Genomic DNA, 72089 nt, shown 5'->3' with positions numbered 1-72089 from the left:
GAGTTGGCTTTTGCGTCCATCTTACTTACGGCGGATGAGGGGATCTCGCTCATTTTCAGGAGCCACATCACCCTCTTCAAGAGTGTGAACTCATAGCACCAAACCTTGTACTTCCCGGAGAGTTGGCTCCGATCGATCTTTCGCAGGCCATCCATGAGCTGTTTCATGACAGACCTCCCCATGTGCTTGTCTGACATATCTGCGGTATACTGCCTTCCCAGGCTTCTGATGGGTCCACCCTTCCCAGCAGCCAGGATGTACATACTTCTGTCTGAAAGAGGCTGGTTACATTATCCATGTAGCTCCCCACTGGGGGTAACCTCTGACCAGATGGTAATTTGATTCCTCCAATCACTTGTCTTGCTCCAATGAGAAATATCTCAAAGGCTGCCACAAACAAGATTGGAGAGATGGCACACCCCATTGCAATTCCCACCTCCAACTGCTGCCACCCAGTGGTGAAGTCTTGGAGGGCAAAGCACATCTGCAGGTCACTGAAGTATAGCGCTACTAGGTTCTTGATGCAAGGAGGCATGTGGAAAAACTCCAAGGCGTAGTTGATCAGCTGATGTGGGACTGAACCACATCAAGATTGAGCCAAACTACATGCAAGTCGGCGTGCTTGGCCTTCTGGATCTGGTCCCAGATCATCATAGAGTGCTCTACGTACCCTGGAAAACCTGGAATCCCTGCTTTCTGGCAGCTGGTGTCAATATAGCCATTCTCTAACAGGTAGATGGTCATCCTCTTGGCCAGCACCTAATAGATTTTTGTCAGCAGGGCGATGTTTCTAAATTGGCCGATGTCCTTGGAGTTTGCTTCCTGTGAGGTGGAGACCGCTAAGGCCCTTTGCCACTCTGATGGAATGAGCTGCTTTTCCTAGACAGTTCTCATTAGATACCATAGCAGCTCCAGTACCTTGGGACAGTTCTTATATAGCTTGTAGGGGACTCCGTTGGGGCCCGGTGCTGATGAGGACCTTGCCTTCTTCACGGCTTGCCTGACTTAGCTAAGCTTGGGGGGCATGATGTTGAGCAGGCAGGGGCACGTACCCTGGTGTTCCTAGTGGGATGTTTTTTAACCGGTCACTGCACTGCCTTTTGACGTGCTGTTCCATTTGCTCCCTGGTGATTTCGAGCTTCCCGGACTTGTTTCCCTCCAGCAATTGCCTAGAGTGTCTGAAGGGGTCCTTGAAGAAGCTGGCTTGCTCTTTCTGCTTTCGCTTGCTCCGCTTGCGGATGCGTTCTGCTCTGCAGAGGCTGGCAAGCCTTTGGCTCACCTCCTTCCACAGGACTTTCAGACCTTCTTTCTCTGCATGGGGTGCCTTCCTTTAGCTTTTGCGAAGTTCTTGGCGTCTTTGCATAAGCTGGGTGATCTCTCTTTCCCTCCTCCCCCTTTCTCTTGGAGCAGTTTTCTGTTTGAAGATTGCTTCGCCAAACCTGTCTTTGCAGGCCTTGTATATTACGTCTCCAAACAAATTAAGCTTGGCTTCGGCGCCTCCACACAGCCTTTCCTCCAGAATCGTTGTCAGGTCTATATCCAAAGTGTGCCATACCTCTGCTTCGTCTGCCTTGGGCCATTTGAGCTTGTTCCTTCTTGCTGGTTTTTTGGTCTCTGCTTGCGGCTCTGTACCGTGTGGGGTGGTGGGAATTGGGTGTTGCTGCCCCTGCAGAGGCTCTGCCTCCTCCAAGAGGCTTCCTTCCTCTGTCCCTCCTCTGCCTTCAGCGACATTGGGTCGATTGACACTGTGGTTTTCTACCTGGCTTCTGGTCTCTCTTGTCTCACCCGCTGCTGCGGTGCAAGGTTGCTGTTGGCCTTTCTGATGACATTTTGCTTTCCCCTGGTGGATTTGCAGTCCCCTGTAGGTGGTCACCTTCTCCCACATACAGACTTTCGGACGATCCTCTGCTCATTGACTGGAGTTCTGATGTTCGCGTTATCCATTTCCATTGCCGTTGCCATTACTGTATGGTCTGTCCTGTTGGCCCCATCTTCGATCCCGCCTCTCAAAAGGCCCACAGGTTGTCTTTGTGTGTTTTCTGTAGTTCTAGTTGGTTGTCCCTCTTGCTAGGGACTAGTGGGTTAGGTTACTAGCCGCCCACTCCCAACGCGGTCTTTCCCTGCTGCCATCCAGTCTTTCCTGGCTGTCCTCCAGTCTTCCCTGGACTCCAACTGCCCTGTTCACAGTAGTCACTGGGGTTTCCAGAACTTCAGTCGCCATCAGAACCTATCTTCTAGGTAGGAAGGAAATCACTGCCACGCTGTTCCACAAATTCCAAGGCTTGTAAGAATAGATAATAGAATCTTGTGGTTCACTGTGTCAAATGCAGCTAACAGGTCTTTACCTTTGAAAACAATGGTGGCTGTAGTGATTGAGAGGAGAGAAGGAGGGGGGGTGGCTACTGTGTAGGACAACTTTCACACACACACACGCAACAGTTTACAGATTGAGACTCCTACTCACACAAGTGCACATGCACGCACGCACACACACACACACATGGACATGGACACACACACACACACACACACACACACACACACACACACGCGCTTGCCGAAAGAGAAGATAGTACATTCACATGGCGGAGGCTTCATAACAAGGTACTGTAGCATCCCCTTCTGCAGCAGTGTGTGCAGCCCAACTGGCCCCGCCCAGCCATCCATTGGCATGGCCCTTGCAACTTCTAACATCCGGGCGACATGGATGGCAGGGCCATGTGGCGGGAGCGCAAGATCCATTCATCCCAATCTTGCGGCCACACGATTCAGCACGGATGGCGAATAATTAATGAATGAATGGATCTCGTGCTCCCGCCAATGGCACAAATGAAACATCAGAGTTTAAGGCACAGGGCCTCATGTTTAACAGGTAGGAGCCACCTGTTGTAGACTCACAAGTGGGCGAGCAAACCACATAGCACTCTTAATGCCAACACTGCATCTATGCTACGCATCAGAATGAGTTAAGCCACTCTGAACTTGCCAACAAGGACCCTTTTGCACTTGTGAGTGACATGTGAGCGGGGAAATACCACATGTCCCGAAATGGGATAAAGGTAAGCTTGAAATGCTGTTCATGCACCAGCGCAAGCACATTACACATGCAACACTAAAGTTGCACTAGTTTAAACTTGTTATAAACATTATGCCGTTGGTGCACCAGTTTAAGCTCGCTGCGCACGCTATGTTGTGGACCAGCTGATACTCTCACCACTGTGTGTATATTTAAGCCTCTGCCTAAGCCATTGTGATTTCTGACACAATATCTGAGCAGCTTACCCAGACTGGTCACAGGGGCCTTGATAGTGAACCCAGTGCACTTTCCTTGTCAGTGGCAGAGTTGCAATAGCTTGTGCGTGGCAGGAATGGACGTGCTAGAGCAATGCACCTCACGAGATCAGACAGATGACACAGCAGCACACAGGTCACGGATGCTGAGCTTGAGCAAGTGACAGGGTGACATTGTGTCCTCTCGCCCTTATCCAGTGAGCTTGAACGGATAAAAAAGAAATCGCACTTATAAATAGTGCTGAGACAGGAAGAAAGGCGTTATTTCATGCGTGGGCTGGAGCAATAACACCATAAAATGCATAGTGGGTTTAAGCACTGACAGCATTGCAGCTTCAATTTTCTAACATCTCCCAGAATGCGGGTTATCACCGTGCTCACATGACACTCACATGTGCAGAAGGGTCCTCGTTGGCAGCTTTAGATGGGCAGAGCGGTTTCTTAAGGGCTTTGTCTCATGCAGGCTTAAATGCAGCTTAACTCCTCCATTTGCTGAAGCGCCCAACTGGACCCGCCCAGCCATCCATTGGCATGGCCCTTGCAACTTCTAACATCCGGGCAACATGGATGGAAGGGCCAGGTGGCGGGAGCGCAAGATCCATTCATCCGTATCTCGTTGCCAGCCGTGTTGAGTTGGGCGGCCCCGTCCATCCCTGTGCCTCCGTAGAGCGACATTTGGAGTGAGAGAGGATACTCCATATAGCAGTGCATAATTTTAAAACAAGACAATGATTAGCCTCGCTAGTCTGTCACTCATTCAAGGTACAGTATACAGTAATTGCGTAGCACAGTGAAAACTTCAAAAAATGATGATTAAGACCTTATAATGTTTCCTGCTTGAACATGTTGTGCAACAACAAAATTAAAGTTCCCTAGAGTGTGCAGACACAGAATATAAAAAAAAATCTATCCTGTTAATCCTTCATAAAATGAAATATCTGCCATCATGTGTTTTGTTTGTGACTGTTTATTTCTTTAATCAAAACCCTTAATTTTAAGAATAAATAAATTAAATGCAATAATGTTCTGCCCGCATCCCTTTTTTCTGACAGTTGCACATGGCTTGTATTTCTTTCTGGTGTGTTCATGATTAAAATTCCCAAGTTTTTTAGGAAACAAAGTTTATCATGTGAAGATTTTATATTAAAAAAATAAGACTATCGAATAGTTAGAAAATATTGGTAATACGAAAATATTATTACAATTATTTACACATCATAATACTGTTGGTATTGGTCTGTTTATTCAGGGATGGATGAAGCAAGCTTTTTTATAGGAGGGAGGTCTGTAGGGGGAGCACTGAGCTGTTAGTGTTATGGAACAGGAAGGACTACTCCTTAGCAGGACTTTGCTTCGGGTTCCAGGAAAGTTAGGACTGGCACTGCTCCCAGATTCACTGCAACAGACAAACATGAATTAGACACACATGCATTCTTTCTAACTCACCTGACTCTCATCTCTGCACAGAGCAGCACATGATCACACCACACCACCAGCAGCACGCTGGCACATCACACATTGCTTTCACTTCAACAGAAATAGCATTGCGGTTTTAGGCCTCAAATAGAGACTAAGAGTTTTAGCCAGCAGCTCACTCAGACTTATTTTGTGTCACTTTAACAGTGTAAATGTCTTTGTATTAGATGTTCACGCTAAAGCACAAATAAGATGAAGCTTATTGATTGATTGTATTGATATTAATTAAAACAAATTAAATAAGTAATACAATTCTCTCTCACTATATGATTCTTAAGTGCAGCTGTAAGACGATTTTAAAACATGTGAATGCCAAACGTGTAGACGAAGTGCTGCTACAGTCTATGAGTCCGGCAGTTTCAGCTTCTTTGATGTGGCAAAAACATTAATGGCATCACACTGTTGTTTGGTTTGAGACGTTTGTCCTCTAGTTTCCATCTCGCCCCAGAGTGTGTGTGTGTGTGTCAGTGTTAATGGAAACAGCACTGTGGTTTAAAATGCTATCTTTAAACAAACACGTTTATTTAAGAGATGAAGAGTTTCCGTTTACATTCAAATCAGGCCCCAGAATGAGAAAAAAATATCATGGTCTTTGACCCGAGCATGATTGTTTGTGCCAGTTTTATTATTTTGGTACCAGCTGATTCACCTTATGATAATCTTTGGATAGGCACCCTGGTCACTAGTTTGCTTTTCTGCTTTATGGTTGGTTACATCAATTCAGTCTCATCCTTGGACATAAGATCTGAACCTATCAGTTCCCGTTCTCCTGCCAAAGACCAGGAGCCACTCGATAGAAGTCCAACAGAAAGGCTTTAGTGTTCTTCTCAAAACCTTTTCTCTTACTCCCCCTCACCCCCACACTCACATCATGGCCCAGATATGTAAAAATAATCTATTTATTGCAACAAGAGAAACACAACCAGATTAAATGTTTAGATGACTGATATTCCACTCTTGAATCTCTTGGCCAACTTCACAGTCATCAAAGCTAAGGACAGCCAGAGGAGACAAAACTGATATTGATACTTGAACCTGATATCCCTTTTATAGCTCAATCTGTTGAAGTGTATTAATGATGTATCTTAAATATATCACATTGAACTCACTTAAAAAGTCTCTGTATAGTGAAATGTGTCTCTGAACTTCAGTTACACTTCAGTAATTGAACCTTTGAACTGAAATGTTAATCAGTGGATTTATAAAAGTCTAACATCTCTTACAGCCCTGATAATAAGAGCATCAAACCCTTCAACTCGCACTTTAAACCACACTGCTGTTTCCATTAACACTGACACACACCCTCTGGTGTGAGATGGAAACTAGACGACAAACTTGACAAACCAAACAGCAGTGTGAGGACATTAAGGTTTTTATCACATCGCAGGAGCTGAAACTGACGGACTCATAGACTGCATAGACACTTTGTTTACACACTTTATATAAATAATGTTAAATATGTTTTATACAGTTAATTATTAAATGATTGATATCTATCATAAGGGTGTAAGATTATAAACATGTGAGATTCATAAAGGTGTGAGATTATACTTAAACAGTAATAAAAAATCTTTGTAAAAAATCTCTGTTATGTCATTTAGAGTAGATAATTATTTCTGAACTGTGACACAAAATAATTCAGTGTGAGCTGCTGATTAAACACTCAGAAACTCGGAAACCACAATGTTATTTCTGTTCAACTGAAACAAATGATGTGAGAGAGCGCTTCTGCAGTCAGTAACACTTCTACACGTGTGTTAAGAGTGTTTTCACACTTGATGTGAACAGTTTAGTCCACTCTCATGACTGCTTCTATACTTGTGTGGGGGCGGGGCTTATAATGACAGGTTTGTTTTCATACAGAGGAAAAGTTCTGAATCATGGATTACTTATGCAATTCCACATGTCACTTATATGCATGCAACTTTGCTAAAGGTTTATTCTTTTATTAATTCCTATTAGTTCCTATAGTTCAACTCCTCCACAAAATGACCCCTGGACCACATTGTAATGTGGGGATGTTCAATTTCCATGAAACGAGTTGAACTGAAACATACTGTAGATATAAATGAGGCAGGGTAGGTAGATCCTTCCTGATTTTGATGGCAGAAGATTGCTAGCCTATCAGTAGGCATAGGCAGGTTTATAGAAGGCTGATTCGGCGATTGGATGCATCACTCTCAGGTGCCCCGCCCCTTTCTGGCCTTTTTCCGCTTGTTTTTTGGGTGGATTTTGTATGTCAATTGAAAAACCATATAGGATGTCAACTGGTTAATAGTTGCAATTTGTGTTTGCTCAGACTGCCTACTCAGCGTCCCATTGCTCCCATATGGTGCCAGATTTGTTGGTGTGGCAGGTAGCTGTATTATCCAGTATGCTGAAGTTGCCTTCAGGCCCTTGCTTCTACACAGTGTTTCATCACTGTTGATTCTGCTTTGGTGTGGAGTTGACTGCTTTTTCCAGCTGATTAGCGTCAACTCCTCACTTACTGTAGGCTAATGTAATGTGGCTAATTGCTGCAGTGCCTGTAATGTGTCGCAGGGTGCCTGCTGCAGTGCGTGTGTTTTAGCCTGAATATCAGTACCCAGAACTACACAGCTATTTTGTTCCTACATTAATTTTTGTTTATCAATTTACTGTTTCTTTCCTTTGTTATTTTTTTTCGTATTATGTACTTTTCTTTTAACATTACTTGTTTTCCCTTTGCTTTTCTTGTGTGGATAGTTCATTCTGGCCTTATAAGCCTCCATGTTGTATACTGAGTATATGATGGCTGTATTTATTAGCGTTACCATCTGATTGATTATTTTCTTTTGATGTGTGTATTTCAAATTGTATTTTCTTTTAGATTATTCATCTGCTTTTCTTTTTTTAATATTTGGAATCAGTAGTTTTTAGTTTATTTAATTACAGGTGCTGTTGGTCCAACACAACAAGCAGAGAGGCAGATGTTCCGCACTTGATGGTGCTGCCTTGTCACTGTGTGCAGTGTTGCACTGTTTGTTTAACAGTAATCTCACTGGGTATTGTGCGTGTGTGTGACTAGTGTATGATACCTGAAATATATGCTTCTTTAGGAGGTTGTGATCAGTTGGCTACAAACCTGTAAATAAATTTTTTGTGTGTGTATTTGGAGAACCAGCAGCAAGAAAGATTTATTTTAGTTGTTTAATTATTTTTAATTAAATAATTGTAATTGTATTGATAAAACATCATATATTTTGGTACCCACATCTCTTGCTCATTAATTAAGTAGAATCAAAACTGTGTTTTCTTGAGTAGCACCTGTGGGTGCATAGTATTTCCCTGGGTGCAAGTCCTAGGGTGGTGTAATCATCTTTTTCCTTCTGGCTCTCCCCTTTTTAGTTATGCTGTCATAGTTAGTCTTGCCGAAGTCGCTACTTGCACTCTGCACTAAATATACATTCACCTTATACATTGTTCGACTGTGACCATACCTAACGGCCATCTCTCCATTTCTTTTGCTCTCTCCTTTTCTGCTCTCTCCTCTCTCTCTCTCCATCTCTCCTTTTTCCTCTACCTATCTCTCTGTCGAGCTATACATGTCGCTCCTGAGCTGCCAGTGATCCAGACCCCCTCTGCCCGCTGGACCTCTCTAACTCATCCTGGAGTCCTGCTTCTGGTTGGAGATCTTATCACATGGATGCCCCCGTGTGGTCTGCCTGGAATGCGTGTGGTGACTGGGGTTGGTTCCACTTTTCCATGAAGGTGGTCCTGTCCTCGACTGATGCAGACAGCTGTTCTCTGAGGACCTGTGACTTCAGTCGCTCAATAGTTCAGGACTGGAATTTCTCACAGTCTACCTGAGCATCCAGGAACAAACTGGACTTTAATCTTACACATCTCTTCTTATATTGAACTTCCAGTCTCGCATATTATTATGCACATCAATCCCTGCTATCTGTTTTCACCCAGATGAGGATGGGTTCCCTGTTGAGTCTGGTTCCTCTCAAGGTTTCTTACTATTACCATCTCAGGGAGTTTTTCCTTGCCACTGTCGCCGTCATCCTCGGCTTGCTCATCAGGGACAATCATATAATTTTGATTTATACACATTCAGATTTCATACAAACTTAATTCTTTTTATTGTGTAAAGCTGCTTTGTGATGATGTAAATCGTTGAAAGCGCTATACAAATAAAATTAAATTGTATTGAATTAAACTGTTTCTGTTGCCCATCGCCCTGCATCTGGCATAATTGGCAAGATATCCGTTTCTTTCTAAACCCTCAGTGTTCGGCAACATAAAGATAGGTAATTAGTGAAAAACACGCTATGAAATCACACACTATGTTCATTCATGCTCACATTGTATCAAGCAATGAAAACAACTAAGAAGGTTGTTGAAACTTCTAAAATTGGATTTAGAACTGTCCGACACATTAGCAAAACCTAGAAGGAGAGGAAAAAGGCTTCTGTTTGCTAGTTGTTCCAGACTAATAGGCACATCAGGGTAAGAAGAGAGGTGGGTAAAGTGATACACCCATCATGCCTAACGCCTACTGTACAAAAATCTCAGGGACTGTAGGGGAATGATCTGGTGTTCAAATTGTAAAAGAATGGTTCAGGGAGCATTGTCACACCTAGATTAGCCACCACAGAGTCTAGACCTTAACCCCATTGAGAATGTTTGGTATATGCTGGAGAAACCTATACGCAGTGGTCTGAAACTCCCATCAATATTCCCCCTCAAATGTCAGAGTCTGCAGATAATGTTAATTGCTTTGATATACAGTACCAAGGACAGAGTTCAGCCTGGGCCACTTGACAAGATTTATTTTTTTAAATGTAAGAGATTTCAAAAGCAGTAATAAATCTTTTTATATATACCAAGTCAAGGGCGGTATTCTAGAATGTAGAAAATAAATCAGAACTACAGGGAGTGCAGAATTATTAGGCAAATGAGTATTTTGTCCACATCATCCTCTTTATGTATGTTGTCTTACTTCAAGCTGTATAGGCTCGAAAGCCTACTACCAATTAAGCATATGAGTACGATCCAAGATGGCGCCGAGTATGGCTGCCTCGTCGCGAGCTCCCTCAAGCAATAGTGGTTTTTGGTATCTAATTCTATTTTTATTTTATTTTATTACTAGTAACACGTTATGTCTTTTTGTTTACAACCGCCAAACATTACTGGATATAAGAGCAGGACTTTCTTACCGTTTTCCGGAGTTCAAGTTTTGGAACACAGATCCTCCATTCACAAATCCCCCATTCATCTCGTCCGAGACGCCTTTGTCCTGGATCCTGGTCCTGGAACCTGCAAACGCCGGCGTAGAGGTAGAAGATCCGGCGTTTTGGTTCAACTGAGACGGCGCAGTAACAGACGACCGCTCCCCACACTCAAAAAAATAACTTGTTGAATGAACGTAATTAAATTATGGAAAGAATTTCCACCTGATTTAATGGCTTTCTTTCAGCGTTAAGCAATTTTGTTGGCCCAACTTAATGTTCTTAGGTTCAGTCAAATAAATTTTATTAGGTTCATTTAACTTATTTACTACAGCTGCGTCCAACATAATTTAATACTGTTAACATAAATGAATAGCGTTGGTACAACACATTTCTCAGTTGTAAATTAAGTTGATCTAACTCAAGTAAATTTAAATTTCAAGCCCTGGTCAACAGAATTCTGTGAAGGAAGGAAGCATAAGACAAACGGGATAAAACGGAGATTTTTTGTTTTACACCAGCAGCAACTTACAAATGAAGTCTTAATTTAAAAAGATGTACAAAACATAAAACACCACAAATAAGTATTAATCATAGAAAAAAAAATTAACACCAACAGAAAGTTTTGTACTTTATAACTGTTCGTTATGACTTTTAAATATGACTGTTAGAGACGGTTGGTCACTGAGGTAACTCCTGAAGTCAGATGCAGACAGGACACTTTCACTCACAAACTCCTGTGAAAAAATACAGAAATAAATTCAATTAAAATTCATGATACTTAATTTATCAAATGAACAATATTTATACTTTCTTCCTCTCGCTTCACAACTCATGAGAACAGACCGAAACCAGAACCGAACCGCAGATTAAGCACGCGCATATAACCGTCGGCATTTTAAGTGTGATTAAAAATACAATGAATAGCTTAAACCAAAATAACGTGACTAAACATCGCTAAACAGAAGGTGACATTTATGTTCAGTATTTCGTTTCTATTTAGAAAGACGGGAATTAATTCCTGCTTACCTTTTCCACACGCCTGCCAAACGTTTGTCTTCTCAACACGCTGTGTTCTCTTCTCGCGATGTCTTCTCGCGATATTTCCGGTTTTGCTATTTCCGGTTTTCATAGTGACAAGATCTCTTTGGTTTATCTCAACATGATTAAATCTAATACATGTTAAGTTGTTGAATTTCATGTAAATACAACATAATTTATTCATGTTTATCTTGGAAACATGAAATTATTATGTACAAAACACATATTACATTTTAGTACATGTAACAGGTAGCCATGTTCATTTTTTTGAGTGCAGCTTATTACTAGCAAACGTACAGTCTCTGGAGAACAAGCTTTGTGAACTTCGGGCACGAATCTCCTTCCAGCGGGAGACGTGGGACTGCTGCGTGATCTGCCTTACAGAAACCTGGTTGTCGGACAAGATACCGGACTCCGCGATTCAGCTACCAGGATTCTCCGTGCACCGCGCAGACAGGTCGCGGGAGCTAACTGGAAAAAGGAAAGGCGGCGGCGTGTGCTTCATGATAAACAACTCCTGGTGTGATTATGCAAACATGCACCCGATAAAGTCTTTTTGCTCACCGGACCTGGAGTTTCTGATGCTTATGTGCCGTCCATTCTGGCTACCGAGGGAATTTTCAGCAGTCATTATTATGGCTGTTTATATTCCCCCACAAGCCGACACTGACCGAGCACACGGGGAACTGTACAGCGCGATCAGCAGTCAGGAAACCGCGCACCCAGAGGCAGTGTTTATTACGACTGGAGACTTTAACAAAGCCAACTCCATCAACACATTCAGTTCAACACACGAGGAGAGCGGCTGCTCGACCACTGTTACACTACCTTCCGGAATGCGTACAAAGCCCTCCCCCGCGCCCCTTTCGGCCAATCAGATCATCGCTCTATTCTGCTTCTGCCTGCCTATAGGCAGAAGCTGAAACAGGAAGCTCCAACCCTAAGGGCGGTGCACTGTTGGTCGGACCAATCAGATTCGATGTTACAGGACTGTTTTGATCACGTGGACTGGGAAATGTTTCGAATGGCTGCAGACAGCATTGATGAATACGCAGACTCAGTCTGTGGATTTATCAGGAAATGTGTAGATGACGTTGTTCCATCCAAAACAGTAAAAATTTATCCAAACCAGAAACCATGGATAAACAGTGATGTTCGCATGGCACTGGCAGCACGGAACTCTGCCTTTGCCTCTGCTAACACATTGGAATATAAACACGCCACCTATCAACTTCGGAAGACTATTAAGTCTGCGAAATGTGAGTACAGGGATAAAGTGGAACAACAATTTGATGATCCTAGAAGAATGTGGCAGGGACTGAATACAATTATGGACTTCAGAGAGAAAACCAGCACACCGCAGACCACGGCCTCTATGTGTGAGGATCTAAACGTATTTTACGCTAGATTCGACACAGGAAACAACACGAGACTGCCCAGCGAACGCATCATGGATGACGTAAGTGCGCACACGGTGTCTGAAGAGGATGTAAGGAAGTGCTTCAGACAGGTAAACGCACGCAAAGCCGCTGGTCCTGACGGAATCCCCGGCCGTGTCCTTAAATCATGCGCGGCTCAGCTGGCTGGAGTGTTCATGAACATCTTCAACCTCTCCCTCTCTCTGTCTGTAGTCCCAGCCTGCTTCAAGATGGCCACCATCGTCCCTGTACCCAAATCCTCCACCATCACATCCCTGAACGACTGGCGACCAGTAGCCCTGACCCCCATCGTGAGCAAATGCTTCGAAAGGCTGGTCAGGAACTTCATCTGCTCTGCGCTGCCGGACTCACTGGACCCTCTACAATTTGCATACCGCCACAACAGGTCCACTGATGACGCCATAGCCCTGACTCTACATACTGCCCTCACCCACCTGGAGAAAAAAGATACGTATGTGAGAATGCTGCTAGTAGATTATAGCTCTGCATTCAACACCATCGTTCCCTCAAAGCTGGACAGGAAACTACAAGATCTAGGATTGAGCAGCTCTCTCTGCAGCTGGGTTCTCAACTTCCTGTCCGACAGACGCCAGATGGTCAGACTGGGCAGTATCACCTCATCCCCCGTCACAATGAACACGGGTGCTCCACAAGGGTGTGTACTGAGTCCTCTACTGTACTCACTCTACACATACGACTGCACGGCCACTAGCAGCTCCAACATCGTTGTGAAGTTTGCGGCAACACAACAGTGGTGGGTCTTATCACCAACGGTGATGAGACGGCATACAGGGATGAGGTCAGTGCCCTGACACATTGGTGCCAGGAGAATCATCTCTCCCTCAATGTCGGAAAGACCAAAGAGTTGATAGTGGACTTCCGGAGGTGTAGGGGTGCACATTCCCCCATCATCATCAACGGCGCTGCTGTGGAGAGAGTGAGCAGCTTCCGCTTCCTGGGTGTCCAAATAGCAGAGGATCTCACATGGTCAGTTCATACTGACAAAACAGTGAAGAAGGCGCAGCAGCGACTCTTCTTTCTCAGGAGACTAAAAAGATTTGGCATGAGCCCCCGCATACTTAGGTCCTTCTACCGCTGTGCCATCGAGAGCATCCTCGCTGGATCCATCACGACCTGGTACGGCAACAGCACCGCCTACAACCGCAAAGCTCTGCAGAGAGTGGTGCGGTGTTCCGAAAGGATAATTGGAGGTGAGCTTCCCTCCCTCCAGGACATCTACAGGAAGCGGTGCCTGAGGAAAGCGAGGAGGATCATCAAAGACTCCAGTCACCCCAGTAACCACCTATTTAAACTGCTCCTGTCAGGCAGGAGGTATGGAAGCATCCGGTCCCGAACCAGCAGGCTGAGGGACAGCTTCTATCATCAGGCCATCAGACTACTGAACACTGACCAATAGGTCTCCACTTGTCACTTTCACAATGTCACTTTACAGTCACTAAGCCACTTTATGCACTCCACACTGCACATAATTGCCTTTTTGCACAACAATCATTGCGATCATTCCTTATACGTTATACACAAGTAAACACTCCCACAATCGTGTGTGTATGGGTATATACATGTATGCATATGTGCGTATGTGCATATGTAGATATATGTATACATATGTATGTGTATATATATACATAGACGTGTATATGTGTAGATGTGTATACTTATGCTCACTTTTTTTTTTTTTTTTTAATTCTATATATACATACATATATATATATATATTTTTTTTTTTCTTTAATAACACTTGCACTATATTTTACTTCTGTATTATCCATATGTATATTTATTCTTATAATTGTACACCACTATTGCTTGTGTAGCTTGCACATAAGAATTTCACTCACGTGTACGGTACCAGTGTACCAGTACGTGATGTGACAATAAAAGCGACTTGACTTGACTTGACTATTAGGTGATGTGCATCTCTGTAATGAGAAGGGGTGTGGTCTAATGACATTAACACCCTATATCAGGTGTGCATAATTATTAGGCAACTTCCTTTCCTTTGGCAAAATGGGTCAAAAGAAGGACTTGACAGGCTCAGAAAAGTCAAAAATAGTGAGATATCTTGCAGAGGGATGCAGCACTCTTAAAATTGCAAAGCTTCTTAAGCGTGATCATCGAACAATCAAGCGTTTCATTCAAAATAGTCAACAGGGTCGTAAGAAGCCGGTGGAAAAACCAAGGTGCAAAATAACTGCCCTTGAACTGAGAAAAGTCAAGCGTGCAGCTGCCAAGATGCCACTTGCCACCAGTTTGGCCATATTTCAGAGCTGCAACATCACTGGAGTGCCCAAAAGCACAAGGTGTGCAATACTCAGAAACATGGCCAAGGTAAGAAAGGCTGAAAGACAACTACCACTGAACAAGACAAACAAGCTGAAACGTCAAGACTGGGCCAAGAAATATCTCAAGACTAATTTTTCTAAGGTTTTATGGACTGATGAAATAAGAGTCTTGATGGGCCAGATGGATGGCCCCGTGGCTGGATTGGTAAAGGGCAGAGGGTTCAGTCCGACTCAGACGCCAGCAAGGTGGAGGTAGAGTACTGGTTTGGGCTCGTATCATCAAAGATGAGCTTTTGGGGCCTTTTCGGGTTGAGGATGGAGTCAAGCTCAACTCCCAGTCCTACTGCCAGTTTCTGGAAGACACCTTCTTCAAGCAGTGGTACAGGAAGAAGTCTGCATCCTTCAAGAAAAACATGATTTTCATGCAGGACAATGCTCCATCACACGCGTTCAAGTACTCCACAGCATGGCTGGCAAGAAAGGGTATAAAAGAAGAAAAACTAATGACATGGCCTCCTTGTTCATCTGATCTGAACCCCATTGAGAACCTGTGGTCCATCATCAAATGTGAGATTTACAAGGAGGGAAAACAGTACACCTCTCTGAACAGTGTCTGGGAGGCTGTGGTTGCTGCTGTACGCAATGTTGATGGTGAAAAGATCAAAACACTGACAGAATCCATGGATGGCAGGCTTTTGAGTGTCCTTGCAAAGAAAGGTGGCTATATTGGTCACTAAATTGTTTTTGTTTTGTTTTTGAATGTCAGAAATGTATATTTGTGAATGTGGAGATGTTATATTGGTTTCACTGGTAAAAATAAATAATTAAAATGGGTATATATTTGTTCTTCGTTGAGTTGCCTAATAATTATGCACAGTAATAGTCACCTGCACACACAGATATGCCCCCTAAAATAGCTAAAACTAAAAACAAACTAAAAACTACTTCCAAAAATATTCAGCTTTGATATTAATGAGTTTTTTGGGTTCATTAAAAACATGGTTGTTGTTCAATAATAAAATTATTCCTCAAAAATACAACTTACCTAATAATTCTGCACTCCCTGTAGTGTCCAAACTGTTGACTGATACTATGTGCATAAACATAGACAGTGCCTATCCAAAAGTTTGGACACTTTAATCGTATTGTGTTTATGTGTAGACACACAGGACTGATAGAGCTCCAGTAGATCATATATTTAAAGTCATGTGACTCATCACAGCATCAGAATAGACAAGAATTCACTGTGAGCTTCACATCTCATTACAGCTAATGGACCAATCAAATCAGTCCACAGCTTCAAAACATCCAATCAGGCGTGAGTCTGGACCTGGTTTTCTACTGAACACACAAGTTCATTACCTCACTATCACTTTGTCTAAACAGGAACGATGATCACACTCTTTGTGGCTCTTTACTCTCTGCTTTGTCTCTGCACAACTGGTGAGGAACATTTTAAACTTTAACTTAAAATAGTCATTTTACATGTTTAACTAATTCATTAAAATGAAATATTAAACACTTTATTTTTTACAGGAAACACTTCTGACATCAAGGAGCTTCACGTGAAAACAGTAAAGCGTGGAGAAGCTGTAACTATGGAGTGTAACATTAGTGGGGTTAAGGACAAAAAGAATTTAGCTTGGTACAGACAGAGTTCTGAAAAAGTGCCTCAGTTTTTGGCGAGACCATACAGTAACAATCTGGGGTATGATTTTGTTGAGGGATTTAATGATAGCCGCTTCAGTGTTACTGTCAATAAGCAAAAGGTTGATCTCAATATTAATGGAGTAAGAGAAGATGATGGAGGAGAATATTTCTGTGGATATGTGGATGGAAATATACTAAAGTTCACATCTGGAACACGTCTGCAGTTTGAAGGTAAACAGTTTTACTCTGATAACCTGCTAATTCCAGATCAACACTTTAACCAGAATTATGTGTACATGTGCATTAAATGTTGAATATTTCACATTATTCATATTTAGTATCATTTCTGTTTATTTGCTGCTTTTCCAATTTATTTGTAAAGGTGAAGAGATGAAACCCTGTCCTACACCTGGAACACTTAACAAGAACACACACTCTGTTACACACCAGGGTTCAAACAGCAGAGATGGAAAAGGTAAGAGTTTTAATCAAATAAAATTCATTTTATTTTCTATAACAGATAATTATGTACTTAAAAATGTTCTTTTTAATAAATCATCCAATATTTATTTAAGTTTTTATTGTTTCAGGATATAAACATTGGATTTTTGCCTTAACAGCTTCAAATATAATATCTGTTATTGTAATTGTGGCTCTGGTTGGAATTTTATTAAAAAATCAAAGAAAAGGTTTGTTTACTTTAATAATTATTATTTATTTATTTATTATTATTATTATTATTATTATTATTTATAGAGTTACTGTATAAAGTTGTCACTGAAATGTGAATCCTTTCTCCATTTAATCTTTACTTGTGTGTATTATTGTTCAGGTTCTTCATCAAACAACCATCAAACTCCCACCAATCAGGTAATCCAGTCTTCTATTCATTGTGATTCTGTTCTGTTAAATAAATACACATCTGACCTACAATCCACAATGTACAGAGAATTTAAAAATCTAATATTTACAGAATATCAATGTAATCATGATATTTATTCTTTTAATCCGCTCTGGTTTAAAAACATCTCTTGTTCTTTATCAGGCTGATGATGAAGATGTCTTGAACTATGCAGCTGTGAGTTTTGCTAAGAAACCTTCATCCTCCAGAACATCCAGAGACACGAGCCATCAAGACGTTTATGCACAAGTTAAAATGAATAAATAGCAAAAAAAATCAGGATCAAAACAAAGTTAAACGATGTATTTTTCCCAGGAAGCAATGTCTTATATTTAAATCAGGTCAGCTTTTTTTTTTATTGCTGTTTTCATGGTGGCTGTTACAATAATACATTTTAATGAATAAAGTAATGATTCAAATTATTTAAGAAACAGTAATTTAATTCTAATAGTTACATCAACAGGAATGCCTATTTTTTTTTACATTTGATGTTTTTTGTTGTTGTCTCATGGGATTTTTATAAAGAAGCCAAATATGGTAAATAAAGTAATTTAAATTAGTTAAATATTTTTTTACTCAGTGTTTAGGAAAAGGGTCAGAAAATGGTGTCATTTTTTTATCTGCCTTCAGGCCCACATTAGGTTTGCTCTCGCCCATTGTGTAGCTTTCACCGGACGGCTGATAACTTTTTAAAGTTGTAGCTGCCTTTCCGGAAATGCATTTTACGATTTATGAGGGAAAGAAGACAATTTTTCTACATCATGTTTCTGCCCACAACTGCAACCAGCTAGGTGGATTAGCCAGACATTTTTACCAAATACACTCACTGTGAAATATCCTTGGGGTTCAAGAAAAAAGAGAAAATATAACCTTCATCCTCCAGAACATCCAGAGACACGAGCCATCAAGACGTTTATGAACAAGTTAAAATAAAATATATAAGAAATTAATTTTAAAAAATTAATTTTATATATATATATATATATATATATATATATAGAGAGAGAGAGAGAGAGAGAGAGAGAAAGAGAGAGTTGTTTTTAAAACACTATATACTCTATGTATTATTATTTTAATAAAAAAATTTTACTGCTCTAAGTTTTTTCAAAATTTTAAAACCTTTGTAATGTACTAATTTGCCTTACTACACTTTTTTTTTTTTTTTTGGTCAAAAGTATACAGCATTCCGGCGGCACGGTGGTGTAGTGGTTAGCACTGTCGCCCTGCACCTTCAGGGTCCAGACTCGAGTCCTGTCTCTGTGTGCATGGAGTTTGCATGTTCTTCCCGTGTTTGGTGGGTTTTCTCCGAGTACTCCGGTTTCCTCTCACAGTCCGAAGATATGCAGGTTGGCGTTGGCGTTCCTAAATCGCCCGTAATGTGTGAATGAGTGTGTGAGTGTTTGTATGTGTGTGCCCTGCAATGGATTAGCACCCTGTTCATGGTGTACTCCGCCTCGTGCCCTAAGTCTCCTGGGATAGGCTCCAGGTCCCCGCGACCCTGAATACAGAATAAAGCGGTATAGAAGATGAGTGAGAGTGAGTATACAACATGATTTTTTTTCCCTTTTAAGCCTTACATTTAAGGGTCAAATTTTTGGCCTTGGACACGGTATCTTCACCAATGTTTTCTTTCTGTTTTGTCTTTTTGTCATCATGTCCTCATTTCCTCACTCTGGCCCAATGCTAAGCTTTTTATCCCATAATTTGCTACTTGAAAGTTTTTTATTTATTTATTTAATTAATTAATTAAAACACTTGCCTATTTATTTATTTTATTTATTTATTTTAATTATATGAAATATTTTTGTCATTTTAAAAAATGAACCTTTTGTAAAATAAAGGACCGTTAAAAGTCAAAGTCTGACTGAGATGCGCTTTTCCCCGTCTCTCTGTTACACTAACAAACTTCTCTACATGCTTAAATAGACACATATACTGTATAATAGTTTTTCATCCGTGAGTTACACTCTTACTGTACATCTAACTGAAAGTGTAATTTAAGTTAAATATATTTACTTTACAGTTTAGCCGCTGTGCTGAGGCTCACTTCACTGGGTTATAAGCAAAAAAACATTGGGTTGGTTTTCATTCTGTCCTCTTCTGTTCATTACTTTTAGGTGGTTCTAAATGTGATACAGTTAATATTTAAACACCATTTCGTTATTATTTTTACAGTTTTATTTGTCTAATTTTACAATCTTTTTCGGTGCTATACGAAAACCGTGTCTATATTTACATGATGCTTGAGTATCTCATCTTTGTCCTTTAGTAGGTGCTAGAAGGTCTTTTCTGTGTACAGGAAAGTTCATTTAAAATATTTGTGAAGTCGGACAATATTCAAAAAGCTAATAAGAAAAATCAAGCATGCTAGGGAAGCCTGGGGTTCTGCTTCTTGCTCGAGTGAATGTTTTGCAACACAAGCATGGCGATTAGATAAAGGAAAAAAACTGACAAATAATCAGACTTTATCTTGGAAGTTATTATCAGTTTCTATAATAACAGAAACTATAAAGATCACCGTCATTACAAACCAAAATAAATTTATTTCTGAGGCTTTTGTGGGGCCCTTATTCAGGTCCGGTCCTGTTTAGCCTGTTTCGTTATTATTCATGGTCAAGTAACCACTGGGGCAAATTATTTTGAAATAATAACGGGAGGGGGGGGGGGGTTTACTTAAGCTTTTGTTTCAGGTTTTATTTTGTTTTGGAGCTTTAAAAAAGATGATGAAAATTGTGAATATTGTAATGACTTTAAATTACCCACAAGTGTAGCTAAAACATTTGTAAAGGTATAGTTTCTATTGATTAATGAAAACTATAAGCTTTTAAAATTAGAAAAAGTAGTTATGAGCTTTGACTATTTAAATTGAAATTAAACTGCAGATTTAAAAATGCAAATGAGGTTAATTACCATAATAAAATTACATGTAAATAAATCTGTAATATATAATGAACATTTGTTCAATTTATAATTAATAGACATCTTCCAGATCAACATGATTATTGACCCAAGTCTTTCATTTAAACAGGAACAATGTTAGTTGGATTTTACTGATTTCTTCTAAAAAGTACTCTTGTTTACATTTACATTTGTGCTCTCTAGGAAAGTCTGCTAATTTGCATTCTCACTACTGTTGAAGCAAAACATAAGGTGACAAGTTGAACCAATCACATTTCTCAGCAAGCAGTCTGAGTACTTTTACACAGAATGTTTACCAGACAAGCAAGACCCCCCCCACCCCCCCCCCAACTCTTAATTGTGTGCATGATGTGATCTTTAAAGTTATGAAACAAATAATTAGTACTACAGGTTTACACATTTATGTTAAATTAAATTAAATGCATTTTTTTCACATCATTTATTCACTTAATGACCATTTCCCACTCTCAAGTTAGGTCTCCTTTATCACACAACAGCTACCAACCAGAAAGGGGAAACGCTATGTACATGCTTCCTCTAAAAGATGAGAAACAGACAGTTGCATCCTTTTAACAACAGGGGGTGGCATAACATATTGAAAAATGACCCTAATTGGCTAGTCTGATGAGGGAGAGAGAGAATATCCCTCAATCCCAAACACAGACTCCATTGTTCTGCTGGAAGACATCAATGGCCATGACTGGGACACCAGTAGGAGAGTGATTGAAAGGAACCGCCTGCCTGATTGAAACCCAGTAATGAATTGTTTTTGAACATTTGTGGTAACTATGGTTTGTCCACAACAAACACCATGTTCAAACACAAGGCAAGTCATAAGTATTTGGTACCAGAATGCCTTGAGCCAAAGAAAAATAATCGACTTTACAGTTGTTTCATCTAATCTGTGTCCATACAGTACATTATGGACACTCGCGTGAAGAGAGGAGCAAAGTGGTGAACTGATCATCTGGTAGTGAGTTGGATCAGGTGGTGGGAGAGACTGCAGGATACAACTGACAGACCCAAACAAGTAGTCGAGGGTTGCTGTGAACAGCCGGTGGAGGACTTAAATCACTTATCTTCTATATTGTTGCTGTTTAATGCATGGAGATAGTGGTTTAAAAGGGAATTAAAATACAGCTCCCTCCACCTCTCCACAGAAATATTCTCCTCTATCCCCGGCTTATGTTTTGATAATGTTAAGATCAAATTTGTTGTTATTTACAATATTTTTATTATTCTTTTATTTTATTACAATTTTAAACTGACAATCTTTGCATTCCTCGACAAATTTGTAATTTTGCTTATACTGGCTTTTAGAATCCCAAGACACATTACCAAATATCTGATTGTTCCAGAAATATTCTCATTTTGTAACAATCAGAGATTTGAAAATGAGTCTTGGGATTTTATAAGACAGTATAACAAAATTACAAACCACTTATTTTTATATTCAGCCCTGTGGCTCTTAAAGGCCCTTAAAATTTTTAAGTAACTGGAAAAAATATGTTTACTGTTGTACTGGCTACAACAATGATTATTTATAACATATAAAAAAGGTTTACTATTTTAGAGAAAATACTAAGAAAAATCTAACTGTAAGGATTTCAGGAAAAAAGAAATGTATACTAGTATATAATTGTTTGTTATAAAAGGTACAGCAATAAAATGTGTTAGTTTAATTAAAATAAAACATCTGTTGTCAAATTGGATAAATAATTACTTTTTATTATTTTTCAAGGAAGGGTTGATTTCGGTTCATCTAATGTGTTTTAACTTGTGAATAAATATCTTGATGGCTCGTGTCTCTGGATGTTCTGGAGGATGAAGGTTTCTTAGCAAAATTTACAACTGCATAGTTCAAGACATCTTCATCATCAGCCTGATAAAGAACAAGAGACGTTTATAAACCAGAGCGGATTAAAATACTAAATATAATAATAACATTGATATTTTGTAAATACTTTTCTATTAAAATTCTCTGTACATTGTGGATTGTAGGTCAGATGTGTATTTATTTAACAGAACAGAATCACAATGAATAGAAGACTGGATTACCTGATTGGTGGAAGTTTGATGGTTGTTTGATGAAGAACCTGAACAATAATACACACAAGTAAAGATTAAATGTGAATGGAAAAAAGATTCACATTTCAGTGACAACATTACGGTATCTTTATAAATAATAATAATAATAATAATAATAATAATAATAATAAACAAACCTTTTCTTTGATGTTTAAACAAAACTCCAACCAGAGCCACAATTACAATAACAGATAATATATTGGAGACGATTAAGACAATATTCCAATTGTAATTTGTGGAATCTATAAAAATGAAAAAAAAAAAAAAAAAAAAAAAAAAATATATATATATATATATATATATATATATATATATATATTGTAGAATTTATTATCAGGAAAATGTTTAAACTACAAAAAAGTCTGTTATAAAAATAGAAATTAAGTTTATTTAATTAAACATCCTTCTAAAATTTAACCTTACTGCTGTTTGAACCCTGGTGTGTAACAGAGGTTGTGTTCTTGTTAAGTGTTCCAGGTGTAGAACAGGGTTTCATCTCTTCACCTTTACAAATAAATTGGAAAAGCAGCAAATAAACAGAAATTATATTACTTGACAATAGTTTCTTAATTCATTTATTAATTTGTTTATTATAATTTGTTTATTTAATTGATTTTTTTTTCAAATATATAAATAAAAAACTATATAGAATAAAAAAATTAACAATGGAAAATTATTTTATAGAAAGTAAAAAAAGTTTATTTGTTTAAAACTCTGACCTTCTCCAGCACTGCTGTTCGAACCCTGGTGTGTAACAGAGTGTGTGTTCTTGTTAAGTGTTCCAGGTGTAGGACAGGGTTTCATCTCTTCACCTTTACAAATAAATTGGAAAAGCAGCAAATAAACAGAAATTATACTAAATATGAATAATGTGAAATATTCAACATTTAATGCACATGTACACATAATTCTGGTTAAAGTGTTGATCTGGAATTAGCAGGTTATCAGAGTAAAACTGTTTACCTTTAAACTGCAGACGTGTTCCAGATGTGAACTTTAGTATATTTCCCTCCACATATCCACAGAAATATTCTCCTTCATCATCTTCTCTTATTTTAATAATGTTGAGATCAAACTTTTGGTCCTTTACAGTAACACTGAAGCGGCTATCATTAAATCCCTCAGGAAACATGTAGCCCTGAGTGTTACTGTACGGTCTCACCAAAAACTGAGGCACTTTTCGAAAACTCTGTCTGTACCAAGCTAAATTACTTCTGCTTTTGACGGTACACTCCATAGTTACAGCTTCTCCAGGCTTTACTGTTTTCACATGAAGCTCCTTGATGTCAGAAGTGTTTCCTGTAAAAAAAAAAAGGTTTAATATTTAATTTTAATGAATTAGTAAAACATGTAACATTCCTATTTTAAATAAAAGTGTGTAAAATGTTCCTCACCAGTTGTGCAGAGACAAAGCAGAGAGTAAAGAGCCACAAAGAGTGTGATCATCGTTCCTGTTTAGACAAAGTGATAGTGAGGTAATGAACTTGTGTGTTCAGTAGAAAACCAGGTCCAGACTCACGCCTGATTGGATGTTTTGAAGCTGTGGACTGATTTGATTGGTCCATTAGCTGTAATGAGATGTGAAGCTCACAGTGAATTCTTGTCTATTCTGATGCTGTGATGAGTCACATGACTTTACAGATATGATCTACTGGAGCTCTATCAGTCCTGTGTGCTGGAACCTCTCTGATAGAAAAAGTTTAATGAAGATTAATGCACTACGTACTGTTGATGTTTGTGCTTTACTAATGGTTTTGTTCCTGTTTCATGCAGATTGTAAGACTGCTAGTTTACTTTTTCCTCATTTATGTTCTTATTTTTAAGTGTTCTGTTTTAAAGAGTGCCTGTAGTTGTTATATCAGGGTTCCAGGTTATGCCAAGCTTGTTGCAAAATACAAACACCTAGCATTCGAAATTGGGAGCTGGTCTGTTTCTGCTGTCTGTCTGGTGTCATGTTTATTTCTTAGTCTGTCTTTTGAAGTGCTACAACAGATTATTTTTTTAATCTGGTCGATAATATAATACTATCTGCCAATTCCTGCTAAAGCAGCACCTACACTGTTATCTAGCTATGTAGCTAAGTTTAACTAAAGACAGTGATAACAGCAACATTACCAGTTATATATATATATATATATATATATATATATATATATATATATATATAAACTCTGAAACAAATGCAAATAATCAAACATATCATTATACTTAAACAATACTTACGTTATATTTGTGAAAAAGTGTTAAGGATCATCTCAGCTAACAGGTTCAGGTAGAAAATTTTCAGAATGTTACGACTTTTTGTAGTTTTTTGGAACTTTGTTGGATAATCTTTAAAGAAGTCTTTTTAGAAGTTCTAAAGAGGACGGCATGGGTGGAGGGTTAAGGGTTCATCTTGGGTCCTAACTTTGTGTCTGTGTGTGTGGAGTGTGCATGTTTTTCCTGTGCTTGGTGGGTTTCCTCTGGGTACCCTGGTTTCCTCCCATGGTCTGAAGACATGCAGATTAGGCTCATTTTCATTTTTAACTTCCCCACAGTGTGTGAGTGCTTGCATGTCTCATGCTCCAATTCCCCTGGGGTCCCTGTGACCCTGTACATAATAAGTTCTATGGGGAATTAGAGACTGAGAGAGATTCTGTGGTAGTTACATGTTACATTTTATTATTGTCCTAAAACTGTTTTTGCGTAATTTTAATATAAATGGATTCAAAATAAATGTCAAAGTAATATGACTAATTCTATTTATTTTTTTTATACTTTTGACATCCAAACAAAATGTCATGAAACAAAAAAATAGAAAAATTATATAAATAAAATTATAAATTAAAATATTAATACCAACAAAATGAAACAACAAAATAAATAAATAATAAACACACATCAAACAGCATAAAAAGCAAAAGTTTACATGTCACAGTTATTGTGTACAAGCCAGCCTCTCTTTGTAATATTAATAATTTATGTTATAATTGTCTGGTAAGGACCACTAACCTACAGTTGCAAACAATTAAGTAAATAAAAGAAATCTATTCTTTTCCTTACATCTATGCATGTGATTAAAACAAAATGGTAAAAATATTGACTTCAGATCATGAATAAGAACAGCTCAGAACACCTTTTTATAGTAAATCTTCATTAGAATCTTTGAGAAAAGTGTCCATAGGTAATACTGACAATGACTCCATTACAAAGAACAACACCAAAGACGTTGAGAGAGATGCGTACCCTCTTCCTTTATCGCCCCTTGAGACTATATTTCCCCCTCAGCTGCAGTGAAGCATTTTTGTACCAATATAACCTTTACTTCCTCTCACAAGACAATAATAACCAACCTGAAATAAACCAGGTTTTTAGAGCTTCTCATGTATGTCTCATTCTGGTAAATAAAGGGAACGACACACAGCTGTTCAAATGAGAAATATTTAGAATTAGCTTTCACTCATTTGACTTGTTTCTACAGTTATATAGCTGCACACGCTATTTAATAACAGAATGGTGAAATTATGCACATAAAATAGATGTTTTTTTTATTCTTCTTTCCATTTTTATGTAAACTTTTATGTATCTTAAGACACAAATTCTCAAACGCAAAGCTTCTTTGAATGATCTGCTCGTTTCATTTAGCATTGAGTTTAGGGATTCTTTATAACTTAAAATCTCTATACCTTAAGTTTTAAAATGAAACTTTGTGTTATCTCTGAAAACTTTAAGGTAGACAAACTTTCTAATAAGATAAAAAAGGGGATGTTAAATATTTTCCACTTGTTTTGTTTATCTTAATATATACGTTGCCATTTGCTTTTAGAACACCCATCTCTGAGCCACAGTTGCATCTAAAATTTTTCAGAAGAATGCTGGACCTTGTTGCTTATCGTGGTCTACTTTCACTTTCCTTTCTGTTAGTTAGAATCTAGTACAGTATCTGAAATATGTTGAAGAATCTAAAAAGGTTGAAAATAAAATGAAACTGAAAATCTACATACTGCCCACTGAATTTCATTTCTTGAAAAATAATCCACAAAATGTGGAAAAATACGCCAGCAAATGACAAAATGTTGAACTTGGGAGTGAGCGAGGAGCAATATTAGATTTCGGAGCACGCCCATCACAGGCGCACACCATGACACAAATATAGATATTTGAAAAGTTAATAAATATTTTTGTTTTAAAATAAAATGTTAAAGAGTAATCTGTTTTTAAATATTTTAACCTATACACTGTTGCTCAATAAAATTATGACAGTATTACACAAGACAACCAACGTGAATCATACTTTACTGGACAGTTTTATTTCTTCCCACAAAGAGAAATGAAGAACTTATAAAGAAAAGACTACTGTATTAAACACTTCTGTGGCAAACCTACTGGCTTAGAGTATTACAAGAAATCTTGTAATTCTCCATACAGTAATTAATATGCTGGTTGTTCACTTTCACTTTACTTTCATGCCATCATTTGTATCTCAGAAGCCACAGTTACAGAAATACAGTACATCTTACAGTATACCACTTGTCATGATAGACTATCTAAACATCATGACGTTCAATAATATACCTGCATATGCAAGGATTACTGCATGACACTATGAGAAGTGCTTCTTTTGTGTATTGTCACGGCAATGTTTTGACAGAAACTTTACCTCCTTTAAAATCTCTGGCCACACATTTGGCACAATATCTACCATTACTGTCTTGTAGAAGCTGTATAATGGCAAAAGGGTGTGCTGGTGCATATTTTAAATAGAGAAAGATAAAAGAGTAACTAATCCACCAAATAAATAATACAAAAGAATGCAAATAAAAAACTTTATTGTCTGACCCAAAAGACATTTCAAAAACTTAAATTGTTTGTAATGTAATTAGTCCTATTTATTACACTTACATTCTGTATACTGGTTATTCTGGACATGGGACAGGGGACTCAAGGCACAAGCCATGTAACTCCATCAAATGGCACACAAGCATGCACACACACACACACACACACACACACACACACACTACAGCAATTTGTAAACACTATTTAGCCTAATATGCATGTCCTTGTACTGTGGGAAGAAAGCAACATTCAGCTTCAACATTCAGATTGCACTTCTTTCTTACAGTTTATCTTAGACAGCTTCCCCATTCTTGTGTGACCTGCATGTGCTTCAAAAGCATGTTTTAGCTGGAATGTCCTTTTCTCTTTAAGCTATTTCACAATCGGAAAGGAGAAGCTCTGCCAGGATTACACCAACTTTGTGGCTGCTGTAACTGTTTTTCAAAAAGTAAAGTACGACATGCATATAACTTCGCCACAGCAATGGTAAAGTCTAAAAAGGAGTGGACATTGTACACCAGGAACCTGCTCCTTTGGGTACCTGGTTTTCTCCAACACTCCAGATTAGACTAAATGGAATTTCCAAATTGCTGCACTGTGTGAATGAGTGTGTGAGTGTGTGTATGTGTGTGTGCCCTGCTATAGATTGGCACCCTGTCCATGGTGTACTCCGCCTTGTGCCCTAAGTCTCCTGGGATAGCTCCAGGCCTCCCGTGACCCTGAATACAGGATAAAGTGGTATAGACGATAAGTAAATGAGTGAGTGAGTATATTTGTCCCAGATTTTACACAGAAGCAAAATTACATTGTCCTTGATCTGGCCCAGGCGTTTCCAAAATCTCCAACAAACACGGCAAACAGATTTGTCTCAGTTTATTTTTGCACAATGGGACAAAACAGATATGTTCTGTAGAGATTGTGTAAATTTAGGCCAGAACTGGTCCAGCTCAGACTCAGGGATCATTATCACATCTGGTCCAAATGTGGCACTTGTATAGTTGCCCAGCTCTAAACATTAAACCACTAATTTTTAAGAAATGGAAAAAGGTCATGTGGTCTGATGAGTCTATATGCACATGGAGTGATGCTCCCATCATTCATAGTGTCCACTGCACGAGCCTCTGGAGGCAGTGACTTTTCTGAAAGCACATGATTCGGCATCCTCAGAGGCGAGACATTAACTCCATTGAAATGCTTTGGGATGTGCTGGAGAAAAATTCATGGAGCCGTCTGACTCTCATCATCAATCTCAAGCCAAAACATGATTTAATAAATAAAAATAATAAAGTAAAGTTGATTTTCCACAAGTTGGTTAAAACAATTCAACACTAAATGTACCATAATCAAAGATAATAATGAACAGACTAATTATTAAACTGTACAACTTTATTTTTCTTTGGCCAAGCAGTGTTTACACTTTAACATCCGTCAAATACAAAACTTTAACAATCATGCAAATCTTAATGTAAGGCAGGAGACAAAAATGTGTGTCTGTGTGTTGTTGTGAAAAGGGTCAATGTTTTGAGTTGTCATATGTCCCAGCTTACTATAGGAGATGTACAGTATGGAATTAGGCTAAAGATGTGTCAGATAAACAAGCAGGTCGAGTCGCAGCTCGGTAAGGAAGACGGAGGTTCAAGAAGAGGCGCAGAGGCCTGGTGAGAGGAGATCCTACCTCCTGACATTGCTGCAACACATGTGGAGAAGGAAGCTGTTGACATCTGCAAGACTGTGGTTATCAGCGATGGTCTTCATACCCAAGATGAACTGTGTGGCGTGATGTCTGCAACTAACGCACGACCCGTTATAGAGTGACAGTTAGCCAGCCTCAAGATAAGAATATGTATCCTGCTGCTAGTGTTAAGTTCAGGTAGAGATAGAATCGCGCAGCGTGAATCATTAGTATTTACCTTATAAGGTTAGAACCGGCTAATTGGTTAGTAGAATAAGGCTGTTAGAACATGAGTCACAGCACCAGGGTATAAAAGAGTTCTGTTATAGTACAAAAATGTTCTTAGGAACATTTTCTGCTTAGTATTTACTATTGTCACAATAAATCGTCCTCGTTTTATTTGCTTAAGTTGAAGTTGTTTGCAGTATAAAATAATAAAAGGACTGCATCCCATTGCGAGGCCAGTACTCCCAGTACGGTGAGTTTGTTTAGTGTTTGAGAGCAGACGGTTCCAGGGACTACATTTCTAAGGACCTTTTCTAAGGTGAGTCTTGCGCTGATCTTTACAGAACGTGACACCAGTAATGTCTCGTCCTTTGCGGATAGATGTTTCTGTTTGTGTCGGTTATTAGGAGATGTTTGTCAAATGCAGCAAAACAGTGTGTGTGTGTGTGTGTGTGTGTGTGTGTTTGTGTGTGTCATTAAAAGGAAAAGTGAGAGGAAGAGTAAAACTGTTTTAGAAGAGTGTCCGCGTGAGAGAAAATTCATCTCTGTGTTTGTATGAAAAAGTGCAAAGAGCCTGTATAAGACTGATGTGTGTGTGTGTGTGTGTGTGTGTGTGTTATTAAGTATGCATCTACAGTATGTATGAATAAGGGAAAAATGTGTGTGAGCGTTTTAGACTGAGTAAAAGCTGTGTGTGTTTGCGCATGTAAGAATAAGAGAAGTATTAGTGTGTGTGTAAGACTAGGGAGAGGGTACATGTGTGTGTGTGAGAGAGAGAGCCTGTAAGACTGAAGAAAGGTGTGTGCGTGTGCGTGTGTGTGTGTCTGTTTAAAATTCTGTGTTTAAAACCCTTAGAGGTCAGCAGTACCACCCGCGGGTCCGCTGTAAACACTGTTAAGTTATTCTGACAGTAATGTACTGTTTTTCATTGAAGCATTAATGTGCTGAAGAAAACAATGTATTCTGGGAAATATTATAGTTTTTATGTGTTGTCTTGGTTTGAGCAGCCTTTATTATGCAATTTAATGCAAAAAAAATGCATTTATTAAAAAAATTAGTTACATAAAATGTTTCTGTGACTCGTTCCTTTGGGTCATTTTTTGACTCTACCTTTTAATAAAAATTAGTTTTATATCCTTTCTGATGTGTTTATTGTATATTTTATAGATATTTACAGAGCAATACTTTTCTCCTTTTATTTGTCATTTTTTATATATTAAGATTTAGATTTAGATTTTTTTTATTTTATTATTTATGTTAAAACTACAGAAATATACTGTGTTTTATGTTAACAGTAATAAACTATAAAGTAATTTAGCAGTATGAGTACTGTAAAAGTAGAGAAGTGTTAGTGGGAGGAGTTTATCTGTGGGAGACAGTGGGAGGAGTTTATCTGTGGGAGACAGTGGGAGGAGTTTATCTGTGGGAGACAGTGGGAGGAGTTTATCTGTGGGAGACAGTGGGAGGAGTTTATCTTTACCTCAGAACAACACTGAGACTCCGACAGAGAACAGAGGAGGAGAATCCAGTAAACTGTTACCATGAGTGAGTTATTAAATCTCATATAATCCTTATTCTGATCATTTAAAACTTATATTATTATATTTTTTAGTTTTGGACAGTTTATATGAAATGTTGTCTTTCTTTGTCACTTACATATTTTAGGTTAGCATGTAGATAACACTGCTAATCATGATCATGTCATAAGTGATTGATGATGATAATAAACAGTAGTTTATTTTATTATCATGTTGTTGCCCATCACTGTTAAATAGAGAACAGAGACGAAACTTTGTGATTTCTGTCCACATGGGAACCTGGACCACAACTGTTGTCTGGATTCGGGATCGATCTCTTGTATTTTAAAGTGGATGGACACGTAATAAGTGTCTGTCCTCACCTGTGACTGCGTACAACCAGCACATGGACTGATCTTGGGTGACAGGAATGTGGCCACTGGTCTGAGTAACGTCACATAGTGTTTTGGGATGTCTCTTATTGGTGTTTTTGGTTCATATGTCTATCAGATGCTGGGTGCAGGGACACCATCCCTGTCAGTCTTCACTTCCAGTACGATGACAGTTCCCTGTCTATGGAGAGTTTGGGTGTGTTGTTGTAAATTCTTTACTAAAGTTTGCTAACGTTCATCACAAGCCTCGAGTTTGCCTCATTCTTGTACAAAGTTCACTCCCCTGTTAGTAATCAGTAATGCCTTTATTATATTAACATTCCTTCTTTTTTCTTATGTCGACTTTCTATTTCCCCCTAGACAACAAGAGCGAGAGTAATAACTGAATAGGAAACCCTAACAGTCTGTTTACATTTTAAAGCAGCGCAGGGTAATAACACCATGGAAAGCCAGGTGACAAGTGATGTTCATTTATGTTTTAAGTTAAACAGGACCTGCTTTTCGAGGCACAAATATGTGTGACTGTGTATAAGGTGTAAGAGTGGGCTTTTACAAACCTAACACACTTATTTCATCGTACACTGTCCTATTTGCACTGTTAGATCCTGAATGTTCGCCTTATTATTATACACACTTCACTCCACTGGAAGTAATTAATGCTAGCCTTTATTATATTAACATCTCTTCTTTTCTTGTTTTTTCCTTATGTCGGCTTCCTATTTCCCCTAAACATTAAGAATAGTGTGTGTGCAGGTGTGAAGCAAAAGCAAGTGTCCTAAGAGAGGTTCCTTGTTAAAGAGGAGCTATTATACTTTTTAAAATATGATCTTTTATGCAGTGTGTCATGTAGCTGTATGTGAACATAAACTATCTGCACTATCTGTGAAGCTGACAGTGCACAATAAATGGAGTTTTTGTCTATTAAAAAAATAGTCAGCTCACATTCGCCTAAACAAGTCGTTAGCAAATCTATTTTTACTCTGTTACGGATCGGCATAACTCCGTAACATATTTGCATAAAGCCCGCCCACATTCTACATCGCGAACAACTTCCCCGCCATCTTACAATTAGCGTTAACACACTCTGGTTAATGGGTTGCCGGGTTTGCTTGAACACTTTGTAATATAAAAAAACAATAAAAACGAGAGCACACAAAATCCTTTTTAACTGTTTATTCTCCACTGTTCACCAAAATTGAACTTAACACTCACGAAGTGCGCATGCATATCTATGGCGCCCCGAAGGGAAAAATACACACACACAAAGTGCGCGTGCGCCTTTCCGTTCTACGGCAAAAATGCATCACACACTCGCGAAGTGTGCATGTCCCTTGCCCTTTTCCTGACCTGCCTTCAAAGGAACAGCCGGAAAAGAGCAGGGGGGAGGGGGAGGGGAGTAGTTATGGTGGACCAGCGCTGGCGTTATTTGTTTGGACAAGAGAAGGAGAGATTGTTGTGGATCATTTTATTATCTTTGACTGGACATATTCCCCGGACTTCTCACCCTCCGTCATTGGCCTCTCGAACATCATTAACCCCGGTGAGACCGAAGCATACTCCTCTAACACACATACAATAAACATGGACTTCTGACATTCTCCACTCACTCACACACATACACATACCGTTTATTATATGTAGGTTGTAAATATTGTTTAAATCTTTAATTGGTTGTTTTGTTTACTTTGTTTAGTTTTGTATTCTTTATACACCTTTGCTTTATCTACTTGTTTGTGTTTGTCCTTTTTGCTCACCGGCCTTTTAACGCAACACCGACACAAAGATAAAAGACCTCTCGATTTTTGTAGCCACAGCTAATATAAAATTAGCTGGTCATTACACAGTAAAACCGACGCCATCTTTTCTATGTATTGACGGGTCTCCAGAGCCGTCGTTCAGTTGTGGTCATGGGCGTTTCCAACACACGCTGTAGCGGTAAACCAGTCATAAATCACCGCGCCATCTGACCAATCACAGCAGTGAGGGCTCACAGAAAGGAGGGGTTTAGACAGACTGAATCTTCAAACTGCTTTACATGAGTCGTTTACAAATCATTTAGAAATGGGATAAAATTAAATTTATTTTGGGAAAAAAATTGGCATACATGTAACCTGTTTTAAGAGACTCATTTAGCAATATTAGCAACCTTTAAAATGGCATAATAGGACCTCTTTAAAGATCCAGAGTCTCTCTCTGTTTGAAAGCAGTGATTCTGTTAGTGTGTGTGTGTGTGTGTGTGTGTGTGTGTGTTGTAGGGTTTCTTCTCTGGTTCACAGTTAAATTGAATTTTTAGCGATTCGGGTTAATTTGTTTAAACTGAAATAAAGTTTATAGCGTACACTTTCTATGCTATCTGTCCACCGTATAGCACGATTCAGTGTATCTTACCGATCCTGTTTATCCAGCGGCCATCGATGATAATACAAAATCGGGGATTTTCCAAAAATGAGCAAAGTAATGTGAGATCTGGACAAATATTTAAACTTTAAAATACATGACCAAGACAACAGTTCTTTATAAAGAAGCAAGAATTTATTGAACTAGTCTATGTTACACGCAACTACGCTATTTAATCACACACATACACAAACAAACACACACACACACACACACACACACACTTAAACAGTTTAGAGGGTGAAGGTTAATAGAGTTCTTCTAGTACTGTTTACTAGAACTGTAAATTCACAAGAGCAGAGCCTTGGGTTTAATCTTACAGTTTAGTTATAAATCGAGCACCAATTTCAGGAAGGTATGAGGCTTTGTTTGTTTTACTTTATGTCATTATGTTTTGTTCTTATCCGTAGGTTCGCCTCCAGCGACTGGGTTGTGAAACTTCCCTATTCAAGGGATTTGTGCTGATTTACACTGTTTTGAGTTGATCTGCGCCGTCTGAGTTGAAGTAGAGTAACCGCTTCTTTCCTTATTTGCTGATGTCATGAACTGTCTCTTCCTCTTCCAACGGCTTACTGATTTGCGACACTTAGCTGGGGTTGGTCAAAGCCATCTGGGTTTCCTCTTTTGACCAGGTCACATGTCACGCTGTGTTACACCACCGAGAGAGAGATAACAGTAGCAGCAGGGCGTCGTTTTACTGGAAGGTGACCGATTCACTGCTCCATTTGTGTTGGCCTGTTAAACCCTACAGTGTGTGTGTGTGTGTGTGTGTGTGTGTGTGTCATTAGAAAGATTCTTTGTTAAAGAAGTGTCCCGACAGAGCAGTGTTTCCATTAGTGTGTGTGCGTTTGTGCTTACATGTATGTGGTCGGTCAGTAAAACACTGACCCATATAAACACAGTAAGGTGTTAATTCAACTCGGAATTTCAGCTGTGAGGAATAAACTGAAGTGTAAAGTCTTTACACGTGGTGTAAAGAAGCATTACAGTGTGTTTATGAAACCGGCTCATCATATACAAGATGAAGTAAATAACATCAGCCTGTACACACTCCATCGGAGCTCATTTAATTCTATGACAAACATCATTAAAATGAATCTATTTAGATTGGACAATAAATTGATACCAAAATAATAAATAAGAGTTTTAAGAGATTTCTACATAAAACACAGCAGAAACACAGCCCCAAATTGACCCCTTTTTTTTGTAAATTTAATAAAGCAGATATGATCCCGAGGTAACTCAACTTGAATACAACGCAATATGACACTTCTCAATTATTACTAAAAGTTTAATTCACCAATGGTTAATACTTTTTACTAGTTTTGGCCCAGCTCTGGCACAGATTCACATCAGATGTGCAGGACAGATGTGTACAGTATTCGGCTCTTTGTGCAAAAATAATCTGTTTCTCAGGGAACGGTGTGGTCAGTCAATGAAAGAAAATACATATATTTATACTTATGTACAGTTGCATTATTATTATCCGTTATTTTTATTATTATTTATAGCCCGACCACATCGTTACACGTGTTCTTGGGAATAGTAAACAAATGTCAATGTAAACAGTTCTCACTTTTTATTTCTTCATAAACGTTCAATGATCAATAGGTCAGATTTATAAAAGTTATTTGCTTAGAATATATGTGATTCTTCTCTAATTCTCTGTCAAGAAATCTGTCCCCACATTCTTCAGTTACTTGTCATTACAATTTTCATATTTTGTTCTTCATTCAATACCATAAATTGTGACTAATTACATGAAGAACAAACAGGTAAAGTCATGTTATACGTTTGTGTTCTTGTGCAATAGCTCAGTAGCAACAACTTTTATGTCTGGAACAAAACTGAATCCAGATCGGTTTCGGCTGCTCTCTGCAAATCTGACTTTTGACTCCTGAAACGGCTCCAACTTTCATAAAAATTTGACAAAAAAAAAAGTCTAGATTCATGAACCGAATCTGCATTGGAGCTGGGCCAAATCAGTGGACTGGATGTCACTGTTACGCGGATTTGCCAGAGAAACGTGGATCTTCGTCATCTGCTATCAGGGATACTTTTGTTGTTTATAGAGCGAGAGGTCACGCAAACATCCACATGGTTTTGCCCATTTTAATTATTATATGGATGGAAACCCCCATGGCATCCTAAACATCATTTGTGAAAATTGGGAATAATGATGTTCTAATGTAGGTGGGTTTCCACTTTGGTCATGAGCTGGTGTCGCCCTAAATTAATAAAACTGCAATATAAACAAAACAGTGGTGAGACCATCTACATATGTGGTGTTATCTACATATTCACACATCACCAGCCCACTGACTAATCTTACTAAAGCGTGCACACACCTCCTCACGTGCAGCAACTCATAAAGGGCAACATAGTTTTGGCCGTTACAAAACACACGCTCTTTATCGGCGGCGCCCGTTCGATTAACGCACTCATCTATCTGTGTAAAAAAGAGATGCAAAATTATTATTTCCGTCATTTTTTAAATAAATTTACGTACTGACTGGGCCGCCACATTGACCAGCGGCCCACCGGGAGAACGCTCTGTACGAGCACCAGTCTAGTTTACTGTCTTCACATAAAGCTCCTTGGTGTTTTTCCTGTAAAAATAACATTTAATGTTAAATAATGTCATTAAAATAGTAAAATATGTAAAATTGCTATTTTTTATTAAAGTGTTTCAAATGTTTTTCGCATTACGTATATATGTGTGTGTGTGTGTGTGTGTGTGTGTTATTTTATAGTTTTGAAATCCCCAGTATTGTTGTAGAATGTAGAAAATAAATCACTAAATATATATACTGTACACACTACCGTTTAAAAGTTTGGGGTCACTTGCAAATTTCTTTGTTTTTGTTTAGTGATTTATTTTCTACATTCTATAACAATACTGGGGATTTCAAAACTATAAAATAACACATATGGAATTAGGTAATTATGTAACAACAACAAAAACAACAGTTTGTTGTTATTTTAAGACACAGAGGTCAGCCTTTCTGTAACAGTTCTTGCGAGAACAGTATTGTAAAGTGCATTTGCAAAATCCGTCAAGCACCATAATGAAACTGTCTCTCATGAAGGCCGTCCCAGGAGGGCGAGACCAAAACCTACCTCTGCCACAGACGAGAAGTTCATTTAGAGTTATCAGCCTGAAAAATGACCAATTAACAGCCCCTCAGATTAGAGACGTTATGAAGTCTTTACAAAGCAGAAGTAGCAGAAACATCTCACCATTAACTGTTCAAAGGAGATTAATGCATTTTTTGGACGCCTTCAGCATTCCTTTACAATGTAGAAAGAAATAAAAATCAGGAACCATCATGGAGTTAGAAAGTGTTCTAAAACTTTTAAACAGTAGTGTGTATATATACAGTGGTGTGAAAAACTATTTGCCCCCTTCCTGATTTCTTATTCTTTTGCATGTTTGTCACACAAAATGTTTCTGATCATCAAACACATTAACTATTAGTCAAAGATAACACAAGTAAACACAAAATGCAGTTTTTAAATGATGGTTTTTAGTATTTAGGGAGAAAAAAAATGCAAACCTACATGGCCCTGTGTGAAAAAGTAATTGCCCCCTGAACCTAATTGGTTGGGCCACCCTTAGCAGCAATAACTGCAATCAAGCGTTTGCGATAACTTGCAACGAGTCTTTTACAGCGCTTTGGAGGAATTTTGGCCCACTCATCTTTGCAGAATTGTTGTAATTCAGCTTTATTTGAGGGTTCTCTAGCATGAACCGCCTTTTTAAGGTCATGCCACAACATCTCAATAGGATTCAGGTCAGGACTTTGACTAGGCCACTCCAAAGTCTTCATTTTGTTTTTCTTCAGCCATTCAGAGGTGGATTTGCTGGTGTGTTTTGGGTCATTGTCCTGCTGCAGCACCCAAGATCGCTTCAGCTTGAGTTGATGAACAGATGGCCGGACATTCTTCTTCAGGATTTTTTGGTAGACAGTAGAATTCATGGTTCCATCTATCACAGCAAGCCTTCCAGGTCCTGAAGCAGCAAAACAACCCCAGACCATCACACTACCAACACCATATTTTACTGTTGGTATAATGTTCTTTTTCTGAAATGCTGTGCTACTTTTACGCCAGATGTAACGGGACACGCACCTTTCAAAAAGTTAAACTTTTGTCTCGTCGGTCCACAAGGTATTTTCCCAAAAGTCTTGGCAATCATTGAGATGTTTTTTTAGGAAAATTGAGACGAGCCTTAATGTTTTTTTTTGCTTAAAAGTGGTTTGCGCCTTGGAAATCTGCCATGCAGGCCGTTTTTGCCCAGTCTCTTTCTTATGGTGGAGTCGTGAACACTGACCTTAATTGAGGCAAGTGAGGCCTGCAGTTCTTTAGATGTTGTCCTGGGGTCTTTTGTGGCCTCTCGGATGAGTTGTCTCTGCGCTCTTGGGGTAATTTTTGTCGGCCGGCCACTCCTGGGAAGGTTCACCACTGTTCCATGTTTTTTGCCATTTGTGGATAATGGCTCTCACTGTGGTTCGCTGGAGTCCCAAAGCTTTAGAAATGGCTTTATAACCTTTACCAGACTGATAGATCTCAATTACTTTTGTTCTCATTTGTTCCTGAATTTCTTTGGATCTTGGCATGATGTCTAGCTTTTGAGGTGCTTTTGGTCTACTTCTCTGTGTCAGGTAGCTCCTATTTAAGTGATTTCTTGATTGAAACAGGTGTGGCAGTAATCAGGCCTGGGGGTGACTACAGAAATTGAACTCAGGTGTGATAAACCACAGTTAAGTTATTTTTTAACAAGGGGGGCAATCACTTTTTCACACAGGGCCATGTAGATTTGGATTTTTTTTTTCTCCCTTAAAAACGTAAACCTTCATTTAAAAACTGCATTTTGTGTTTAATGATGTTATATTTGACTAATAGTTAACGGTTTTTGATGAGCAGAAACATTTAAGTGTGACAAACATGCAAAAGAAATCAGGAAAGGGGGAAATAGTTTTTCACATATAATATATATAAATTTAACATCTACTTGGAATATTTCAGGTTAGAAGCAGCTCTTACAAAATAATGTAAGCTATTCCACAATCTCAGCATAGCTGTCATGCCAAAAACCTTGAGTTATAATTCCAAACATGACTTGTTTTTTCCCTCTGACTTGTTTTTTTCCCCTTTTCCTTTGTCCCCTTAGAGACTCTGTAGTAGGTTTTCTCAGTTTTTTTCAGAATATGAAAAAAGATATCGCTGATTATCAACGCAGGAATGAATGGCGCATTGTCCAAGTGCAAGTTGATCTGGGAGCTAAACTATTTGCTTTGGGTGAAAGCGCCATCTAGCGATCATTGTGTGTCAGCAGCAGCTTCCCATTCAAAACAATAGGCGGTCAAATGACCGCTGAACCGCGTTATTAGTAGGTGACACTGGCGCGGCGCTTCTAGTGTTAAAAAAAAGTCCTGTTGGTAAGTAATCTAACATTTAATATGGTCATCCTAATTGTGTACACACTGTCTTGGACTCAGGTCTCCCACTTTGCAATAGAAAAACTGAAAGCCCATAAAACCTTAAGGGTCAGCAGAAGGCCTCCCCTTTTTACACACATCTACAATATTACTTTTTAGCAAGTAAGAATAAAAGCTACACATTCGGTTGTAAACATTCAGCTCATAGTAGTGTCAGGGGGAAGAATGTGAATGCCAACCCACGTCAAATACACAAGCCATCACCATGGACGGCTGAATAGCCAATAAAGTGTTTCACTATGTAGAAAGAAGTAGAAAGACAGCTTGCTCAACACATAGCCTATATATAAAACACACACACACACACACACACACACCTAACATAGGCTTAAACTCTGATTCCCAAAACCCAACTGAATGTCTATTCCATAACTTTGGGGCACTGTAAGATGGGCCACTCCTCCGCTCCCTGCACTGGCTTCCTGTAGCTGCCCGCATCAAATTCAAAACACTGATGCTTGCCTACAAAGCTAAAAATGGCCCAGCACCCACTTACCTCTCTGCGCTAATTACACCACGAACTGCACCACGTTCCCTCCGATCCTCCAGCACTGCTCGCCTCATCCCACCATCTCTCAGGGATCGAGGGCGGCATTCATCCAGGCTCTTTTCTGTTCTGGCACCTAGGTGGTGGAATGAACTTCCTCTAGATGTCCGTACATCAGAGACTTTGACTATCTTTAAACGACGACTCAAGACGCATCTGTTTCTCCAGTACTTGGACTAAACCCCCCCCCCCCCCCCCCCCCCAAAAAAAAATAAAAAATACTCAGATGTGTTGGACTAATGGTACTTAGTTATTAACCTAGGTAACCCAGTGTAAGTATGTATCCAATGTTGTAAACATTAAAGCACTTTTTGTAAGTCGCTCTGGATAAGAGCATCTGCCAAATGCCTAAATGTCAATGTAAGATAAATCTCTGTCTCCTGCTGTCATAATTATAATGCAAGGGATCAACAAATAGCCTGAACCTTTTGATTAAAATAAGCCTGATGAATTATAGAATATCAAGTAATTACTGAGGTACAGTGAAACAAGACTATTTAGTGGTACACAACAATAGAAGTATTTTTAAATCATTGCAAAATGTCACTGTCAGCCAAGACACTGTGAATAAGATACGGTAGGGGTGATAAGCTCATATCTTCTGGTTCTAGTAAGACTCTTTACTGACTGGAGCTTGTTTATGCAAATAAACTGGCTACAAAATGATTATTTATTACATTTAAAAATGTTTGCTAATTTAAGAGAAAATCCTAAAAAAAATCCAAATGTAATGAGTTCAGGAAAAATGGAAGGTATACAAGTACATTTGAATTGTTTGTTATAAAAGTAATTGCAAGAAAATGTGTTTGTCTAATTAAAATAAAGCATCTGTTGACAAACTGGATAAATAATTACTTTTTTATTGTTTTTCACCAAGGGTTAATTACTGTTCATCTATTTTATTTTAACTTGTGCATAAACGTCTTGATGGCTCGTGTCTCTGGATGTTCTGGAGGATGAAGGTTTCTTAGCAAAATTCACAGCTGCATAGTTCAAGACATCTTCATCATCAGCCTGATAAAGAACAAGAGACGTTTAGAAAAACGAGACTAAAGACTAAAAATAATGATTATGTTAATATTTTGTAAATAGTTATCTATTATAATTCTCTGTACATTGTGGATTGTAGGTCAGATGTGTATTTATTTAACAGAACAGAATCACAATGAATAGAAGACTGGATTACCTGATTGGTGGGAGTTTGATGGTTGCTTGATGAAGAACCTGAACAATAATACACACAAGTAAAGTTTAAATGGAGAAAGTATTCACATTTTAGAGATAACATTACAGTAGCTCTGTAAATCTAACAACAATAATAATAATAATAATAATAATAATAATAAACAGACCTTTTCTTTGATGTTTAAACAAAATTCCAACCAGAGCCACAATTACAATAACAGATATTATATTGGAGACGATTAAGACAATAATCCAATTGTAATTTGTGGAATCTATAAAAATGAAAAACTTGTATAAACATTGAGGAATTTATTATCAGGAAAATGTTTAAACTACAAAAAAGTCTGTTATAAAAATAGAAAATTATTTATTTTATTAAAACTACTTTTTCCATGACTGCTGTTTGAACCCTGGTGTGTAACAGAGTGTGTGTTCTTGTTAAGTGTTCCAGGTGTAAGACAGGGTTTCATCTCTTCACCTTTACAAATAAATTGGAAAAGCAGCAAATAAACAGAAATGATACTAAATATGAATAATGTGAAATATTCAACATTTAATCCACATGTACACATAATTCTGGTTAAAGTGTTGATCTGGAATTAGCAGGTTATCAGAGTAAAACTGTTTACCTTCAAACTGCAGACGTGTTCCAGATGTGAACTTTACTGTACTTCCCTCCACATATCCACAGAAATATTCTCCTCCATCATCTTCTCTTATTTCATTAATGTTGAAATTAAACTTTTGGTCCTTTACAGTAACACTGAAGCGGTTATCATTAAATCCCTCAAAAAATGTGAAACTCTGCCCGTACTGTCTTATAAAAACCTGAGGCACTTCTCCAAAACTCTGTCTGTACCAAGCAAAACTATTTTTGTTTTTAACCTCACTAATGTTACACTCCATAGTTACAGCTTCTCCACGGTTTACTGTTTTCACTTGAAACTCCTTGATATCAGAAGTGTTTACTGTAAAAAAAAAAAAGTGTTTCATATTCAATATTTAATGATGTTACTAAATATGGAAATGTGAAAAATTCCTATTTTACGTTAAAGTTTAAAATGTTCCTCACCAGTTGTGCAGAGACAAAGCAGAGAGTAAAGAGCCACAAAGAGTGTGATCATCGTTCCTGTTTAGACAAAGTGATAGTGAGGTAATGAACTTGTGTGTTCAGTAGAAAACCAGGTCCAGACTCACGCCTGATTGGATGTTTTGAAGCTGTGGACTGATTTGATTGGTCCATTAGCTGTAAAGAGATGTGAAGCTCACAGTGAATTCTTGTCTATTCTGATGCTGTGATGAGTCACATGACTTTACAGATATGATCTACTGGAGCTCTATCAGTCCTGTGTGCTGGAACCTCTCTGATAGAAGAAGTTTAATGAAGATTAATGCACTACGTACTGTTGATGTTTGTGTTTTATTAATGGTTGTGTTCCTGTTTTATGCAGATTATAAGACTGCTAGTTTACTTTATGGACTCCTATCCATGTTCTTACTTTTGTGTCTTCTGTTTTAAAGGGTGCCTGTATTTGTTACATCGGGGTGTCAGATTATACCTAGTAGCAAAATACAAACGCTTCATCAGTTTAATTCTTAGTCTTTATAAGTGCGTCAACAGACTTAATCTGGTCAATAAAATACTACTATCTGACAATTTCTTCTAATGCAGCACATACGCTGATAACTAGCTAGACTAAGTTTAACTCTGAAACAAATGCAAATAATTAAACATAACTGTTAACATTAATTTATAATATTTTCCAATTACAAATATCAAGCTGTACTACTTGTGAAAAAATGTTGTGGATTATCTCAGCTAGCATGTTTCAGTAAAACGTTTTTGGATTGTAATTTTTTTTTGTAGTTTATTGAACCTTTGTTGAAGAACATACTACCATGATTTAATATTCATTGTACATTCTTTTATGAAGTCTATTTAGAGGTTCTAAAGTGGACGGCATGAGTGGAGGGTTGAGGGTTCACCTTAGGTCCAAACGTTGTGTCTGTGTGTGTGGGGTTTGTTTGTTTTTTCTGTGCTTGGTGAGTTTTCTCTGGGTACCCCGGTTTCCTCCCATGGCCAGAAGACATGCAGATTAGGCTCCTTAAGGAGTCCCTGTAAACCTATACATAAGTTCTATAGAGAATAAGAGACTGAGAGAAATTAAGGTAGTAACATGTTACATATTGTGTTGTCCTAAAACTGTTCTTGTGTAATTTTAATATGCGTAATAAGTGTAATGCACAAAGGGATTTAAAATAAATGACAAAGTAATATGGCTGATTTTATTTGTTTTATTTAATAAAATACTTTTGACATCCAAACAAAATGTCATGAAAGAAAAAATAAGACAAGATTATATAAATAAAATAATTAATTAAGCTATTTATAACAACAAAATAAATGAACTAATAAACAAACATCAAACAGTTACTGTAAAGTTAACATGTCACTCTTACCATTGTGTACAGGCCAGCCTCTGTTTGTAATATTAATTAGTAGAATAAGAATAATGTTATAATACGTATGATTGTCTGATAAGGAACATTAAGTTGCAAACCATTAAGTAAATAAAACAAATCTGCTCTTTTCGTTACATCTCTGTTTGTAATAAAATAAAATGGTAAAAATATTGATTTCATATCATGAATAAGTCGCAAATAAGTTAAGACCTAATTAATGTATTGGAACGCACAGAACACCTTTTTATAGTGAATCTTTATTTGATGCTTTAAGAAAAGTATCCATAGTTAATACTGACAATGACTCCATGACAAAGAACAACACCAAAGACATTGAAAGAGATGTGTACCCTCTTCCTTTTTCGTCCCTTATATTTCCACCAACAGCTGCAGTGAAGCATTTTTGAACCTTTACTTCCTCTCACTAGGCAATAATAACCAACCCAAAATAAACCAGTTTTTTAAAGCTTCTCATGTATGTCTCATTCTGGTGAATAAAGGGAACGACACACAGCTGTTTAAGTGAGAAATGTTCAGACTGCAGCTTTCACTCATTTCACTAGTTTTTACATTTATATAACTGCACATGCTATAAAATAACAGAATGGTACAATTACTCACATAAAATACATGAATCTTTATTCTTCTTACTTTTTGTATACACTTTCATTTATGTTAAGACACATCTCCTAAAATGCTTCTTTGGGCTTTGTTCTGATCTCCTGGTTTCATTGAGTATCGAGTTTGGGGATCTTTTATAACTTACTCCAATTTGTCCAGCCGTGTTACCAACCTTTTGAAATCTTTGATCCATGTTTCTCTTAAATTTTAAAATAAAACAGTGTGTTGTTATCACTGAAAACTTTAAGGTGGACAAACTTTCTAATACATTATTGGACCTCGTTTCTAACATTGTTCTACTTTCACTCTCCTTTCTGTTAGGAAAAGTGTAATATGTTGAAGAATCTAAAGAGGTTAAAAATAAAATGAAACTGAAAATCAACTTTCTGCCTGAATTTCACTTCTTGAAAAATAAGCCACAAAATGTGGGAAAATGTTCCAGCGGACTGCAAAATGTTTGCATGTCTATATTTTCATGTTAAATTAGCCATAGTGTCTACTGATAGTAAAATAAATGCTATTAAATGAAAAACCTAAATATTTGTATATTAAGTATTTTTGTTTTAAAATAAATTGGTAAAAAGTAACCTGTTTTAAATATTTAACCTATACATTGTTGCTTAACCCTTAGGAGTCTGAGGGTGTTTTGGAGCTCTGAAGAGATTCTGACGTGTCCTGACATTTGTGTATTTTTCAGTTACTTATAAACATATAAATATCTAAAGTCTGATATCATTTTATTCAGCACAAACTGGGCTACAATAATATATGAGCAGCATGTATGTACAAGTTTGTATATTGGATAAAAAAAATGTTATGATTGATTTTTGAAAACAACAAAAAAACAACTCACTGAAATAAGACCACAAAACACATTCATGACATTTGTGCACAAGACTTTTGTGACCTGGATCTTATAATGTAGAGGTTTTACTTCAAAATGATGTGACAATCACCTTTCTTACTTATTTACAGAAAACAATACATTCATTTAAATTTTCTAAGACACTTTTTGTTTAGAAAGGCCGTATGCGAGGAGGCGTGAATGATCATGAATAATGCTGTAATTCACACCAGAGAAGACAAAGACTCGCATAATGAGCTGTATAATTACCCCTTTCAGTCAGGTGTGTGAAAAGTGTTACACAGAGGAAAGTGTTACAAGAAAATAATTAGAAGACAGAAACATATTACTTTGTTTGTAGTTTATTTAAAATAACTTAAGATTCACTTGCAAAAATTCCAGAAACAGTTCAAAATAAAAAAAAAAGTGCAAAAAGTGCAAACAACATTCATGGTAAAATGGTGCAAACCTGATGTGGTGTCCTGGTGTGAGGTGCTGGTGAAGGCAAGGGTGATGCAGACACATTCCTAAAAACAAATAAATAAATAAATAAAAAAGTTAGCCTATACTGTTCATAGTAAATGGATGTGCAATTAATAGGTATGGACGCTTAATAGGTATGAAGTGTATACATTTTGTGCCCCTCTGTGTCTGTTGATGGACAATAGACTTGACAAGTCTAGTGCATCTCAAACATTTACACCTGAGGCATTAGCAAACACCATCCACCTGACATGCTATACACACATATTTACCACACAGGTATTTGTAAATACAAGCTTAACAAAAGGCATTATGAACATTTACACCACAGAAATATTCATAAACATTCATAAATTCATTATGTCTCTTAGCTACATATTTAGCCAACTGGAACTAGCTTGTTTGTGCTAAATACCATTACCAATAGCAGTGTTATAAGCTAACCAAAACGGATCCAAATATATATTAGCAACCATAATCTAAAGCTATCCAAAATGAGGTGAAATACATTAGAACAATTATAAACATCTGTAAACTCCATAAGACATTAGCTTAGCCACCAGGAAATAACATGTTTGCTACATAAGGCAGCCTGTTAGCAGTGTTATCTACATGCTACACTAAACTATATAAATGGCATTGAAAGCCAATGTGTCACATAAGCTGACACGAGGAAAATATTTACTAATATTAGTTTAATATTATCAGAATAAGAGTTATATAAGACTTAATAACTTACCCAGTGTCATGGCAGTTTGTTTGAATGTCCTCTGCTGGATCTGTTCTCTCCTCAAAATGGCCTTGTTCGCCATCACACAGTCTTCTCCTGAGGTAAATGTAAACTCCTCCTCACTGCCCAAAATCATCTGAAGAGTTTCCTCGGCTGTGTAGCGCGTGCCATCTTCCAAACGTGCAGAAAACTCACTGAATCTGAGTGTTTTTAAGCCGGTCTGTGTGTGTTTTCGTGCCGTTGCCCGGGGGGCGTGACCTCGTATGTAGATTACCCTGTGACTGTTTTCCGTGTGATTGACGTGTGGGCGTGTCCTGCCGCGGGTCATTAGCTGATAATGAAGTGCGACAGAAATTCAGTGCCTCTCCTTGGTTTTATACGGATTACATAAACTGAGAATATTTGTCTTTTTTTTTGTCAATTATTTAAAAGTAGACCCTTTAAGCTTTCTATAGATATATTTCTCACGTTGGTCTGTGCAGTATTCGCGGAGTTTCAGTTCATTTTAGTGACGTGTTTCAAAAAGATTTTCGCAGAGACTAAGATGGCTAAAAGCGCACCCTGTTTATTTTCTTTATTTTACAAAAGCACATTGTTTTGTGGATATTGTGAGTGTACATGAAAAAAGTAGACCCTTTACAGATTCAAATGATGTACTACACTAATGTGTATGATTAATCATGACGGAGCATTTTAAACTCTTTTCACGGTTACCAGAAAAAAATGCACTTTTTCCGCCGGCGGCAAGTCAGACTCCTAAGGGTTAATAAAACTATATCGGTATTACATAAGACAACCAATGTGAAACATACTTTACTGGACAGGTTTATTTCTGTTTTTGAATACCACCCCCCCGCCATCCCTCAAAAAGAAATGATGAATTTATGAAGAAAAGACTATGAAGAATATTAATCACTCCTGTGTTAGACCTACTGGCTCAGAGTATTACAGGAAGTCATACCTTAAACCTAAAATTTATCATCTAGAATAAAACAAAATAAGTACAACTTTTCATTTATCTACTCAGTGTTCATGCTTTATAAACAGAAGATATTTGCCATTAATAGTCAGAGTCCCGCCTCTCATAATCGTCATTCTCCACATTTGATATGTTTGCTTTACTTTCATGTCACCATTTGTATCTCAAATACCACAGTCACAGAAATACAGTACTTTTTACTTAACATCTTACACCACTTGGCATGATAGACCATCTAAACATCATGACGTTCAGTAAAATCCCTGCATATGCAAGGACCTGTGCATCACAGTTTAATCAATGATCCTTCTGGGGAACTTCTTGTAGACATGTAATGTATTGTACAAGTGCTCAGTGTATTGTCACGGCAATGTTTTAACAGAAACTTTACTTCCGTAAAACCTCTGGCCACAATTTTGGCAAAATATCTACCATTACCATGTAGAAATAGTATAATGACAAAAGAGTGTGTTGGTGCATATTTAAATAGAGAAAGATAAAATAGTAACTAATTCACCATTTAAATAATACCAAACAATGCTAATAAAAACTTCATTGTTCGGCCCAAAAGACATTTCAAAAACTTAAATTGTTTGTAATGTAATTAGTCCTATTTATTACACTCTATAACACTGTATAATGGTTATTCTGAACATGTTTATGGGACAGAGGACTCAAGGCACAAGCCATGTAACTTTATCACATGGCACACAAGCATGCACACACACACACACACACACACACACACTACATACATATGAAAACACTATTTAGTCTAATCTGCATGTCCTTTGACTGTGGGAGAAAAACAGAGTAACGGAGAAAAATGGGGTACCCAGAGGAAACCCACCAAGCCCAGAGAAAACATGCAACTTCATGACAGACCCAAGGCAGGAATTAAAAAGAATATTACAAATATTAAAACATCTATATCAAACACTTAGGTATGCTAATTATAGAGAGAGAAAGGAGAGAAGAGAGAAATAGGAAGAAACATTCAGCTTCCTGAATGGTGTAAAATACTGGCTGAAAAACTCATGATTGCACTTCTCTCTTACAGTTTATCTTAGACATCTTCCCCATTCTTGTGTGACCTGCATGTGCTTTAAAAGTATGTGTTAGCTGAAATGTTCTAAATGTTCTACCCTGTCCATGGTGTACCCCGCCTTGTGCCCTAAGTCCCCTGGGATAGCTCCAGGCCTCCCGTGACCCTAAACAAGAATAAAGTGGTAAAGACGATGAATAAACAAATAAGTAAGTATATTTGTCCCAGATTTTGCACAGAAGCAAAATTACATTGGCCTTGATCTGGCCCAGGCGTTTCTAAAATCTCCAACAAACCTGGCAAACAGATTTGTCTCAGTTTATTTTTGCACAATAGGCCAAAACTGGTACAGATATGTTCTGTAGAGATTGTGTAAATTTAGGCCAGAACTGGTCCAGCTCAGACTCAGGGATCATTATCACATCTGGTCCAAATGTGGCACTTGTATAGTTGCCCAGCTCTAAACATTAAACCACTAATTTTTAAGAAATGGAAAAAGGTCATGTGGTCTGATGAGTCTATATGCACATGGAGTGATGCTCCCATCATTCATAGTGTCCACTGTACGAGCCTCTGGAGGCAGTGACTTTTCTGAAAGCACATGATTCGGCATCCTCAGAGGCGAGACATTAACTCCATTGAAATGCTTTGGGATGTGCTGGAGAAAACTTCATGGAGCTGTCTGACTCTCATCATCAATCTCAAGCCAAAACATGATTTAATAAATAAAAATAATAAAGTAAAGTTGATTTTCCACAAGTTGGTTAAAACAATACAACCCTGAATGTACCATAATCAAAGATAATAATGATCAGACTAATTATTAGACTGTACAACTTTTTTTTTTTTTTTTTTGGCCAAGCAGTGTTTACACTTTAACATGCATCAAATACAAAACTTTAACAATCATGCAAATCTTAATGTAAGCCAGGAGACCTATTGTTGATGTGTGTGTGTGTGTGTGTGTGTGTGTGTTCGTGCATGTAAGAAATCGAGAAAGATGTGTGTGTGTAAGACTAAGAGGAGGGTATGTGTGTATGTCAAAGAGAGAGCCTGTAAAACTGAGCGAAAGGTGTGTGTGTGTGTGTGTGTGGCTTTTAAAAAACTGTGTTTAAAACCCTTAGAGGTCAGCAGATCCACCGGCGCATCCACTTGCATTTTTTTCTTGTAACTGTGCAAAGATCTTTATTCGATCATACACATGAGTGTAGTTCATCATTTAAATCTGTAAATGGTCTACTTTTATTTATGTACACTCATGGCCACACACACACACACACACACACACATAGATTTAGTAAGTTCCCTGCATGTGTGGAAGATTACAGGTTTCTAAATCTCTACAGAATGTTCTGGACAGTGGGAGGAGTTTATCTGTGGGAGACAGTGGGAGGAGTTTAGATTTACCTCAGAACAACACTGAGACTCCAACAGAGAACAGAGGAGGAGAATCCAGCCAGCTGTTACCATGTGTGAGTTATTAAATCTTATATAATCCTTATTCTGATCATATAAAACTCATAATGTTATATTTTTTCTAGTTTTGGCCAGTTTATGTGAAACATTGTCTTTCTTTGTCACTTACATATTTTAGGTTAGCATGTAGATAACACTGCTAATCATGATAACACACTGCCTCACGTAGCTTAGCATAAACATGTTAGCTCATGTGGCTAAGCTAATGCCTTATGTAGATTACAGATGTTCATGAATATCAGCTGTGTGTAAATGTTGTAATGTATTTCACTCAGTTTATATTCAGTTAAGTTTTTAGTTAGTTGATGATACTTCTATCTATAATGTTATTTAGCACAAACACTTTAGCTCCAGGTGGCTAAAATGCAGCCTTATGTAGCTTAGCATAAACATGTTAGCTCATGTGGCTAAGCTAATGCATTATGTAGATAACAGGTGTTTATAAATATCAGCTGTGTGTAAATGTTTTAATGTATTTTATTCAATTTTGTGTAGCTTTAGCTTACGGTAGCTATTTGGTTCAGTTTTTGTTTAGCTTATGACACTGCTATTTATAATGTTATTTAACACAAACACTTTTACTTTCTGCAGCTGAAATGCTGCTTTATGTAGCTAAACATGTTTGTGATATTCAGATGTAAATGTAAATCGTAATGCAAAAAGGTGAAGTTGTATGAAGTTACAGAAGCGTGTGCAGTCTTTATGGTCATAAGTGATTGATGATGATAATATACAGTAGTTCATTTTATTATCATGTTGTTGCCCATCACTGTTTAATAAAGAACAGAGACTGATGATAACACTGTGTGATTTCTGTCCACATGGGAACCTGGACCACAACTGTTGTCTGGATTCGGGATCTATCTCTTGTATTTTAAAGTGGATGGACAGTAATAAGTGTCTGTCCTCACCTGTGACTGCGTACAACCAGCACATGGACTGATCTTGGGTGACAGGAATGTGGCCACTGCTGGTCACAGGGTCTGAGTAACGTCACATAGTGTTTTGGGATGTCTCTTATTGGTGTTCTTGGTTCCTATGTCTTTCAGGTGCTGGGTGCAGGGACACCATCCCTGTCAGTCTTCACTCCCAGTACGATGACAGTTCCCTTTAGAACCAATGAGACGTCCTTAGAGTACTAGAGTATACTAGAGTATCTAAGAGTCTGGAAGTGACGCGCGCAACAGCGGCTTCTTTTTTTCATTCACAATGTGTACGACGATTTGTTATACTTCCTGTTTTAATTGTTGTGGCGGTTATCTGGTGTTAGCTCATACCCATGCTTTGTTTGCTTTGCGTATTGTTGGTTGCTATTTCTTCACCAAGTACAAGTTGTTGGACTTATCTCCAATTCACGGTGTCCAGTCGAGGTTAATGTGCCTGAGGGTCTACATATGCAACACGTAGAGCAAGAACCTGTTTATAAACACTAGTAAGGAGCGGAAACTAATAGTTAAATTTATGTTTGGTTAGTTAGTGTATATATCGGGAATCTTACGGCCTGTTTTGTTTATTAGATTAGATTGATTCTCGTGTAAAAGTTGAAAGGTGTTTTGTTTTATTTATTCCTTTGCTTTAAGCTCCGCTCATGGCTTCCACTGATGAGTTTTCAATTTGAAATGCTTATATATTTTTGTAAATATCGTTTCTTTTATTATCTTAACCTTTGTTCCAACTGTAACTATGGAGAGTTTGATTGTGTTGTTGTACATTCTTTACTAAAGTTTGCTGACGTTCATCACAAGCCTCTAGTTTGCCTCATTTTTGTACACAGTTCACTCCCCTGTTAGTAATCAGTGACACCTTTATTATTAACATTCTTTTTTTTTCTTTTTTTTTTATGTCGACCTTCTATCTCCCCTAGACATCAACACTAATGTGTGCAGGCGTGAAGCAAAAGCAAGTGTCCTAAGAGTTGCCAAACATGTGTTCTTGTTAAAGATCCAGAGTCTCTCTCTGTCTGAAAGCAGTGATTCTGTTAGTGTGTGTGTGTGTGTGTGTGTGTGTCTGCGCAAGTGTCATTAGAGAGGTTCTTTCTTAAAGAAGTTTCCCAACAGAGCAGTGTTTTCATTATTGTGTGTGTGTGTGTTTGTGCGCACATGCATGTCATCGGTCAATAAAACACTGACCCATATAAGGTGTTAATTTAACTCTAGGAATTTCAGCTGTGAGGAAACTGGAATAAATTAAAGAGAGTTTATGCAGTAGTGTGTATATAGTCATCCAATACAGTAATATGGGTTTATGAAACCAGCTCATCATATACAAGATGAAGTAAACAACATCAGCCTGTACACATTCCAGTGGAGCTCATGAATCTATTTAGACTGAATAAAACAATGAGTATATTAATACCAAAATAATAAATTATTTTAACAGATTTCTTCATAAACTCTAGCAGAAACACAGCCCCAAAACTAGCGTTATACGTTTGGGTTCTTGTGTAGTAGCGCAGTAGCAACACCCTGTGTGGCTGTAACACAATTAAATCCAGATTGGTTTCGGCTGCTGTCTGCAAATCTGACTCTGTACTGAAGTCACCCTAAAGAAGTGAAACGGCTTCAAGGTTCATATAGATTTGACAAAAAAAAGTTTTTTTATTTACTTATAATAGTTACAGTATATATTTTTTTTAATTCAATAAAAATATCATTATTATGAAAAAAACACTATGTAGGTATTTGTTAGTCTAGAGGTTAATGGTATGTCACAATGCTAAAACAACTACATTACTCACCAGTGACTGTTTGAGGTGGCACTATTATTCTGTTAAGTGTGACCTCTGCTGGCCAAAATAGAAAATGTCCTTCTTACAAATCTATAACCAGCACCAGGTCAGATTAAATCAAATTATTTTATTATTTTAAACGATGTACAGAAAAAATATTATTGTGTAGATTACTAGCCTAAATAATAGTAAGGATTTATTGATTAAATTATAATTTTTTTTTAATTATTGTGTCCAGTTAATATTATATTGCCTCCAAAATAATATATATATCTTTTTTCAAGCTCCAGTTTTTTCGTGCTCCGGCGTAGTGCAATGACTGATGAGACATTTTTCTAACATCTTTTCGTGTTGCCGGTTGTGAAGCATGTGTGTATCAAACATGCCAAATTTTGGCTTATATAACCTCGGTCAGGTCACGTCATCTGATGAGACACACCTGCAGGTTATAAATAGGAGTAAACCGGAAACATTCCTCAGATTGATTTTGTCTGAAGGGACGTCTGGTCATGTGGGCAGTGCGGCATTGGAGCGCAGCATCTCGTTCCCGCCTTTTCAGGGAACAGGGTTACAGCAAAGTAACCCGAGACGTTCCCTTTCAAAGGCTACACTCGATGCGTGAAAACGCTATGGAAATGAGAATACCAATGCCGCCGCACTGCAAGTGTCTGGACCCCCAGGTTGTGTAGCGTGTGCGCACAAAGACCGAGGAGGTCTCAGAACTATCTCTGGGAAGCTGACTCGAGGACCCATGAACCCGGAGTAGCAGGCACATCCCGGCAGGACCAACCTGCCGCATCGCACACTTGTTGCAGGGGAACACCTCTCCTCTATCCAGAGCGATAGATGAGGCAATCCCCCTGGTTGAATGAGCCCTAATTCCTAGAGGCGAAGTGAGCCCACGTGCCTTATAGAAGAGGGCAATAGCATTACTCACCTAGTGTGACAGAGTCTGTGTGGTGGCGGCCGCCCCCCGGTTGCGGCCCCCATAGCATATAAAGAGCTGCTCTGTTTCACTCCACTGGCTGGTGCGGTGGACGTAATTCTAAAGAGTACGTACTGGACACAGTAAGTGAAGTCTCTTCTGCTCCGGAGCTGTAAAAGGCAAAGGACAGAAGGCCTCAAGAACAACAGGGTGCATAGTTGAGAATGGAACTTTCGGAAGATAGTTCTGGTGAGGATGCAGAACAGCCCTGACTAACCCAGGGGCAAAGTCTAGGCAGGATGGGGAGACTGACAAGGTGTGCAGATCTTCAACTCTCTTCAGAGAGGTGTAATGCCCATCAAAAAAACTATCTTAAGGGTCAAAAACCTGACAGGCGCTGACTCTAGAGGTTCGAAAGGGGTGTCCTTGGAGCACGACAGATAAATCCCATGACGGGACAGTGACTCTAGTGGGTGGCCTCATTAACGAATGAAACGGGAAACTAAAGGGTGCTTTCCCACCATTACCCCATCAGTTGGAACGTGACAGGCTGAAATAGCTGCTACATACGTCCTGAGAGTACTAGGGCAAAAACCCGAGGACAACTTTTCCTGCAGGAACTCCGGTGCTTTAACAACAGTGAATTAGGTCTACCTGCTTTGTCATGCAACAATTCCAAATACATTCCATTTAAGGGCGTAGGCTTTCCTAGTGGAGGAAGCCCTAGCATTTAAAATAGTGTCAATAACATTGGCTGAAAGACCAGCTTGACTTAGCTGGTCCCGTTCAGGGGCCAAACGTGAAGGTTCCAAAGCTCAGGCCGGGGATAAAATATTGTCTCCTGCGCCTGAGACAGAAGATCCCTCCTCACTAGAATCACCCGTGGTGAGCCGTTGAGGAGAGATATTAGGTCCAAGAACCACACTCTGGTCGGCCAACAGGGCGCTATTAATAAGAGGCGCAAATGCTGTTGACGGACCCTTGCCGGAGGAAGGAGCTTTCGGAGGAAATGCATAAAGGCGTAATTTGGGCCACATATGGGCCATGGCGTCCAGACCCAGGGGAGCTTGATGAGTCAGAGAGTAGTAGAGGGGACATTGTGCTGTCTCTTGGGAGGCAAAGAGGTCCACCTCTGCTGTAAAGAATTTTTCCCAGATCTGACTAACTACTTCGGGATGGAGCTTCCATTCCCTGTGTGTCACAGCTTGTCTGGACAATAAGTCTGCATGCCCTGGAATGTAAATCGCCCTGAGGGACAGGACCTTGTAGCTTGTTCGCTAGCTTGTTCAAGCGGCACGATCGCAGTCCGCCCTGGCGATTTATGTAGGAGACTACCGATGTGTTGTCCACCCGCACTAGAACATGGTAGCCTCTCAACTGCTGAAGGAAGTGCCGTAGGGCAATTGATGTGCCATGCAAGAAGATGGCCTCTCGAGCTCCCTTGGGCTGGACAGCCATCCAAGACCGCACCCCAGCGGGTGAGGGAAGAATCTGTCCTTAGCATCTTGCGACGACAAGACGGGCCTAAAATGGGACCCAAAGTCAGGAACCGGGGTCTTACCACGTAGAAAGGGTACGAAGTCCTCTGCGCGTAACCCTTTTTTGCCTTCGGGGATTGGCCCTTGCATGAAGTCCCCTGGCTCTTAGCCACAACTGAAAAGCTCTCATGTGCAGAAGGCGTCACCGTGGATGCAGCTGCCATGAGGCCTAAACATTTTTGAAAGTGATGTACAGTCACTCTCCGGTCTAGCCTGATTTCCTTCAGGGCATTGAGAATGGATTCGATATGAGCAGGAGACATCTGTGCCCGCATAACAATCGAATCCCAAATAACACCCAAGTATGTTGTCCTGTAAGCTGGGAAGAAAATGCTTTTCACAGCATTGAGTCTCAATCCTAATGAATTAGTAAGATGAGCTAGGACGACATCCCGATGTCGAAGCGCTAGCTCCTGAGACTGGGCCAGAATGAGCCAGTCGTCTATTTAATTAAAAATACGGATGCCCTGGAGTCGCAAGGGAGCCAGGACTGCATCCATGCACTTTGTGTATGTGCGGGGTGATAGAGCTAGACCAAATAAAAGGGCCCGATATTGGTAAGCTTTCCCCCTGAAAGCGAACCTCAGGAACTTCCTGTGTTGTGGCAAAATTTCTATGTGAAAATATGCATCCTTCAGATCTATTGTCACAAACCAATCCCTTGGTTAAATTTGTGAAACAATGCTTTTGACAGTCAACATCTTGAATTTGTACTTTTTTAAATAGCGGTTCAGTCCGCGAAGATCTAGGATTGGACGCAGCCCCCCGTCTTTCTTGGGAGTCAGGAAATAATGACTGTAGTAGCCTGACTCTATGTCTGGAAGGAGAACCTGTTCTATGGCCTCTCTTTCCAGCAATGTCTGCAGTTTAAGAGTCAACAGATGCGCCCTTTCCGGTATCACAGAGGTGGTAATCACGCTGTTGAAACGCGGAGGGCGATGTGCAAACTGAATTCTGTAGCCCTTATCTACAGTCTTTAACACCCAGGGAGATATGCTTGGCAGAAGCTTCCACGCTGCCAGCTTCTACGAAAGGGGCACAAGTTTTAGCACTTCGGCTACACGGGGGGGTGTTAGTGGTTCGGCATCCTGGATTACAGCAAGACCGAAGGACTAACGTACTGTTGGAGGCCGGTGTTGTCCGAAACAACAAAGGCGACGGAAACTGAGCACCGACCCCCTGGGGGTGCCAGGGAGGGCATCTTCCTATGTGAAAGGGTGTTACGCGCCCCTCCCCGGGGGGGTCCTTTCCCACGGTCCTGGGCACATAAGCTTCAGGACAACTTCTTTGAAAAGAAGACAGTGCGGTGATCTGACCTCTTTAAGGGGGCCTGTGAGGAGCGGCGGGCCGTACCCCATTCTTTACGAGGGGGTGCCCGCTGCTGACGCTTTCTTTCTGCACCTCCCGTCTGGCGAGAATCAGATCTGATCGAGACTGGGTGGCCGACAGTCTCGACTCTTGAGCACGGCGTGGGAGAAATTTTCCAAAAACCTGTTCATAAAGCCTAGCTTCCCAAAACCCTGGTGGCGACGTTGTGGCTCCATCTCTTGGCCACCCGACAGAAATCTGTCATCTAATTTTAAGCGTTTGGGGAAGGCTTGCTCCTGTGGCCAATCAATGTGCAGCCGCTCAACTGCACGTGTTATGACTATCTTCCTTAGAGGAGCATTCTGAGGTTGCTACTTCCATTTCCACAGAAGCAAGAGAGCAAGCCTCTTCTACACACTCACGAGAAGCACCGGAGTGCGCTTGTGAAGTGGAAGGAGAGACTTCGCGATCGGAACAGAGGCGAGAGAAATGAGGGGTGACTCTGTCTCTCGCGCCTTGGCCAGATCGGCTTCTGATCCCCAGGAATGCAGCGCGGCTTGTGGCTCTCTAAAGAATGCGAGGGGCATGCGAAGCACCTTCATGGGAAGAAGATCACAGTGTTCACAGCCTCCCTCAAGCCCTTGGAGAGCATGACTTTCCCCCAAACACTCAAAGCAAAAAGTGTGGAGATCGCCCTCCGCGAGAAAATTCTTACACGGAGGGACACCTCTAGTTTTAAACTCCGCCATTATATCGGTGAGTTAACACTTTTCTTTGCTTTTTAATTTTTATTTGCTTTGTTTGTGACACACGCTCACAATGCGGTCATGAAGACAAAAGATCTGAGGAATGTTTCCGGTTTACTCCTATTTATAACCTGCAGGTGCGTCTCATCAGACGACGTCACCTGATTGAGATTATATAAGCTGATTGAGATTATATGTTTGATACACACATGCTTCACAACCGGCAACACGAAAAAAATTTTCCCATAGCGTTTTCACGCAGCATCGAGTGTAGCCTTTAAAAGGGAACTCTCTCTCTCTCTCTCTCTCACACACACACTCACACACACACATATAGGCTGCGGAATTCGTGTTTATTTATTCGCATTGTTACAGTTTACCAAGTTGTGTTTAGTAATAAACCACCACTTTCCTAAGAAAAGCAAAAAGTCCAAATGGTAAATCAATGCATCAATATGCTTTCCCCTAAACATTTCTTATTTTATGGTAAAACATGGACAAAAGAATTATGTATTACTTTTAAAGCAGTATATCGCAGCTTACTTTTTGTAAACAGACATTAGCTAGGTATCATGAAAAAGTTTGTCCTCTATTTTTACTTACTTAGTTTCACCTTTCCTGAGTTATTCTGGGGGAATTATGCCAAATGATTTGGATGTGGGCGCGTGTCCATCAAGTTTATTTACTGTAATTGTACAGTGTAATCATCCCTTATAGCGTGAGAGTAGACTTACTACTTTGGTGTAGTCAGATCCGGTGCAGTGTTTTCTGATGGAAGTTTTAGTGTAGTGATGAAAAATCAGTTAATCATTAAGGTGGACAGACAGTGTGATTTTTTTTTTTTTTTTTTGTGTAAACTCACACTTCATTTTTTTTATCAGTTTAGCAACTGATTTGTACCTGCAATCTCTCTGATAATACGGTATGTTTGACTTACTGTGCGTGTTGTGAGGGCTCACAATGTACATTAAAACAAAAACCGCAAACAAGTTTTATTCGAACAAAATGTAGCATGCTCAGAAGAAAAGCAGAGGTAATCTTAGCAGTCGTGGCTTTTGCAGAAAAAGTGAAAGTGAAAAAAAATGCAAAGAAAATAGTATGTTGAAAAAATGATTGAGAAGATGCAGAAGTATGGACTGTCTTTGCAGTGAGAACTGATGGCATGAGCAGAGGTACATTTGTGTGATTTTACACAAATTTGTGCAAAATCAGGTCATAAATATGCTCAGGTGGCAAGTCAGGTGGCCAAATTATCTGATATGGCAGAACTCCAACTTATCATCCAGGAGCCTGACAGCTGGTTGTTTAGTGAATAATGGGGCAGTGTGACTTGGGTATAGTGCCAAATCTGGACACAATCTGCCAAGCTTTAAAGAAATTATAGGAGAGGATACATAAACATACTTCTGTTTAGAAGTGCTGAGATTCTCACTACACTTTTGATCTAAAAGCAACAAGTTTTATTTTGATAACCTCAAGGAGACTCAAGGATCACCACTTGGCACACACCACCTGACCTGCAGCAGGTGAAGGAGATGCTAAAAAACTATTGCTGACTGTTGCTAAGGAGCCGTGACACCGGAAGCCAAACTAAGTTGCCACTTACCCATGACCACCTCCGTGGCATTGCTTTTAGTTTCAGCTGGCCTTGATCACCACATTTGACCTCTGTGTCACCGGCCTTACCAAGAACCCAAGCATAATACCAACTACCCTCTTGATTCACCTTGCTCAAGATATCCACTCTCCTCCAACCACACAGGCTAACAGCAAACTCAAGAAAGTGCTGACTAGGCACAGTCCATAGAACATCAAATATCCCTTCACTCAGGTACAGGCTTTCTTGTGTTTCTAACTTCACTGATGTGGCAGCAGCTCTTTTGGATTTACTCAAAAAAAAGGTCAACCAGAAAAAGTGTGATGGACTTCAGAAACAGACCACATTCCAGCAACTACGTAATAACCCTCTTCACCAGCTTCCCCAATCCTCTGAAACTCCGACTTTGGTGAATACTACCCTTTTTGTTGCATATGTATGCCTGACACTCCAGGCTTGGCACTGTCCTCTCTCAGGACCACAGAGGAGAGGAGTACCGCATACATGAGTAGAAAACATACCAGCGGAACGATGCTACACGAGACCAAAAGGCCCTTGCCATCATGGGCAGCCCAGCCTACGTTGTTCCCGCAAAGTAATTGCTTGAGTTTAGGCTACTCAATCAGTCAATCAGTGCAACGGAACCTACTTGTCATTTTTTGACTATTGTAACATTAAGTACCTAATATTTTTAACAATAATGCATTGGCTGAGTGACTTTGGTTATCATCATCATTTTTCAAAGTCTAAATGTGTGGCTGTATGACAGGTGTATACAACACATATTCAGTGGTAAAATGTATATACTGTACACATGATGTAACCCATGTGTTAGCTCACTGGTTAAATACAGCGTTGCTTCTGCACCCAGACCACACTATTGGTTGGTCATGAATATTGTGGTTGATGCAAACTGCAGGCAAAATTGCCAAACATGTACAGCATTGACCCAATAGCCCTATATAACAAACCAATAAATACCTAACTGCTTAGAGAATGCTGTCAGCATGGACATGTAAATACTGCACTAATGAGAAAGAATGCCTAGCCATCAAATCAAGGTAATATAGTAAATGTAAACTATTCATTTATTCATTCATTAATCTTCTATGACATTTATCCTGTTACAGGGTTGTAGTTGTTTTCTCCAGGTATTCCAGTCTCCTCCCACAGTCCAAAAACATGCACAATAAGCTAATTAGTGTTCCCTTTCAAAGGCTACACTCGATGCTCCGTAAAAACGCTATGGGAACATCTTTTCATGTTGCCGGTTGTGAAGCATGTGTGTATCAAACACGCCAAATTTTTGCCTATATAATCTCGGTAGGGTGACGTCATCTGATTAGACGCACCTGCAGGTTATAAATACAGGTGAACCGGAAACATTCCTCAGATCTTTTGCCTTCATCACTAAAAATCTAACAGCAAATCTAAAGCTTATAAAACTCACCAGACAATAATGGTGGAGTTTAGAGCTAGATATTCCCCTCCGTACGATAATTTCCTTTCGAATTGCGATCTTCACACATTCTGCTTTGAATGTTTGGGTGAGAAGCATGCTCTCGAAGGGCTTAATAGAGAGTGTAAGCACTGTGATCTTCTTCCCATGAAGCTGCTTCGTGCGCGCCGCGCATAGACGGAGTCCCTCCTTTCTCTCGCCCTCTCCCCCGATCCCGAACTCTCTCCTTCCACTTCACGAGCGCACTCCGGTGCTTCTCGTGGGTGCGTTGAAGAGACTCACTCTCCTGCTTTTGTGGAAATGGAAGTAGCTTCCTCAGAACGCTCCTCCAAAGAGGAGAGAGAATATGAGGAGCTGCTTAAAGTTATAACGTGAGCAGTCGAACGACTGCATATTGATTGGCCACAGGAGCAAGCTCACCCAAAACACTCAAAATTACACGACAGATTCCTGTCTGGTGGCCAGGAGATGGAGCCACAACGCCGCTCTCTCCCACTTTTTGATGACCTCCACAACAAAATATCTCGTTCTTGGAGAAATCCTATTTCTTTCAGTATTTTTGTTCCATCGACTTCGTTTTATTTGAATATCGTGGATGCAAAAACACGAGGCTACACAATGATGCCCCAGATAGAAGAGACGCTTGCGGGCTATCTCTCTCCTGCAGCATCATCTTCATTAAAGAAACCAACACTTTTCTCCAAGTCATGTAGAACTTGTTCTACCCTTTTATGGAAAGCATTTCAAGCAGCAGGTCAGGCCGGCGCTTCCTTGCACACCATGGCGGTTTTGCAGGCGTACCAGGCTGATCTGCTGAAAGATCTAAGCACGAGCAGCATGGTGAATCAAGAATCATTCACTGAATTACGCCGGGCTACTGATTTATCCCTGCATGCAACTAAACAGACAGCCTGTGCTTTTGGCCGTTCTATGGCCTCTTTGGTGACTGCTGAAAGACACTTATGGCTAAATCTAACAGGCATCAAAAATAAGAACAGAACATTCCTCCTTGATGCTCCTGTTTCACCTTCCGGCCCCCATCCCCCCAGGGATCGGCACTCAGCGGTCTTTCCCTAAGATCACGGGGACCCAGCGGGTCGGTGTTCAGTTTCCGCCGCCTCTGGTGTTTCGGACAACACCGATCTCTAAAGATATGTTAGTGCCTCGGTTTTATCCTGCTACATCCCAAGATTTCGAGCCACTAACACCCCTCGTGCAGTCGAAGTACTAAAACTTGTACCCCATTCGGAAGTACAGCTGGCAGCGTGCAAGCTACTGCCAGGCTTATCTCCCAGGGTACTAAAGACTGTAGACAAAGGCTACAGGATTCAGTTTGCACATCGACAGAAGTTGCTGGAGAATGGGGCCAGGGAATATGTTCCCCTACCAGACAGTGAGTCAGGCTACTACAGTCAGTCTTTCTTGGTTTCAAGAGGAACTGAGGGCTGCGTCCAATTTTTAGATTTCGCGGGCTGTCCCGCTATCAAAAATGAATAATACAGCTTCAAAATGTTGACTGTCAAAGTAATTGCTTTCAAATCCTACCAAGCGATTGATTTGTGACAATCGATTGAAGGATGCTTATTTTCATATAGAAATATTGCCACAGCACAGGAGGTTCCTGAGGTTCGCTTTTGGGGAGAGCTTACCAGTATCGGGTCCTTCCATTTGGTCTAGCTCTCTCACCCGCACATATACAAAATGCATGGATGTAGTTCTGGCTCTTATAACTCCAGAGCATCCATATTGAATTACATAGACGACTGGCTGGCCTAGTCTTAGTAGCTAGCGCTTGGACATCAGCATGTCGTCCTAGCTCATCTTTGTTTCTTAGGATTGAGACCCAACGCCACAAAAAGCGTGTTCTTTCCTGTTGTCTTAAAGGACAACACATTGGGTGCCACATGGGATTCGATCGTAAGCGGGCACAGCTGTCTCCCGCTCAAGTTGAATCTATTCTCAACACCCTTAAGGAAATCAAGCTAGACCAGAAAGTCACCATCACTTTCAGAGATCTTAGCTCTCATGGCAGCTGTATCCACGGTGACACCTTTGGGCCTTTGCACATGAGAGCATGTCAGTTGTGGCTAAGAACCAGGGGATTTCACTCTAAGGCAAATCCCCAGTAAAGTTACACGCCAGGTGCTTCGACCCTTCCTATGTGGTTTAGACCCCGGTTTTTTCTCTGGGTCCCACTTTAACTTCTTGTCATCGCAGATGCTAACGACAGATGCTTTCTTCTCGGGCTGGGGTGCGGTCTTAGATGACCGTCCAGCCCAAGGGAGCTGGAGAGGCCATCTTCTCGCGCGGCACATCAATTGCCTCGAAATGATGGCTCTATTTCTGGCCCTAAAGCACTTCCTCCAGCATTTGAGAGGCTGCCATGCCCTAGTGTGGGTGGACAGCACTATGGAAGTCTCATAAAATAATCGCCAGGGCGGACTGTGCTTGCGCCACTAATAGCTAGCGCACCAGGTTCCTGTCCCTCAGGGCAATTTACTTTCCAGGGCATATGAATGTGGGAGCAGTTGTACTGTCCAGTCAATCTCTGACACACGGGTAATGTAAACCCCACCCCGAAGTAGTCAGTTAATCTGGGAGAAATTTCATGTAGCAGAGGTGGACCTCTTTGCCTCGCAAGATCAGCAAATGTCCCCTTTACTACCCTCTGACTTTTCCAGCTCCCCTGGGTCTGGACGCCTTGGCCCGTATGTGGCCCAGGTTACGCCTTTATGCGTTTTTTTTTGATAGCTCTGCTCCCGGGAGTCTTGGCAAGGGTCCATCAACAGCGTTTGCGCCTCTTATTTGATAGCGCCCTGTTGGCCGACCAGAGTATGGTTCTCGGATCTAGTATCCCTCTTCAACGGCTCACCATGGGTGATTCCAATGAGGTGGGATTTTCTGTCTCACGCGCAGGGGACGATATTTCAACCCCGGCCCAAGCTTTGGAACCTTCACGTTCAGTCCCTGAACGGGACCAACTAAGTCAAGCTGGTCTCCCAGCCAGCAAAATTAAGACTATTAATTATAAGTGCTAGGGCTCCCTCCCCTAGAAGAGCTTATGCCCTCAAATGAAAAGTATTTGAAAGTTGGTGCATGACGAAGCAGGTAGACCCAGTCCACTGCTGAATTGTTTCAGTGCTGGAGTTTCTGCAGGAAAAGTTGTCCTCGGGCTTGTGCCCAAATACTCCCAGGACGTACGTAACTGCTATTTCAGCCTGTCACATCCTAATTGATGGGGTTACTGTGGGAAAACACCCCCTTTTTTTGAACCACTAGAGTCAGTGCCTCAGTTTTCTGACCCTTAAAATGTTTTTTCTAATAGCCTATCTAAAAGAGGATTGGAGATCTGTCAGTCTCCCCATCCTGCCTAGACTTGCCTCTGGGCTAGTCAGCGCCATTTTGCATCCTCACTGAACTATCTTCCGAAAGTTCCATTAACAACATGCATCCTATAATTTTTTGAAGCCTTCTGTCCTCCGTCTTACAGCTTCGGAGCAGGAGAGACTTCACTTACTGTCCAGTACGTGCTCTTCAGATTTACGTCCACAGCATTAGCCAGTGGCGTAAGTCAGAGCAGCTTTTACATGTTTTGGGGCCGCAACCGAGAGATGCTATTGCCCTCTCCTATGAGGCACGTGGGCTCACTTTGCCTCTAGGAATCAGGGCTCATTCAACCAAGGGGATCGCCTCATCTATTGCACTAGCAAGAGGTATTCCCCTGCAGCAAGTGTGTGATGCAGAGGGTTTCCTCCCCGCACACATTTGTTAAATTATATAGTCTGGATGTTCATGCCACTCCGGGCTCACGAGTCCTCGAGTCAGTATCCCAGACGTAGTTTTGAGACCAGAGTGTGGTTCTCGGATCTAGTATCCCTCTTCAACGGCTCACCATGGGTGATTCCAATGAGGTGGGATTTTCTGTCTCACGCGCAGGGGACGATATTTCACCCCCGGCCCAAGCTTTGGAACCTTCACGTTCAGTCCCTCAACGGGACCAACTAAGTCAAGCTGGTCTCCCAGCCAGCAAAATTAAGACTATTAATTATAAGTGCTAGGGCTCCCTCCCCTAGAAGAGCTTATGCCCTCAAATGAAAAAAATTTGAAAGTTGGTGCATGACGAAGCAGGTAGACCCAGTCCACTGCTGCATTGTTTCAGTGCTGGAGTTTCTGCAAGAAAAAGTTGTCCTCGGGCTTGTGCCCAAATACTCCCAGGACGTACGTAACTGCTTTTTCAGCCTGTCACATCCTAATTGATGGGGTTACTGTGGGAAAACACCCCCTTTTTTTGAACCACTAGAGTCAGTGCCTCAGTTTTCTGACCCTTAAAATGTTTTTTCTAATAGCCTATCTAAAAGAGGATTGGAGATCTGTCAGTCTCCCCATCCTGCCTAGACTTGCCTCTGGGCTAGTCAGCGCCATTTTGCATCCTCACTGAACTATCTTCCGAAAGTTCCATTAACAACATGCACCCTATAATTTTTTGAAGCCTTCTGTCCTCCGTCTTACAGCTTCGGAGCAGGAGAGACTTCACTTACTGTCCAGTACGTGCTCTTCAGATTTACGTCCACCGCATTAGCCAGTGGCGTAAGTCAGAGCAGCTTTTACATGTTTTGGGGCCGCAACCGAGAGATGCTATTGCCCTCTCCTATGAGGCACGTGGGTTTACTTTGCCTCTAGGAATCAGGGCTCATTCAACCAAGGGGATCGCCTCATCTATTGCACTAGCAAGAGGTATTCCCCTGCAGCAAGTGTGTGATGCAGAGGGTTTCCTCCCCGCACACATTTGTTAAATTATATAGTCTGGATGTTCATGCCACTCCGGGCTCACGAGTCCTCGAGTCAGTATCCCAGACGTAGTTTTGAGACCTCTCGGCCTTGTGTGCACACGCTACACAACTCAGGGGTCCAGACACTTGCAGTGCAGCGACGTTGATACTCTCGTTCCCATAGCGTTTTCACGCAGCATCGAGTGTAGCCTTTGAAAGAGAACATCTCGGGTTACTTTGCTGTAACCCTGTTCCCTGAAAAGGCGGGAACGAGATGCTGCGTCCCAATGCCGCACTGCCACGTGACCGGACGTCTGTTCAGACAAATCAATCTGAGGAATTCACCTTTGGTGTGTTTGATACGCACATGCTTTACAATCGGCAACATGAAAAGATGTTCTCATAGCGTTTTCACGCAGCATCTCGTTTCCACCTTTTCAGGGAACAGGGTTAAAGCAAAGTAACCCGAGACGTTTTCAAATTACCTGTAGTGTGTGACTAAGTTCGATTTTGCTGCTGCATTCTGGACTAACTGGAGCTTGTTTATGCATCTATTTGAATATCTAGACAGTAAGGTGTTACAATAGTCCAACCTAGAGGTGATAAAAGCATTGACTCATTTTTCTGCATAATTTAGTGACAAAATATTCCTTATCTTGGCAACATTTCTGAGATGAAAGAATGCTATCATTGGAATAATATTTACATCTGCCTTAATTGCAAGATATTTTACTGTTGCAATTGATTAAAAAAAAGCTTTATTTTCAGCTGCATGTGGTCAAATAACCAGAAATAACTTTTTGTCAGGATTAAGCAGCAGGAAGTTAATTAACATCCAGTCTCTTATGTCCTGCACACATTGCTCAACTTAATTAAGCTTGTTTTACTCATCTGGCTTTGCTGGAACATACACCTGTATGTTATCAGCATAACAGGCAAAACTAATACCATATTTATGAATTATGTTGCCCAGAGGAAGCATGTTAAGAGAAAAAAGCAGTGGGCCTAAAACTGAACCCTATGAAACCCCAAACTCCACTAGAGAACATGAAGAATAATCACCATTTAAATCTACATACTGATAATGATCAGTCAAATAGGATCTGAGCCAGGAGAGGGCTGTACCCTAAATTCCTACTACATTTTCTAATCTTTGAAAAAGAATACTGCACTGAGGTCGAGTAACACAAGTACTGTATAGTGACATTACCCTGATCAGAGGCCAATATGAGGTCATTTACTACTTTAACAAGTGCTGTTTCTGTGCTGTGATGAGGCCTAATTCCTGACTGTTACAGTTCATGTATGCCATTTCTAATGAAAATATGAGCATAGCTGCTCCGCTACTATCTTTTCCAGAATCTTAGCGATAAAGGGGAGGTTTGATATCAGCCTATAATTGGACAACTGACAGGTCAGGTTTCTTAATTATCGGTTTAATAACTGACAATTGAAAAGATTTTGGAACATACCCAATGCTGAGTGAAGAGTTTTTAATTATTGTGTGAATTATTTTCAACAGGGTTCTGTTATTTCTGGCACTATCTGCTTGAGAAAATGTGTCGGTATAGATTCTACAGTAATATACTGGTTGATGAATTTGCAGAAGAGATGAGTAGTAGGTTCCGTTCTTATAATGCTCATCTGCATTAATAAAATTTTTGAGTTTTAAATCCTATTTTTTTGGACAATTTTGTTATCAGAAAAGTACATGAAGTCCTCACTGCTGGATATTCTGCATGTAGTTAAATAATTAAAATAGCTGCATTAAAAAAATGTACATTTATATTCTGTACAAATATATAAACATATAATTAAGATAAAAATATAAGGCATATATGTATGAGTATCGATTTTGGTATCTCACAATGTCTTGAGTAAAAAAAAGTGATTTCCTATTAAATCTTTTTTGTCATGTTGTCTCCCAAATTAAACCTCCATGGTTTATATAAATGTGCCATTTGTAGAATTTATAAAGGAGGCACAAAGTAAACCGTTTAAAAAAGTTACATAGGATACATGAAACATGGGCATATCATTATACATCATTATATCTGTTTTATTGAGTATTTATATTTTAATCAATAACAATGCTCTTTTACATTAAAGAAATCACTTGCAAGAGAAAATGTCCTAAATAGAAAGGTTTCATTAATTCAAGAAAAAAAGAGCAGAATGTAGTATATTAATCATTTTTAAAAGCTGTGTTCATCAAATAAAGCCCATAAATGAGGTTCAGTGTTAACATGGAAACAGCAAAAACAGCAACAAATATACATGACCATCAAACTGGGTAAATTATTACATAAACAGTTTGATGCCTCGTGTCTCTCGATGTTCTGGAAGATGAAGTTTTCTTAGCTAGACATCATCAGGCTAAACAAAAGCGGATTACAAAATAAAAAAAATAATTATTACTTATGATACTTATAAATATGTGTATTTATTTAACAGAACAAAATCACAGTTAATAGGATTACCTGATTGGTGGGAGTTTGATGGTTGTTTGATGAAGCACCTAAACAATAATACACACAAGTAAAGTTTAAATGGAGAAAGGATTCACATTTTGGTGACAACTTTATACAGTAACTCTATAAATACTACTATTACTACTACTAATGATAATAATTATAATAATAATAATAATAATAACAATAAAAATAAAATATTATTGGCATTTTAAATGATGATCATGATTACCAGTAATCCAATGGTAAATAAAATATATTCTGTTATAAAAAATAGAAAGGAAGCTTAACTGATACTAACTCTTAGCTTTTCCATGGCTGCTATCAGAGTAAAACTGTTTACCTTCAAACTGCAGATGTGTTCCAGATGTGAACTTTAGTATTGCTCCCTCCACATATCCACAGAAATATTTTCCTTTGTCATCATCTATCATTTCATTAATATTGAGATCAAACTTTTGGTCTTTTACAGTAACACTAAAGCGTCTATTATTAAATCCCTCAGCAAATATGTAGCCCTGAGTGCCAGGGTACGGTCTCGCAAAAACCTGAGGCACTTTTCCAAAACTCTGTCTGTACCAAGCTAAAGTATTTTTGTTTTTGACCTCAGTATTGTTACACTCCATAGTTACAGATTCTCCAGGCTTTACTGTTTTTATGTAAAAGTCCTTGATGTCCGAAGTTTGTCCTGTAAAGATGTTAAATGTTTAATAATAAATAATGTCACAAAATGTGTAAAATATAATTTTTTATTTTTTTTTTATAATATATATATATATATTTTTTCAGAATTTCTCTCTAATTTAGTTGTGTCCAATTCCTCCCTGTCACTACGGGGCTCCCACATTAAGGCTACTACTGCCACTCAGTCGGAAGAGCCGAATCACGTGATGCCAGGTTTCCTCCAATCCACGTGACGTCAGCCGACCGCATCTTTTCGAACTGCTTGCTCGTTGGGGTGGTGTAACACACTCGGAGGACAGCACTATCCACTCCTTTCCCTTGCGTGAGCTCACAGACGCCCCTGATTGGCTGTAGAGTCGCGATTAATGTGGGAGCACGAACCAGCGATCTCCGAATGATAGGCAGACCACTTTACCACTGTGCCACTCTGAGGCACAAAAATAGTTTATTTGATTAAAACTCTGACCTTCTCCATCTCTGCTGTTTGAACCCTGGTGTGTAACAGAGTGTGTGTTCTTGTTAAGTGTTCCAGGTGTAGGACAGGGTTTCATCTCTTCACCTTTACAAATAAATTGGAAAAGCAGCAAATAAACAGAAATGATACTAAATATGAATAATGTGAAATATTCAACATTTAATGCACATGTACACATAATTCTGGTTAAAGTGTTGATCTGGAATTAGCAGGTTATCAGAGTAAAACTGTTTACCTTCAAACTGCAGACGTGTTCCAGATGTGAACTTTACTGTACTTCCCTCCACATATCCACAGAAATATTCTCCTCCATCATCTTCTCTTATTTCATTAATGTTGAGATCAAACTTTTGGTCTTTTACAGTAACACTGAAGCGACTATCAGTAAATCCCTCAACAAATGTGTAGCCCAGAGTGCGACTATACGGTCTCACCAAAAACTGAGGCACTTTTCCAAAACTCTGTCTGTACCAAGCGATAGCATATTTGCTTCTGACCTCACTAATGTTACACTCCATAGTTACAGTTTCTCCTCTCTTTACCGTTTTCGCATGAAGATTCTTGATGTTAGAAGTTTTTCCTGAAAGTTAAAAAAAATATTTAATGTATAACAATGTACATAACTTTCAATTACTTTTAAGTTTTTAACATTTCAGAAATTTAAACTCTGAAAATGTTAAGGATTTCATTTTAGTAGCATTAATGTTATTGAATTATTTTGTTAAGTGTTCCAGGTGTAGGACAGGGTTACATCCCTTTACCTTTACAAATAAATTGGAAAAGCAGCAAATAAACAGAAATGATACTAAATATGAATCATGTGAAATATTCAACATTTAATGCACATGTACACATAATTCTGGTTAAAGTGTTGATCTGGAATTAGCAGGTTATCAGAGTAAAACTGTTTACCTTCAAACTGCAGACGTGTTCCAGATGTGAACTTTACTGCACTTCCCTCCACATATCCACAGAAATATTCTCCTCCATCATCTTCTCTTATTTCATTAATGTTAAGATCAAACTTTTGGTCCTTTACAGTAACACTGAAGCGGTTATCATTAAATCCCTCAGCAAATATGTAGCCAGGAGTGCCAGGGTACGGTCTCGCAAAAACCTGAGGCACTTTTCCAAAACTCTGTCTGTACCAAGCTAAACTATTTTTGTTTTTGACCTCAGTATTGTTACACTCCATAGTTACAGATTCTCCAGGCTTTACTGTTTTTATGTAAAAGTCCTTGATGTCCGAAGTTTGTCCTGTAAAGATGTTAAATGTTTAATAATAAATAATGTCACAAAATGTGTAAAATATAATTTTTATTTTTATTTTTTATAATATATATATATTTTTTTTTCAGAATTTCTCTCTAATTTAGTTGTGTCCAATTCCTCCCTGTCACTACGGGGCTCCCACATTAAGGCTACTACTGCCACTCAGTCGGAAGAGCCGAATCACGTGATGCCAGGTTTCCTCCAAACCACGTGACGCCAGCCGACCGCATCTTTTCGAACTGCTCGCTCGTTGGGGTGGTGTAACACACTCGGAGGACAGCACTATCCACTCCTTTCCCTTGCGTGAGCTCACAGACGCCCCTGATTGGCTGTAGAGTCGCGATTAATGTGGGAGCACGAACCAGCGATCTCCGAATGATAGGCAGACCACTTTACCACTGTGCCACTCTGAGGCACAAAAATAGTTTATTTGATTAAAACTCTGACCTTCTCCATCACTGCTGTTTGAACCCTGGTGTGTAACAGAGTGTGTGTTCTTGTTAAGTGTTCCAGGTGTAGGACAGGGTTTCATCTCTTCACCTTTACCAATAAATTGGAAAAGCAGCAAATAAACAGAAATGATAGTAAATATGAATAATGTGAAATATTCAACATTTAATGCACATGTACACATAATTCTGGTTAAAGTGTTGATCTGGAATTAGCAGGTTATCAGAGTAAAACTGTTTACCTTCAAACTGCAAACATGTTCCAGATGTGAACTTTACTGTACTTCCGTCCACATATCCACAGAAATATTCTCCTCCATCATCTTCTCTTATTTCATTAATATTGAGATCAAACTTTTGGCCCTTTACAGTAACACTGAAGCGTCTATCATTAAATCCCTCAGCAAATGTGTAGCCCAGAGTGCCAGGGTACGGTCTCACCAAAAACTGAGGCAATTCTCCAAAACTCTGTCTGTACCAAAATAAATTATTGCGGTGTCTGTCCCTGCTGATGTTACACTCCATAGTTACAAATTCTCCATGCTTTACCATTTTCACTTGAAGCTCCTTGATGTCAGAAGTTTTTCCTGTAAAATTTTGTTAATATTTAATGTATAACAATGTACATATAAATATAAAATATTAGTACTTTTAATTACTTTAAAGTTTTTAACATTCCAGAAATTTTTACTCTAAAAATGTTAAATATTTTATGTTAGTAACATTAATGTTATTAAATTATTTTGTCATAAAAACTAAAAGGAAGTTTATTCGATTAAAACTCTGACCTTCTCCATCTCTGCTGTTTGAACCCTGGTGTGTAACAGAGTGTGTGTTCTTGTTAAGTGTTCCAGGTGTAGGACAGGGTTTCATCTCTTCACCTTTACAAATTAATTGGAAAAGCAGCAAATAAACAGAAATGATACTAAATATGAATAATGTGAAATATTCAACATTTAATGCACATGTACACATAATTCTGGTTAAAGTGTTGATCTGGAATTAGCAGGTTATCAGAGTAAAACTGTTTACCTTCAAACTGCAGACGTGTTCCAGATGTGAACTTTAGTATATTTCCATCCACATATCCACAGAAATATTCTCCTCCATCATCTTCTCTTATTTCATTAATGTTGAGATCAAACTTTTGGTCTTTTACAGTAACACTGAAGCGACTATCAGTAAATCCCTCAACAAATGTGTAGCCCAGAGTGCGACTATACGGTCTCACCAAAAACTGAGGCACTTTTCCAAAACTCTGTCTGTACCAAGCGATAGCATATTTGCTTCTGACCTCACTAATGTTACACTCCATAGTTACAGCTTCTCCTCTCTTTACTGTTTTCGCATGAAGATTCTTGATGTTAGAAGTTTTTCCTGAAAGTTAAAAAAAATATTTAATGTATAACAATGTACATAACTTTCAATTACTTTAAAGTTTTTAACATTTCAGAAATTTAAACTCTAAAAATGTTAAGGATTTCATTTTAGTAGCATTAATGTTATTGAATTATTTTGTTAAGTGTTCCAGGTGTAGGACAGGGTTTCATCTCTTCACCTTTACAAATAAATTGGAAAAGCAGCAAATAAACAGAAATGATACTAAATATGAATAATGTGAAATATTCAACATTTAATGCACATGTACACATAATTCTGGTTAAAGTGTTGATCTGGAATTAGCAGGTTATCAGAGTAAAACTGTTTACCTTCAAACTGCAGACGTGTTCCAGATGTGAACTTTACTGTACTTCCCTCCACATATCCACAGAAATATTCTCCTCCATCATCTTCTCTTATTTCATTAATGTTAAGATCAAACTTTTGGTCCTTTACAGTAACACTGAAGCGGTTATCATTAAATCCCTCAGCAAATATGTAGCCCTGAGTGCTACCGTACTGTCTCGCAAAAACCTGAGGCACTTTTCCAAAACTCTGTCTGTACCAAGCAAAATTCCTTCTGCTTTTGATGTTACACTCCATAGTTACAGCTTCTCCAGGCTTTACTGTTTTCACATGAAGCTCCTTGATGTCAGAAGTGTTTACTGTAAAAAGTGTTTAATATTTCATTTTAATGAATTAGTAAACATGTGAAATGACTATTTTAAGTTGAAGTTTAAAATGTTCCTCACCAGTTGTGCAGAGACAAAGCAGAGAGTAAAGAGCCACAAAGAGTGTGATCATCGTTCCTGTTTAGACAAAGTGATAGTGAGGTAATGAACTTGTGTGTTCAGTAGAAAACCAGGTCCAGACTCACGCCTGATTGGATGTTTTGAAGCTGTGGACTGATTTGATTGGTCCATTAGCTGTAATGAGATGTGAAGCTCACAGTGAATTCTTGTCTATTCTGATGCTGTGATGAGTCACATGACTTTACAGATATGATCTACTGGAGCTCTATCAGTCCTGTGTGCTGGAACCTAAACCCAAAGCACACTCTAGAGCTTCTACACAATAAGCTGGACAATAA

The 72089-nt window shown here is 39.2% G+C and overlaps 3 protein-coding genes across 3 annotated transcripts; 1 reads left to right on the top strand and 2 right to left on the bottom strand.

The window, feature by feature from the left end:
- Nucleotides 1–16136: 16136 nt before the first annotated feature.
- On the top strand, nucleotides 16137–18160 carry LOC128514754 (uncharacterized). Its single transcript, XM_053488600.1, has 5 exons — nucleotides 16137–16188; nucleotides 16282–16626; nucleotides 16778–16870; nucleotides 17228–17265; nucleotides 17441–18160. Exons 1-5 carry the CDS (start codon nucleotides 16137–16139, stop codon nucleotides 17561–17563), a joined length of 651 nt encoding a protein of 216 aa, XP_053344575.1. The 3' UTR covers nucleotides 17564–18160.
- A 3817-nt stretch (nucleotides 18161–21977) lies between these two features.
- Nucleotides 21978–23956, bottom strand: LOC128514913 (uncharacterized). Its single transcript, XM_053488831.1, has 7 exons — nucleotides 23698–23956; nucleotides 23267–23602; nucleotides 23023–23115; nucleotides 22727–22807; nucleotides 22441–22545; nucleotides 22274–22311; nucleotides 21978–22097 (listed from the first exon to the last, which is right to left on the bottom strand). Exons 1-7 carry the CDS (start codon nucleotides 23747–23749, stop codon nucleotides 21978–21980), a joined length of 825 nt encoding a protein of 274 aa, XP_053344806.1. The 5' UTR covers nucleotides 23750–23956.
- A 16264-nt stretch (nucleotides 23957–40220) lies between these two features.
- LOC128514753 (uncharacterized) lies at nucleotides 40221–71500 on the bottom strand. The gene is made up of 9 exons (XM_053488599.1): nucleotides 71329–71500; nucleotides 70652–70996; nucleotides 70408–70500; nucleotides 69862–70206; nucleotides 69618–69710; nucleotides 67890–67982; nucleotides 40955–41035; nucleotides 40559–40596; nucleotides 40221–40386 (listed from the first exon to the last, which is right to left on the bottom strand). The coding sequence occupies exons 2-9, from the start codon at nucleotides 70932–70934 to the stop codon at nucleotides 40267–40269; spliced, it is 1146 nt and encodes a 381-aa protein (XP_053344574.1). The 5' UTR covers nucleotides 70935–70996; nucleotides 71329–71500; the 3' UTR covers nucleotides 40221–40266.
- Between the last annotated feature and the right edge of the window lie 589 nt (nucleotides 71501–72089).

The sequence above is a fragment of the Clarias gariepinus genome, chromosome 27, assembly GCF_024256425.1.
Source record: "Clarias gariepinus isolate MV-2021 ecotype Netherlands chromosome 27, CGAR_prim_01v2, whole genome shotgun sequence".
In the NCBI taxonomy this organism is placed as follows: Eukaryota; Metazoa; Chordata; class Actinopteri; order Siluriformes; family Clariidae; genus Clarias; species Clarias gariepinus.
This window is presented reverse-complemented; position numbering and strand designations above follow the sequence as displayed.

Excerpts from the sequence above, each read along its gene's own strand:
- LOC128514754 (XM_053488600.1), top strand. The coding sequence starts at position 16,137 with ATGATCACACTCTTTGTGGCTCTTTACTCTCTGCTTTGTCTCTGCACA. Across the intron at positions 16,189-16,281 it reads GCTTTGTCTCTGCACAACTG|GAAACACTTCTGACATCAAG; the intron begins GTGAGGAACATT and ends TATTTTTTACAG. Across the intron at positions 16,627-16,777 it reads AACACGTCTGCAGTTTGAAG|GTGAAGAGATGAAACCCTGT; the intron begins GTAAACAGTTTT and ends TTATTTGTAAAG.
- LOC128514913 (XM_053488831.1), bottom strand. The coding sequence starts at position 23,749 with ATGATCACACTCTTTGTGGCTCTTTACTCTCTGCTTTGTCTCTGCACA. Across the intron at positions 22,808-23,022 it reads GAACAGCAGTGCTGGAGAAG|GTGAAGAGATGAAACCCTGT; the intron begins GTCAGAGTTTTA and ends TTATTTGTAAAG. Across the intron at positions 22,546-22,726 it reads ACACCAGGGTTCAAACAGCA|ATTCCACAAATTACAATTGG; the intron begins GTAAGGTTAAAT and ends TCATTTTTATAG.
- LOC128514753 (XM_053488599.1), bottom strand. The coding sequence starts at position 70,934 with ATGGAGTGTAACATTAGTGAGGTCAGAAGCAAATATGCTATCGCTTGG. Across the intron at positions 70,207-70,407 it reads AAACAGCAGAGATGGAGAAG|GAAAAACTTCTGACATCAAG; the intron begins GTCAGAGTTTTA and ends AAAATTTTACAG. Across the intron at positions 67,983-69,617 it reads AAACAGCAGTGATGGAGAAG|GTGAAGAGATGAAACCCTGT; the intron begins GTCAGAGTTTTA and ends TTATTTGTAAAG.